This window comes from Zingiber officinale, chromosome 8A (assembly GCF_018446385.1).
Source record: "Zingiber officinale cultivar Zhangliang chromosome 8A, Zo_v1.1, whole genome shotgun sequence".
NCBI lineage: Eukaryota > Viridiplantae > Streptophyta > Magnoliopsida > Zingiberales > Zingiberaceae > Zingiber > Zingiber officinale.
The window spans coordinates 5,300,730-5,368,224 of NC_056000.1; the positions used below are offsets into that span (position 1 = coordinate 5,300,730).

The following is a 67,495-nucleotide window of genomic DNA, read 5'->3' on the forward strand; positions in this document are numbered from 1 at the left end:
GAAAATTTTAATTTATGTTCAAAAAATCATTACTCTCAATATACAAGGTCAAATTGATGTTTGAGGGCATGTATATAATCAGGAGAACTAGCCAAACACATAGGCTCTAGTTTCATGTTAATTCGAAGTCGTTTGGTTCATCAGTAGAATTTTTTGAATAAAAGATATTCAAAAAAGCTGAAGTTATATCATTTGATGTCTTTTGATACAAGTGCAATATGAAATCAATATGAAAAGATATTCTACGTCGATAGTAGAATATTAGGCTGAAATTTGGTAATGTTAGCAACTAATCTGCAACTTAAGGATGAAATTCCAACGCCAGAAGAAGATTAGGCTTCATCGATTTTTGCTGACTCGATTTCTTTTGGCTCTTCACCTTGCCGACTGGCTGGAAATGCATGCTTGAGCTGAGAGTTTTGCATGTTAGAAAGCAACTGGGTGACAGGCATCAGCTGCGTAGCACTGTGGATCAAAAGTTGTAAGAATTAAACTGTGCAAATTCAAGTCTGTATAGTTTGGAGAAATGAAATGTATATAGTTTCTTGATATTAGACATAACATTGCAAGAATGGAGCATGTATAGTTTGGAAATCAAATCAATCATCAGGCATGGCCTGTCAAAGACTTGAAACCAAAATAAGTCATTCTTAAATACTTGGAGGTGGCATGAACACTTTAGACAGTTTAACAAGGGCAATATACTACCTCCTAATAGATTATAAACTCAAAGCAGCAAAACAAACCCTTAAATGCACTGTGCACAGATATTTTCCTGAGGTACCAAAAAAAGGATTACTACACAACTGCAATGGAAGCCTGACCTATGCAAGCTGCTTTCTATGTAAGCATCCAAGGAAGAAATGACACGAGGCAGTTGCTCCAGGACCTAAGAGCGATCAGCCAAATCTTGAAATTAAACAACTTCGAAGGTTAATTAATCACAGTTACCATCTCAACTGACCAGCTACTTACGTGCCCGGTGTTCTTAATAGTAGATACTTTGGCCAAGAGATTCTTTGGCAGCTTTGCCAATTGAACCTAGAAGAAGAAAAGGAAAAGAGATACACAGGTTAATCAATAGCGCAATGCAAACACATTGAATAAGCATCACCAATTTCATTAGACAGGAGATAGCAAATCTGCAGATAAATGTTTGTTGAGCAATCGTTACAGAAGTGCTTCCTATTAGTATAGGTCCAAAATAGATTAAGCAACGGTCCAGTGCATAAGTACACAGATGTTAGCTATATAGACATGGCTTTTTTCTGGTAAAATGTTCATACTGTGTTTACAAAAACTACCATTCAAATGCGATTTTGTTAAAACTGTATTAAAAGTGCAAGAAACTAAAAAAGATATAATGGACATGACTTAACATATAATATTGATTAATTAAATATCTATCACAATAATTCTAATATAATTTTATTAATTTTAATTTTGCACATTCTTTGGACCTCATTCTAAAGTTTTGAAGTAATATTAGCTGTGATATCAACACTGGAGAAGAGTAGTTAAAAATATAAATATAAATATAAATATACAAATCGAAAACATATTCTAAAACATATTGTAACATTCAAAGTCAAGAAAAATAGGTAGGAGAGTTTTCAAATAGTGAGGATTGAGAAAGGTATAAAAATGAAATACCAAGGGAAAACATATCAATGATATGATATATGACTTTTACAAATTTAAGGAAAAATAATTACTTAAAAGCACTTTCCAAAGCATAGATTGCAATAAATAACTTTTATCTTTTTAACATTCTCTCTCTTTATTGACAAAAGTGCGTTTTCATTACAATTCAAAAACTCAAGGCAACTAGGGCATTTGGATAAAAAAGTGACTCCTTATCACTCTTCTAACCGCACAGATATTTTATCAACTCTTGCTATGAACTCATTTGTGCAGATAGTTGTGATCGACATGCCTTTGAGGTGATGCTAAGTTGCTTATTCTCTGTTCTATATATATAAATATACATATACATAAGGTTGAATCCATTAGAGTGGAAGATATAAGCATATAGGGTCATCAAAGAAACTACTCAATCTAATACAAATGCATAGAGCATAACTGAGGGATGAGATTCACGTTGCCAATCCCAAACAGTTGTCGCAAACACATATTGAGAATAATGGTCACACACACACACAGAGAAAGAGCAAATAACTAAGAATTTGGAATTAGCAATGGAATGGGTGATCCCAAGGAAAAAGTTCTTTCTAATGTAAGGCATCTCCAATCGTTAAAGCTCTAAATGAGCTTTTTTTTTTATGATTCCAATATGCCACATCAACATTATAAAAACTCATTGAAACATCCCAATAGTTAAAGCTCTAAGTGAGCCTTTTTGTGATTTAATTCATAACATGTAGTTGTATGGCTCCATGCATATTACATCAATTTGATACAAATGAGGAGGTTTGAGTTTTCACTACTGCTCCTAAATTATAAACTTCAAACCTCACCTCTACAATGGTTCAAGCTTTTTATTCAACTTTTTTGATTTTAGAAACCTCTTACAAACCTTGCATTGGAGATGCCCTAAGACCCACAATGGGTTAATGTCTGGAGTCTCTTCCGAGTTTTTTACATTTTTATGTTAAAAATCATTTGCACATGAAGAAACACATAAAATGCATGATGCAAACATATTCAGACAAACATGACCTTAGAGTGCCTAAGGTTCAGAAATTTCCAGTATAGTTTCAACAGTCTTGTAATTATACACCCTTTAAACACTGAACCTTCATGTCCATAGTCTCGAGATACTACTCTCTTCATAGTTGATTTACTCATAATGAACCTTCAAGAGGTTAGAGAAATCTCAACAAATTGTGATCTATCTCAACAAAATATAAATGAAATTTTAGTCTTATTTGGTCCAATTTCTTTATATCAATTGAATTTTTCTTCTCTTCATATGTATATCTTGTTAGAGTCAAAATCAGGCAAACTGAAACTATCAACAAGAATTGTCAAATATTTCAGTTATGTATTTTATGTCTAGAATTTGGCAGACTAGACTGCAACTTTCCTAATTATCAAGGATCAGTAACAGAACTTAATGTAGATAAATGATCAATTGACACAACATAGTAACCAAGATGGTTGAAATTGACGATTTCCTAATTGCCGCCCTCTATTTTATCTAAGTTGCAATTCACATTGCGAAATCAACCTACCAGTTCGAGTTTCCACCCGGAGTTGCTTTCCACAATTGAAGTTTCTCAATGGCATATCATGCTCAGGAAAATGTTAGTGCAATGCCAATTATTAGGTAAAAATCTCAGCTACAAGAATTTGGCCGATGCAATATTTTAGAGCATTTAAACATGAGAGAACAAAGAACCTCCCCAAACCTGGGAAGGAGACGACTCCTGCATGAGGCGAAGGAGATTAGAGGTCGACTGCACCGCCTGGCTGATCTGCTCCACCACTCTCGCCTTGGCGCTCCCGTCCACTCTCCGGCCTCCGCTGCCGCTGTTCGCTTCCATCTCTCTCTCTTTCTCTCTCCCTCCCGTTTGATCTTAGATTAACTCCTTACGATCGATTTCGCCTTTTGCAGTAGATTAACTCCTTACGATGGACCTCTTCTGGAATACCCTCAAGGAAAGAACCGTCTTCGGAGAGTTTCGACGCCGACACGAATAGGGAAGCGAATCGGGAAACGGCATCGTGTGGCGCTCTCCACTTTCGCTTTGATTGGGATTCCTGAACCGTCAGATTAAACGTGGATGGCCATTAGCAATGGGCGAGATATTTCTTCAGATGGGGTGAGATCCTTCGTCAGTCTCTGTGGGAGTGGGAGTGGGAGAAAGATGGAAACTTTCTTCCCATCCTTGATCGTCGTCGTCGTCTTCTGGTAATCTTTATCCGGTATTACTTTTCATCTTCTTTTGCTCCTCGATTAAAGTTCGTAACCTCTCTCTCTCTGTCTCTCTTTCTCTTGCTGCTGCTTGGGCTGAGTATGATCTAGCGTGTATTCTTTCTTCACGACCGGAGGGATCTCGCCAACAACAGATGAACCTTGCTTCCAGCGGTATGTAAATATTTTCCTCTTGCCTCCGAAATTAGTGCTTGCTCTTCCATGGATATATATTTGGAAGGCCCAACAACTGCTTGCTTATTTGTTTCAAACACATTGTGCTTGTTTGATAACAAGATATTGCCAAATATGTCCTAAGATTTCAGTTTGATTGTGGTGAATCATCCAAATCTAGTTACCTACTCTGCCCCCTTTTCAAACACATGCGCAGTTGCAACTTCACCCTGAAGATTGTAAAAAGCAATTCAAAGCAAAATATGACAACCCATGCAATCTCGACTTGCTGTGGCTCCATAGGCAGTTGTGAGTTCTTCAGTCTTACATCATAGTTATGGTCCTTTATCCATTAAAACAATTAATCTTGTTCTTGATATCCTTGAGCAAAATTTTTGCTTTTAACCTTTTGTTTTGGTTCAGCCTCTCCAACCATAGTTTGCATAAACGATACCGTTCATATAAATTGGGGTTTTCTTTCGGAACAGGCTTTCTTACACGATCAGGATTGCCACCAAGCTAAAGCTGTCGCATTTGCATGCTTGAATCTTTCACATGAGTGAGAAGTTCTTGTGCAATACTTCATAGCAATTCCCAAAGCTTGAAGCCACACAATTTCACCCAGTTTTAGTGTATTTGCATTCACTAAAAAGGAGGTTTATAGTTTCATATTATCCACAACAGAAAACACAATCAGTATCTGATAAAGTCATACCTTTGCTGCTATGGGTCCTTCTTGAGTTGAATCTATCATTCAGGTCCATAGATTTGAGGTTTGTGATGCTTCATCATCCAATTCAAACATGAATCTATAGGTTGTGTTGACACAACTGCCATCCACATTTCATTTCCAGTATTACTCATCTTGCATACCTCACAAGTCAAGTTATTGATTACTCACTTGCGTATATAATTAATGAACAACTGAACATGCTATGTCACATGACAAGGACTACTGTGGAACAATGACATTGTAAGCCTGCATCATTTTTTTTTTGAGGAAAAGAAAAACTTGTCGGGCGAAATAAGCTCATCACGATGCTTTCAAAATATATTAGTACAATATAAAAAATATTACTGAATCAGAAACTAATCTGCAAACCCAAAATCAATGGCATCCCTCTCTATCTAGGCCTAGGTAATCTAGAGTTATGCCCTCTTGATGCTTCTAGTGGCATCCATCCATGAACTGAAGAAAAACCAAATTCTCGACATCAGTGAGGCTTACTGGTGAAAACATAACTTGTTCTATCTCCAACAAATCAGCCATATCTATAGTTGACACAATCTATTGAACAGAAAGCCTGTTCCTCTTCTTCACCACCAAATGGTCAAGTCCTTCAAAGAATAAATCCAAGCTAGATGGCCAAGGAATTCCAAAGAAGAAACTAATGTGCTTCCATCACACCATGGCCACCAAACATGAGTTGAATCAATGATCTCTTGTTTCTGCAACACTTGTTATACAACTCTAGATCATCTTCCAGAACAACTCTGAACTGATGAACGACAAAGTCAACTTGTTAAAAACTTGGTGAAGATGAAAACTTATCTACAAATTTCTTCCAGGAAGAGAACTTAGACTTTTGCTAACATGAATTAATTAGGTCTTTGAAAGCAACGAACAAATACAGGGTTCTTACCCATCTGATCCTTGAAGGCTAACTGAACAAAACCCACTTATTTCCTGACATTGGCATCTCAATGCACTGGAGTTGCATCTTTTGTGACTGTTGATGAGACAATTGGACACTTGCTGCTTCGTTGCCAATTTGCTCCATTGATTGGTCGTTCCTTGGTTAATTTAATACCAAATGGCATCATTCAGAGTCTTTTATTTTAACACCTCAACAACTGACAATTCCACATACCAAGCGGAAGGTGTGGTCACAAGCTTTTGAATCAATCTAGTTACTAGGTGTGAGAGGGTCTTTCATTTAGCAGATCCTGAACCTGTAAATAGTTTATACACGTAATCATTATTTTATATTAATGTTAAGGGTAAGCATCTTGCCATACTTTTCCTTGAAAGAATTTGTTTCACCTCATTCTTTGATCCAATTAGTGTCAATAAATCAAATAACTAATGTTGATTCAAATCCTATGATCTATAAACTATATAAGAAGTTGGAGAACCAACCTCTCAAATGGGGAAATGTAAGGTGTGTTTCTTTGTTGCATTGGCTGTGAAATTCTATGAAGTAGCATCAAATTACATTAATAGGATCCGTCAAATAAATTCAATGATTTCGATAGGGGAAAAACAAATGATCAACAAGTGAGCAAACTTCATATTATTATGTTACCCATCATCAAAGGAGCAACAATAATTGGTTGACACAATTGACCTATATGACGAACAAATAAAATGATATTATGGCAGACAAACTGAAAGAAGAAAAGATAAATTTATTGTTGTCTGAATCATGCCAATGAGATCTTGTGTGAGGCAAATTATTTTTTAGTTTGCTTCTAGCTACTCCTCGTTTGCTTCAATTTTGGAAGATGCTGAGTTTGGATGGAATAATAATTGTTGATATTGCGTAGGGATATCGCTCCCCAACTTCATCTCCAGAAACATGATATTAAGTTTAAAGTGGGATCTACTTTTGGATTATGTGTACCAAGAATGGATATTTGAATTATTGCTCACCTAGCATTTGGTGAATATATGCTTTTTGTTAGACTAATTGTTACTAGCTTTTTTTTTCTTTTATGAATATAAATGATACAAGGCTACTAACCCTCATTTTGGGTGAACTATTTCGAACCCACAACTTCACTAGTCTTTTGCTAAATTGTTAGGAAGCATCTTCAATCTCTAGTAGCTCTTCTTGAATACTTCTTGCATTTCATTTGGTTGATATTTGAAATTGCTCTCTGTAGGCAATAATCTCAAAGAAACGAACAATTTACCTGCTTATGGGTGATGCTTCAAGAATTTTTTCTTCTTGCTCTGAAAACCTTGGCAACTGGTTTATAAAAGACAGCGAAGATTTGTATCAGCCTATAGATGCTTCGGTGATCATCAACAACTTCTTCCAAACAAACTGAAGTAGCTACTTCTGGATCTATACAATCTCGATCAATGTTTTGCACCATTGCTCATCTTTGGCAGTGTCTGTTCGCGTAACGTTAAGTTCTTGATGCACAAGAACAATATGTTTTTTTTTATGTAATATGACAGCCGGTTCAGAGCTTTCTTTTATATAATTTCAGACAACTTTTATATTGAGAAAAATATTACCAGATAGTTGGGAACCTTTCTGTAGCCCAGATTTATCTAGCAGCTAGTTCGTGAGGTTGGATCGCAAACCAAACTAGCTGGATCGCCAAAACAAGATACATGAATTATCAAAAATATTAAATAAAAATACGCTCCTGGACGTCCATAAAATACGCAATCCTCCCCACCAGTCACCGTTGCAGTTGCGGCGTCGCTATAAACGGTGGGTCCCACCGTAAGTTAACATTCAGCAGAGTCAACCCGGGACGGAGAAACGAAGGTGGACTGGTGGAGCACAGCTCCCTAGCTCTCTCCCCCATCGCGTGGGGATGAGCGAGTTTTTGCACCGCGCGGCGCCGAGTTGACTCGGAACGCGATTCCCAATTTTCATTAAATGCCTCGAAGTTACCCAAAAAGCTACCTTGAATGTTATGGCCGAAGAAGCGGTCCCAATGAAGACCGGGTGATAGGAACACAAAGTACAATGCGTCTTCGGCCAATGGTAGACCAGGCTACGCCCTAATGGCTTAATCGTAATTATGTTCTAGACCGGAGGGTATTATTGCGACGCTGGTGGTCGAGGTGGTGGCGGAGATGAGGTGCGATGGTGTCTATAAAATACCACCACATCGAGGAGGATGACAAGAAAAGAGAGGAAAGGGGGCGGAGAAGAGGAGATAGACAGGGACGGATCGCCGCAAGAAATAGCACGGAACGGAAGAGTTTCTGGATCGCGTGGAGGATAAGGAGCTGTCTTCTTTTATTTCTTGGGGAGGATCCGAGAAAGGAATTCATCCGTGATCAATTAATCCAGCGTTGAGATTGCAGCGGAGACGGAAAATTAAAGGAGGGAAAGAACGGGGAAAAGGAACGAGGCTGAAGGAGAGGATGGAGACTAGTCCACCTCCCCAGATCCAGGTACAGCAACCCTAGTTCCTCATATCTGTATGCTTTCTTTTGGTTCTCTTGCAACTCCAGTTTGCGCGATGAAAAAGGGGGTTTGGGTTCTGGAAGCTGCTATGATGTGCTGCGTTTGGCTTCGATGATCAGTTTCCTTGCGTGTCGGAACAGGTTTTTGGCTTCTTGGTCACAGGGAAGGGGGAAAACGTGGTCTTCGACTGTGGGTCATAGATCTGCACAGATCGGATTCTGCAATCTATCTCTTGTATATAGTGCTGACCATGGGTTTGGATTCTTCTCCTTCGGGATGTGCTTGTCGTGAGACTCGGTCAAGGGCTGCCCGTTTCGATGATCAGCTGTGGTTGGCGTTGTTATTTCCCCAAGGTTTAGATGATTTAGGTTTCCAGGTCACGAGGGTCAGAGATTTTTTGCCGAGCTTCATGTTGTTGTAGATCCTACCATTTACCACAGCATAGTCAAGATCTACCTATGATCGATCAATTTTAGGTGTTCACTTGGCCCTGGATCTGCTGTCTGTGTGGTCATCCGCTATTTTGGCCTATCACAGGGCTGATTGGTTTTGTTGTTTTTCAGCGGCAGGCATTGACATTGTTTCTGGTTCAAGGCATTGTTTCTTTTCCTCAAACAGCCTAAGTACCAGTACCCGTCATGTTAGGGTTCACAGGATTGAAGATAATTACCAGGATGCTTTGATTCTTATTCCACTTTTGAAACAAACTACATAATATTTTGCTTCTGCTCCATGATCCAGAACCTCTCTGTTGCTCATGGACTTTTGTCCATATCAGCCTGGAATTTGTTATCATTTTGTCAATAGTTGGAATGAGCATTACAACACTTTGCATCCTTCTCTTGGAGACTGGCTTTTCTAATTAGGGAAATTTTATTTAATTGCTCGTGGAGGTGTTTGTCTTATTGAGAAGGCAGACTCTTGGTATGCATCTTATTCTGTGGAGCTGGATAATAATCATGTAGGATAGTAAATATTGCAGAACTTGGTACCCATCATCTCTACTTTTTCTTCATGTCATCTATCTTTGGCTCTTGTGGCAGGAACAATGTTGATTTCATATATTGTTGATTCTATTGCTGGAAAACATTTGATTGTTGCACAACTGTCTGTCTAGAGAAAGTAGTTAGTACTATCTATGAACTGGAAGATTAAGTTCAGAGCAGAACTTATGCACCATTAGCTTAGTCTCACAATATCAGGCCTTTGTCATTTGCGCCATTGATTGGTCATTTTTTGAGTGTGTATATTTGTTTCATAATGCCAAAAAATAAAAGAATTGCTGTGTATTTTCATTGAGTTCCTGTGCAGTTGGTTTGGACTAGGATCTGGAATTTGAACATTCAATCTATACATGATTTGGCTAGATTAGCTTGAGCAACCTGAGTTTATTATTGTTTATCATCTGTGTCTTCAAGTTGGTGTCTTGTTCGTATAAATCATTTAATGCTTTTGAACATAGTTGGGATGAGAGTTTCCTTTGGTATTATTTCTCACCAGTAAAAGAATCATATGGAAATGCTTATCAGTACTGTTTGTACTAAACCAGTGGTATTTACCTTGCAGATTCATTTGTATGCTTGTGCTGTATAGCATATTTCCGAAGTTGAAACCAAGGATCAGATATCTGCAAGAGTGTTTTGGAACATTTACTTGAGGATTTGGATCATTGGGAGAGATGCTGAGTAATGTTGAAACTGGAATTCCAGGATCTATAGATCCTAACTTGAACAGGGAGACAACAGATAATGGCAAGAAATGGGCTGTAAAACGAGCTAGAACTTCATTTTCTGGGGGAAGAAAGAAAAAGTCGGTCAGAAGAATTTCCAAAGAGACTCAATTGATCCTGGATAAGGGATCCAGTGGAACAGGAGAGATGCCTCTCTCTGATTCTGAGAAGGTTCTACCTATGTTACTTTTAAAGCTGCTCCAGATAGTCTTTCTTTCAACCCAATAATTGAGTTTACAGTAATTTCCTTCTTTTACAGGTTGGTGTAAGTATTCTTGGGCAACACTTCAGTGATTCCCTTAAGATTGTTCCCATAAAGAAAAGGAGACTTCTGTTTGTCCGATCTCCATCATCTCCATTGCAATCATCATATTCAGATTATTCTGATCATTTATTAGAGAGTCAGACTGCCTCTGAATCATTAGCATCTGGCAATGATCATGATAAGAGATTTATTGACAACAAAAAACCTATTTCAAAACATGTGATCGAGGGGACTAGTGATGCTGCTGATTTCTCAGGTATCTCTATATTGGCTGCTGCTGCCTGCAATAGTGAAATAGTGGGTGAAGGCGTAAATTTGGGCTATTTGGTTCCAACAGAAAATTCTTTCAGGGAAGTCAATTTAGAATTAACCGGAGACAAAAAAGAGCGTTCCTTATGTCAAAAGGACCTGCAATTACAGTCACTTGAAGACTTACTGGGTGACAGGGTAGATATGGAAACTTATTCAACTTCAGTTCCTGTAGAAGATGAAAACAAATTTCATGATTCACAAAACAAAAACGGCTCCTCATTGCAAAATGTTTATGATAATATAAAATCTGCCTCTGTTTCTAGGCTTCACTGGGATCTTAACACTGATATGGATGCATGGAATAGCAATTGTGATGATCTTGTAATCTCTGGGCCAGTTGTTACCAATCCTTTATGTGGAAACAGGGAACGTGATAATAAGTTATTAGGTTGTGAAACTTGTGAAAAAGAGATGGATGATGGAGAAAAACGACGCTTTACAAAACTTGGCAAGAGCTTAGACATTCCTGGGTTCAACTCTCTTAAAGAGGCATCAGCAAAACCTGATATAGGTAATTGTTCAAGTCTTGATCATGAGAATGTCTGCTCTTTTGCTAATGGTAATAATTTGGTTGAAAAAATACATTCCTTGGATGATGTAACTGTCACCTTGGTTGGCTCTAGCGAGGAAGCAAAACTCATGCATGGTACTCCAGGGATCAACATTTGCTGTGCTAAAGTTATTTCTTCAGAAGTTGGTATTGCTCTTGGCTCTTCAAGGGACGGTTCATTGGCAAATGAGGCTACCAAAAAAATAGCAGATAAGATGGATTCTGACTTGGGGTTGAAAACTGAACCAGTGCTTTATCATGCTCCTTTTAATGAGAATGTCACTTGTGAAATTAATGCTGAATTAGATAAGCCCCTTTCAAACATGGTCCAGTTAATCCATAAGCCAATCTGTAATGAAAATGTAAATATCATTGCATCAAGTTCCGAGAAACTCCCTGATGATAACCGTGTGATTAATACTTCGGTGGAGAGTAGTGATCAATTTCTTCTAGTTGCAGCATGTGACACCGCTGATGGAACTATACATTCTGACAAATCAGATGGCTCCAATAACATCCATGTTGACAAGCCTTCTGTAGTAATAAGTACAAGTCCATCATTAGTTGGTCATCAACAGAATAGCCCAGAGGCATGTAACTCTGGGGAGTTGATAATGGCTGCTAAGTGTGAAAATATAAGAGCAGCTTTGATGGTAAACGATGATTATTTTGCTGGCTGCAAATCTCCTGTCTGTGCTCCAACTGTTACAGCTGTTCCAAAATCTGTTGAAGAGCTGGTAGTTGATATTAAGGAAACTGAGGCCCCATGCAAAAGCATCAAGGTTGTTTGTCAAATTTCCCATGGTGATAGTCACTTGGATGCATTTCAAGTGGGTGATGTTGTCACTGAACATGAAAAAAGCAACCTTGTTGGAGATGATGATTCTCAATTTGAGGATGGTGAATTTAGGGAATCTGTTTTACATAGTTGGGGGGAAGATGATGAAGTGGAATCTGAACATGTGGATTATGGGTCTGACAATGGGGAGAATGATATCTCTGAAGCTATTTCTGTCTTACCCTCTTCTGCCACTCTCTCTATGGAGAACATGACATTCAAAGCCAGGAATTTAACCAGTGCTGATGAAGTGCATGCTGGAAAGGATAGGCAGGTCATTTTTCCTCAGCAGCCCTCCTCTAGATGCTCATCCAAATCAGATTGTCCAGATGCAGGACAAGTGAAGAGAACTACTGCTGATCTTGATCACAAAAAACATTTAGCACATAATAAGAACAGCGTGGAAAGAGATCTTACTGGATGTAATAATGAAAATGACACAAGTAGGGAACCTTTGAATGCGAGGATGAAGTCATCAGGATGGGATCGGCGGCCGGAGGGAAGTAGGCATGCTGGAGAGAGCCTGTTGGATCATGGGATTGCTTCTACTAGGCAAGATGATCCTTCTTGTTCTTTACGCTTGTTTGTTGACGATGAATCATTAAGAAGATCTGGCTCATCATTTAAGGGAGCTTCATCATCTAGAGTTGAGGCGCCAAATTCCTCAGATGAGACATGCAGGAAAGATAAATTTCTCAGAAGCAGGTAACACTATAACCTGCTTATCTTCTTCCTTGCCCTTTGGAGATTTCTTGCAATGTTTGTATGCACGCTAACTATTCTGCTCTAATGTATGTTCTAGGTACAGTGGTCATGATAGTCTTGAAGCAAAAGCTAAAAGGAATGCTACTCATAACTCATCAGGGTGGGGCGGATCATCTGGACATACTCAAAGCGGGGTCAGGGATGAACATTGGTTTGATTCTCCAAATTCACGTGGACCCAGACATCATGGTTCACCTGGCTACTATGATCCATCAAGTTTTGCACGGCCTTCTTCAAGGAATGCAGCTGCAGCTGCTGTTAAAAAGGTAGAGAGTAATGGGTTTGTTGTTGCACCTGATGGAACCTTAGTGAAGGCAGGTGGTGCTACATCTGCTGGCCGTGTGACCAAAAAACCTGTTAATGGGTCTTTGCAAAGCACACATCCGTCTAGGTGGGGGCTACAAGCTGAGAGAGATCATCCATGCGGGGAACAAAGAAGACTCCAAAACTCAAGGGATGTAAGCCCTGATAGGCACTTCACTATTGGGAGGGGGCAGACTGGTAGATATGTTCGTGAACTAGACAGTGATCAGTATGGAAGATCTATTCCTCATGTCAGAACAGAATCATCCCTATCAGGGCACCGTTTGTCCACAAGAGATCGAAGTTACTCTCCTAACAGAAGGTCTCTTCGTCTTTCTCATCCTCACATCAGATCTCGTTCTAGATCTAGAACTCGTTCACCGTTACGTTGCACATCTCCTAGGGGAAGACATGATATAGGGGTGAACAATGTCCCTGGTTTCCGCAGGCATAGGAGATCTCCAGTAACGAGAATGGACAGAATGAGGTCACCCAATACCAGGGATAGTTCAGAGGAGCGGATGATTTTTTATGACTCGGTGTCTACAGCCCTTACGTCCCCTTCATATTCTACAAGATGGATCGATGGAAGGAAGGAATCACCCAATCATCTAAAGGAGCATAGCTATAAGAGAAGCTCTGGTAGGAGCCCACCTATGAGTGTGTATAATGATCATAGGCTTGGTTCCTTGGAATCACATGGAAGATCAAAGCCCAGTGATTATTTTCACTCTCTTCAGTCGAGCAGAAATGCTGACTTCAGCAGGGGATACAAGTATGATAATAGTGATGATAGAAGGGGACAGGATGGTAGAGACAACTATCTTCGTTCTGCGAGACAATATGATAACAACAAGAAGCGAATAAGGTAGTTTGTTTAGGAGGGTTTCAAGATAATGATTTTTATGGAAATTTTAGAGGTTTCATCAACTAGGGAATCGAGTTCTGGAGAAGCATAAATCATTTATGTACGACAGTAGTGCATATCGTACCATGTGCATTTGGCTTCTGCTCGTGTGGACACCACCACATTAATACTTTTTTTTTCCTTTTTTGGTAAAGGCGCCAAAAAGTTGCTTCTTCATTTGTCCACCTTGTAAAACCATTACCTCAGATGAAATTTCCAATTTTGGGATCAAAGCGCTGACCTTGTTTTTCTTTCCTTTTTTTTTCATAAATTATGTTAGACCATTTTGGTGGGTTGTACTCCCTTTATGATCTCACTGAAATATGATTAATTATTGAAATTGCAGTTTGCCTTTGGCATTTCATGTGCATTGGCAGTTTAAGCACATTTGAACACTTAATTCAGCTGCATTGCTGTTGGGTTTTATTTGTACTTTGCAACTTTGTGATCAGTTCTGCAAAAACTACTACCAGGTATGTCTTCCATTGTATTAGGAACATACATTTTTGTCTATGCCGACTTGATAATTTGTGTAGGGCCTTTGAATTTCGGCGTACTCTTAAATGCGATTTCGTTTTGGCTAGAAATTAAAATCCTTGTCTTAGATTTGTCTTTTATTTATGTGCTAATAAGTTGACTGACTCAAAAATCTGGCTGGGCCTACTAGTGTCCAATCTTACTCAAAAACTAGGCACGACCCAGTGCAGCACGGCCCACAGTGTTCAAGTGTTACGATCGACGCCACTAAGCTGAAGGCATTTTCATCATCGGGCAAGGGCCAAGATGAAGAACTTGATTTGAATTATCAAATGCTCAATTTGGCAGCGTCAGATATAAATGGGCCAAGATGAAGAACTTGATTTGAATTATCAAAAGCCCAATTTTGGAGGGTCAGAATAAATGGGCCTAGATGTAGAACTTGATTTCAATTATCAAAAGCCCAATTTGGCAGGGTCAGATATAAATGGGCCAAGATGAAGAACTTAATGAGCCACGTTGTAACCTCCCTCTCTATCCTATCGCAACTTCGCTCTGTGCGCTCGCTCCTCCATGGCAGCAGCCATGGCCGCCTCTCTTCCCCTCTCGGCCTACGCTTCTCCTTCACCCACCAATTCGCGAAGGAGCCTCTCCTCCTCCTTCCTCCCTCCCCTTTTCGCCATTTCCCCCTCTTCTTCCTCGTTTTCGCCGTCCTTACGCTCTCGGCGGCCGCCCCTCCCCGTGAGGGCGATGGCTCCGCCCAAGCCTTCGGGGAAAGCCAAGAAAGGTTAAAGAACTATTCTTGATCAAATTTTTTGTATTGTCCTGGACCATCTATCGGTTACTTGGTTTTCTGGCAGTGGTGGGCATCATAAAGCTAGCCCTGGAGGCGGCCAAGGCGACTCCCGCGCCGCCAGTGGGGCCTGCGCTCGGTTCCAAGGGCGTCAACATCATGGCTTTCTGTAAGGAGTATAATGCCAAGACCGCCGACAAGGCTGGCTACGTCATCCCCGTCGAAATCACCGTCTTCGATGTGAGCAATTCCAATTTGGTGCTCTTGGTTTGATTTGAATTGAACTTCGGAAATTGTGTGTTTTCGTGTGAATTTTTAGTTTAAGTGTTCTAAAATAACAATCACGCATCTTTGAATTAGATAGCTATATTGAACAAATCTCTCTTTAACAGGACAAAAGCTTTACCTTTATTTTGAAGACTCCACCGGCTTCAGTTCTGCTCCTCAAAGCTGCAGGTGAGCACAATTTAGCAGCTGCTGTTTTTTTAATTATTTTTATTTTATTGTCTTCTCTAAATCATTCCAATTAGTTGAAATCCTCAACCCTAACTGTTAGTTGCTACGAATCCTATCACAAATTTCTTTCCCTATCAGTATCTGGTTTGATTATTCTGATGTTGTGTTCCTCAGCTAGAAATTTCATCTTACAGATACTTAGTTATACTCCATCCATGTGTGAGATGCAAATTAAATTGGACAAATATGCTAAATCAAGTCTACTGTGACTATGTTTGGTAGGAAAAATGGAAGGATGAAGGGAATGAGATTGCAATTGAATTATAACTGAAGTCATTCCCTTGTCTGCTCTTCTTAATCTAATGGTATGATAAGAAGAATGATTTGTTTTATGTTATTTATGTTTTGTCCATTAGAACCATTTGTTCAATTTGACCTGCAATGGTCCTTCCATCTCACCATCAGGTCTATCCAATTCGTCTAGTCCACTTTGCCTATCTTACCATTTTTCCCTCTCGACATGCTTGTTCTGTTCAGCCTATCTGGTTTTTCTAGTCTACTCAGCCTGTCTAGCCCCTCCTGTAGGCTAGTCTACTCAACCTAAAAATGACAAGTAATATATTTAGTAACCGTGAATTGAATACTCCACCTTTAAACCATGGAGTGGAACGTCTCATTCCTTTGAATGATTATTCCTTCCTAATTTTCCATTTAAACATTGAAATTGAATCATAAAGAGAATGAATTATTCTTATTCTATTCCACCATACCAAACGTTGCCTAAATATTATTATTTCCCTATTGATGATTTGTACATTATGATTTACTGCTATTTGTAGTTTAATTATTGTGTCTGATTTCCTATCTAGTTGTTATGTTTCCTTGTCATTTTGATATTTGATGCTTTTGCCTTCTCTAAATAAATCAATCACTACATTATTCATAGGGCAAGTTATCACTATATTAACATTTATGCAGTTCTATAACTCTGCATTTTTTTTTTTAAAAAAAAATATGATCTTTTTTCAGTTGGATCAGTTTCAATATACTATGAAATCTCCGTTCATCTCAAGTTCCAAAATTTTAACAGTAATTCTTATGTTTCTATAGAAACTAATAGGGCAGGTTTTACAAACACTAAACACTGGAGATTTAATTAGATATAATTTATTTAATTAAAAATACTGCTACTCTTTGAATGTAGTTTAGATTTTCTGCCTGAAGTTCTTAGGTAGTCTAATTGAAAAGAAGAAAATAGCTCTACTTAAACAATTAGTGAAAATAAATATGGATGGAAAACCTGTTAGTTGTATGGTTATGTATGTCTATATTGGCATTCAACTACCATCAATTTTCTTCTCTATGGTAATGAAAAATACAGCGGGGGGAAAAATCGGTCTACTTGTTCATGCTTTTTTTCTTAATTTCTAGGAATCGAAAAGGGTTCCAAAGATCCACAGCAGGAGAAGGTGGGAAAGGTAACCATTGAGCAGCTGCGTGCAATTGCAACAGAGAAGTTACCAGACTTGAATTGCACCAGCATTGAGTCGGCTATGAGAATCATCGCAGGGACTGCTGCTAATATGGGCATCGAAGTTGATCCACCAGTTCTGGAACCTAAAAAGAAGGCAGCAATCTAACTCATGTATTTTGTGTTATTCCTTTTTCTTCTTCTTTGATGGTAGATCCACCTGAGCAGGTCACTACAGTTTTGTACTAGACTTCCTATTGATTCTGAGGACTTGACTTTATTTTGCTCATGAAATTACTGGTTCAAGCATAGCATGTATGCCTCCGTTTGTATTTGTATGTACGATATAAAGGTTTGCTTGTGATGTGGGGGAAAAGATAAAGCCTCCACGTGTTCTATCCAAGTAAAGATATTTTACCTATATGGATAGAAAAGTTAAAGCTGGACCAATCGGAATAAAGAATATCTGGTGTCGACCGAGATGAATATCGCTCTGACAGGGCTGGCTGTCCAAGTATTCGGTCGACCGAACTGGTTGTCCAAGCTGACTATTCGAGTACCCAATTCACCGGGCTGACTATTCGAGTACCCAATTCACCGGGCTGACTATTCGAGTACCCAATTGACCGGGATGAGGGTCATTTGGACGGCGGTGGGTAAATTTCCAAGTTGGCTGTCGAAGTACTCTACTGATCAAGGCTTAGAGGACTCTATCGTATAGCATTCGTAGGTGAAAGATGAAGCGACAGAGGTATTAATAATCGACAGATGTTGAAGATAATTATTATAGGTATTTATGATAAAACAATAATGAACACATAAAATAAGAAAATAGTAAAAGACATGTATAATAAAGGGAAGAAGAAATAAAGAGGAAACATGTCCATCTATATTTGTTATGATACCATTGAATATAAAGAAGTCAAGATAAGGATACCTCCTATTAACAATTAATATTATTAAATAGAAGAAGATGGAAAGTCATCAAGAAAAATATAAAAAAATATATTAAGTATGAAAAAAACAAGATTCATCTCCATCTCTAAACTCTATTATTTTAATTCCTCTTCCTGCTTCTGACTTAAGTGTTGACTTAAGTGTTAGAGTGTAAACATCATATCACTCCTGGCGTCTTTGTTTACAGATATTTCCAAAAGCTATGATCCCTCATTTTCTGGGCAATGATGATCAAAACTTGAGCCATCTCATCGATGAGTCATCCTAAACATCTTGTAGCAGGAACAGCTTGGATGCCAATTGTTTGCAAATAAAATATTTAGAAGGTTGGATGGTTGAGAGCCTTAGCTTCTCTTCCTAAATAGGAATAATTCCATAGACTACCATAAAAAAAAAATAGATTTGATAAATAGGATGGGAAAAAAAGGGTGAAGCTGTCACTTTAACAATCCCTTTAGGATAGTCCTTTACATGAAAAAGATCAAGCACCTAGTTAAGAGTATAAATGAGTCAAGACGTTCATGAGCTATTCAGGCCTCGACTTGTAAAAAAATTCGTTCGATTAAGTTAACAAGCCAAGTTTGAGCCTGATTTCAAACTCAAAAATATTATCGAACGAGCTCGAGCTTAATAATATTTCGTTTGTGAGTTCACAAACATATTATTTAGAGGCTCACCAACATGTTCATTTAGAGGCTCACGAAAGACTTGCGAATATGTTTATTAAAAGACTCTTAATTAAAGGTCACATAAATAATAAATATAATAATATATTATTAATTATTATAACTAATTATCTTAAATGAACCCGAATTAAACTCATTTAATTTTTAAATGAACTTTTTTTTTTTTTGAAACTCAAACTTTTTTTATTATGAGCCGAGCTCAAGCTTACGGACTAAAATTCGAATCGAAGTCAAACCAAGCTTTGGGATAATAAACCCAATCTAAACTCAAGTCTCTTATTATATGACTCAACTTGATTCGTTTACAGCCCCCACCTAGCGAGGCAGTACTAGTTGAAAATTAATTTTCCAAGTCTATTAAAGCGACCATCACCCATACGGCCAACGCATGGGGGCAATTTGGTACATATGATACTTAAGACACTTGGTTGTTTGGTAAAGTCACTAGTAATTTATTTTTCAAAAGAGGTATGATTTTTCCAAAGAGGTATATGTTTATATATACATGGGAGTAGTTTATTTATAAGAAATACTCTTCAGATTTTTTTTTTCTATTTGGATTTCTTATTAAAATTTAGTGATTTTTTAATGTTCGATAGACAAAAAAATATATAAAAAATCACCTCATTTACATCACCAGCCAACAGACGAATAATTCTTCCAGTGTTGCTTATTTACAGAAATATATATATATATACATTTCAGTTTTCCTTTGGAAGCCATGACTTGGGATTAATAGTATACACAATGATATCCCACCTATGAATTCCGAAACAAAAATCAAAGAGTTTCAAGTATTGCTATGCGAGTTTTCTCCATTTGGATGTCAGATCAGAATATGCTTTGTCAAACCAAAGCAACTTCGGATATCATTTTGTTAGTAAATACTACTTACAAGGAGCCAAATAATCCCCAGACACGCCTATCACTTGCTGCAAAGAACTAATGGTTTTGCCTGGAAACACTATCTGCCATTTGAGATTTATTCAGGCGAGTTCTCAAATTTGACACATACCTGCATAGACGTTGCCGATCGGAAGATGACAGAGAGAATGGTGGGTTCAATGGTAACTGTGTGGCTTCGACCATGACGAATGTCAGATAAGTAATAGCTTTAGAATAAGATGCTGCTGCTTTACTCAATTGCCCCATAAGCTCTTCCACCTGAAAACAAGAGTGTTTTCATCTATCATACGAAAAAGCCAAAAAAGAGAAAAAAACAGAGAGACCATCAAACTGTACAACTCTACATACCTTTATCTAACAGCTAGATAAAGCAGATGCTTCAAATTCAATAGTTTGTTATTCTTAGGTACCTAGGGGGCGCTTACAAATTTCTTTATAGGTCAATCTATTTGTTGATACGCTTTAACAACAGATACGAAGGTCGTATGATTCACTCAAACTTATATTAGGTTCCTGTACTCTACATACCTTTTGTAATGCCCATTGAGAAACAGATACCTTATAATTTCAACATAGGCCACATGACTTTTGTAATTCTGGTTGGACTCCTGTTAATACTTTTTGTGCTTAACTAATCAATTCAATGATTGGTTACTGTAAGGTACCAATGGAGCATCTTCAGACTTCTTTATAGAGCAACAATCTAGTTGTTGATACTCGACAATATACAATTTACTGAAATTTATATTAAGTTCCTACAGTACATATTAGTTATCAGACAAACAAAAAACAAAAAAAAAATCCATACAATTTAGATACACTAAAATATTTACTAGCAAAATACATTAAAATATTTGCTTAGGTAGACAAAATTCCAGTCTGAGATTGATATTTCCATACAGTTTTTATTGCATCAATTACCACCTTGCACTTTTGAATATTTCAACTTGTTTTCTGGTTCTTAACAACAGCATATAATATTTTTTTAAACAATTGATGAAATATTATTTTATATGCCAACTCATTAAGATATTGAATCTCAAAGACTATGGATTTGGGACAAAAATGTAAGTATAATTCCTAAATTAATCAATAGGCCCAGTAGCACTATATATAATTATTATTTTTTTAATTAGCATCAGGACCTAATATCGTATTTCTTAAATATTGGGTGCCATGTAATACTCGCAATCTGCAATATTATTATAGGTGAGGGTGAGATGCATCATCAAAAGATAGAACAACAAAGAGAAGCAAGTAGTCACTTACAGCTCCATTTTTCCCAACTGTTAAAGCCATCTGGAATATAATTTCCATTGCATCTGGCATCTCTGCTTCACCTGAAAGGCACAAAGACTATTTAACAAAGGCTGTGGAACATAAAATCAGCTGCAATATAAGGCAGGAACAAACCATCAGAATGTTGGATAATATTAGATAACTTTTCTGCTCGATCGTATGCAATAAGAAATCCGTTCTCAGCCCAAGAGAAAACTTGTAATGGATTTGTGAAACCCAATTCTTCTAAAATATTTTGAGAGATGCCATCCCTTTGATGATGTTGCTGGTTGAGTAAGTCTGCTTCAGTTGTTGACGCCATCATTGTGTCGCACAGCTGAATAATTACTTTCCAAATAGCTAATATCACCAGTTCCAATGAAAACGATTCCAGACTCAGTCTGGCATCAAGCTGTAACCATCACAAAATTGTCAGCAGTGAAATTTCCTTTTTTTTTATTAGGAAAATAAGGACATTCATGTTTCTAACAATGGTGTATTTGCCACATTAGTTGAAAGGTTTCTTTCTAAAGCCTTAGATGGAATATTGATGTGTGATGGAAATAACTAGCCAAAAGTCAATGACTAATTTGAAATTAATAATAAAAACAGGAATGAAATCCCTTATCAAGCAAAGGAGACAAAATGTTATATACAGGCTTTACTTATATATCATCTTATAAATATCCATTACTTTGGTTGCTTGAAAATTATACACAAATATCAGAAGGGTCATTAAATAAGAAAATCAATATGCTACATACAGATCTTTTAAACATGAATTAAAATAAAGATCGGTGCTACTAAAATAAGAGTACAGAATACACCATCTGATCCACTTCATCTAGTTTTCCTAATTTCTTTCTTTGTAAAGAATCATGGAACGCTTGTTCTTTGATATGAAAAGGTAAATTAGATTGTGAAGAATATATAAGGAAATCGCCGAATTATAATTCTTGAAGAACTATTAAAATCTGTAACACTATGAAAAAAAAATGAAGTTAAATCAGAACTTACATACCTTTTCTTGAGTTAATTCTGTTAAAGCATTGATATATTGACTTAAAAACTGAATCCTAGAGAAAGGATGCACTGATGTTGTCCCATGCAATTCTTCTGATGCAGTAAAAGAAGCTTGTGACTGTGATGAAAGAGAAGGAACATGGCTGTCCATGGTATCTGCACGATGTATTGAAAGCTCAGGTCGCTCCACAGATTTAACTGGACCTACATATCCTCTTCTGGTCATATTCAATCTGCAGTTAGGTACCATACTTGTGGAATTTTCATTCAAGGATGGCTCCAAAGAAGATGTACAAGTCTCCATTAATGCAAAATTAGCATTAACAAGAACATAGTCTTGTTCGATGAATTCCAATGAGTCAGCAACTGAAAAACAAATTAATATTGTAAAGATCAGTTTAGGGTAGGCAACATTTCTGGCAGTCACCACTACCTCTTGTACTATTTAAGCATGTAAAACTCTTATCCGTGCTTGCAATCTTCGAGTTAGAAATATCTGATAAATGTGATGGCCCAGCGTCATCAACACCAACATCTAGAACGTTTGTAGATTCACTGGGTGTCTCAATTGTCCTAAAAAGCAACATAAAAAAAGCATTTAGCTTTTACAAAAATTAAGGCTCTGAAAGGTAAATAAGTAATTCAGATAGCTGCATTTTATTGTACTAAAGCTGATTTTTTTGTGTGTCAAAAAAAGAAAAGCTTTATTTAAAAGTCATTAATCACGAGGAATTAACTTGCAAAAAACACAAATTGTAGTTTCAAGTTAACCTTGGTGTGTTGAGGAAATTGTGATTGAAGAATTCTTCAAATGACAGCCTCTCAACTGCAAAATAATTTGAACTCAATGTTATGGCTGCATGAATCAGAAACAAGTCTTCACATCGTCCATAATTATGTGAAAACTAATTTTTATATTGAATTGCATAAAAAGGAGAATTTTGGTTTAAAATTTATAAATGTAACAAAGAAGTGATAACTAAAAACATATCACGAACACATATAGCCTACATGATCAGGAAATAAACTTTTGTGAGAATAGAATGTTTTATCCAATAACAATAATTTTGCTATTTTTCAAATGCCAATTTATTTGGCATGCTATATATGCTAGAAACCTACTAATTGCATCGAGTGCCACATGTTTTAATGCAGCAACAGCAACATGTCTGCCCTAACTTCTTAGGGTCAGTCCATGGATTTTATTCAACCGTAGAATTATATGTAAGGCCATATTATCGCTAAAACTCAGGGTATTTGTTTAAATTTTCTTTGGTCTTCCTTTTTTCCATTATCATTTATCAGATCACAGTGCTTTTGTTTTAATTTTCTTTAAACAAATTCCTAAATTCTAACCTAGTTTCTCCCAATTATCATCTATCGAAGTTCCACAAAATAGACCTCACAAACTCTATGACCTTGCACTAAACCTATAATCCATAAAAATATTCACATCTTATATTCTAATTTTACTACATTGACTTGTTGTTTCTTGTTCTTTACTAGCCAACACTCTCATATAACATAGTTGATCATCTAATATTCTTTAAAAAAAAATCCTTTTAGTAATGACACATGACAATAGAACAAGATTTTGAAGTCGCGTCCATTTAACCATCTAATTTTGAATCCTGCAAATAATATCACTTTAAGTAACCAGGATCCAGCTTAGCAATTCCATACTAGGAAGGATATCCTTGTTGTCTTGGAGTCTGATCCTAACTCATTCTTGTTCTAAATAATTTGAATGTGGTAGTTCATTGCTGTGGAAAAAACATGCACTTCAGTATTAACAAAGAGAACTAGCTGAGTTTCATAGGATTACAAGCCTCATCCCTCATGAATGCATTATAGACCAAAGATCATTAAGAAAGGACCATGTTAATAGATAGCAGTGCTCATAATGGAAGATGTTCTTATTTTACTTAAGGAACCAAGTTTGGTATAACATTTTAAGTTTGGATCTTATCATTCTGAAATTGCATCAAGGCATGCAACACATGAAAAGAATGCCATAAGCAGCATTTACTTCCATTGTATATCAAAAGAGTATGAATGACAACAAGACTAGAGAACCCATGCCTTGTGAAGACACCAAATCAGTAACGAACCTAGCACATCAAAGAAATGCACTGGTGCAATCACATAACGCCTGCTTGTAGTTGGCATCAAAGGGATAGGTAGCGTTTTAATAGTTTTTATAGGTGCAACAAAGAGTAGGGACTATTCAGATAAGTAGATATGAATCAAAAATGCTTTTAGGAATGGATACAAGTAATATAACCACATTTGGTAGCACCATTATATTCTGAGTATAGACTTCCAGAACATAGAGGTATGTGGAATCAAATGTTTCCTAAACTATAAAGGAGGTATGTTAACTGGCATGTGAGAGACTTTGACTGGCACATCCCACTTTAAGTAATTAACAGGGATTCTTTTGGTAGACTAGACAAGGTGATTTTGGTTAGGCACAGAATATCAAACCTCGTGTTGATATGATATTATTATCTGAAAATTGTTGTTACCCTAGAAACTTCCATTATGTGGTTTAAATATTTTTAAATTGGCATGGGATTTGAAGTCAACGAACAGATGAGGTTAACTTGGAAACACTATGGAGCTTTGTAACAACCATGTAGTCCACCATGGATGGGTGTGTGGAATCAACATTTAGGAGAAAACTAGGCGACTCAACAAAAAATAAAAGCTTTTTAACGTTAAATAGGCCTAAATAGATATCAGATAGGTACCAAATATACTGGATAAATTACTAATGTTACAAAAGATTTATTAGTAAACATAATAATATATATTAAGCATTAAATAGAAGTTCAATATTGAATTGATCACTTATGTTTTAGGTGGACTATACACTTTCTATTTCAAAATTATGATGTATGTGAGAATACTTTTCCAATGTGGCTGATATTATGAACTTCTGACCAGTTGACACCTATATCTATTCAGCAAACCTTGCTTTTAACAACAGAATCAGATGAAGAATATATACATTCCCATGAATGCCCTTTGGTAGTGCTACTGGGCATAGAAGTAAACAAATATTTAATAACCATAAGATATAAATACAGGGTGATTAATTTCTCATTAATAATTTAATACTATGACAAAGAGAAACAAGTACTTAACCAGGATTCCGACGGAGAAGTCTCTTGCAAATGTGTGTACAATCAGGATGTAAACTCACATCTTCTGGAAAATGCAGTTCATGAGACGCCATTATATTCATAAATAGCTGCAAATCAACCGAGGAAAATAAAACAATTTTATGAGGTTAACAATGCAATCGTACCATTGGTACTTCTGAGACTACATGGGTGCTCTGCTCCTGCACCATAGCCTAGGGACAATTCTAGACAAGATTCTTGAACAATAAGTAAAATACATCTAAACAATTACACAAAACAGAATGAAAAGATCTAATGCCTGAATAAACTGCCTGGTATTATTCATGTAATACTAAGATACAACGCCTACACTTGCAAACCTGAGCAATAAATAACTGGGTCGTGGAATTGCCAATAAATACAGAATGTGCTGTTTTATGAACTGATATTACCATACATGATACCAATCAGAGAACTAACTGAAGTCACTGCACTGACTGACATAATGAGAACAATAATCCAAGTCATCAAATTAATATAGAATGATAAACTAAATCAGTTTCTCACCTTGCAAAACCAAAATCGCCAATCTTCAAAACTGCAGTTTCATCACTAGTTGATAACAGAAGGTTCTGCATATTTAATGCAAGACCGTAAGTGCACAACGATAACAAGAATGTCTCTCTAGCATAGCAATACAATCTCCATATACCATAAAACCAACATGAAGGATAAATAGCAAAGAGGAATCCACTCAAAGGATGAACCTTTTCTAATTTCAAGACCAAATATTTATGTGTCTTCTTGTGAATTTCACAATCAGTGTCAAAGAGTTTAAGTCAAAATCCTCAATATAAGTGTTATATTTTGTTTCTAAAGCCTTCCATTTGTTGATTATACTCGGTTTTATCTACCACTAAAAGGATTTAAAATTTTAAAAATTCTCAATAAATTCTACATAATAATGCAAGTTCTGAAATAGAATTTCTCTGATAATAGATCAAAAATATTTTCTTGCTAACTAGAAGGATTTAAAACATGGAAAAAAATTACTAGAGAATGGAGATTTTCATAGGAACTTTGAATCATCACAAGAACTCAAGAAGTTAAACCTTGGGATGTTAGTAAGTAGTAACCAAAAGTGTCTAATGCAAATAACACTATAATGAATACAATGTTCATGAACAAGCTTGATACTCAACTCAATAAGATTTCGATAGTGTCTGTTTAATATGAAACAAATATAAATAACAAAAAGAAACAAATGCCGTAATAAAATATCATACACAAAGAGTTCATTAACAAAGCTCATACACAACACCACACCCTTAAGGTTTTAAAATATCTATGCTGTAATAGAAAAAGCAACATAAAGGTTAATTAGTGGATCAAATTTTAATTAATTATCAAGGCAATTTTTTCTCTAGTGGAGCTCTAAGCTTAAACAAACTTGAACACAAATATTTTCTAATAAACAATTTGGCACATAGTTAAGTGCCCTAAATTCAAACCCTATTGAAATTCCCCAAAATTGGTGTGGCAACATAACTTTTATGAGAATTTCATGGTGAGTTTGGGTGTTAGTAAATCACATCAGAGAGTTTCTAGATAAAATGTTAGAACTCAAAGAATGGAAAGCTATAATCCAAGGATTCCATAACAGATCTCCACACTCCTTCAAGCACATCATATGCAAACTTGTCCAGATGGAGATATTCTTATTGTATGGATTGAAAGAGATAGCCAATACTTAATATCAGAATTACAGATAAAGAACACATACGAGAGATGTGTTTACATAAGCTATTGCAATAGCAGTTCATTTGCAATGGTCAGACTTCAGTAACACCATTTTTGCATTTTGACATTTGTTAATGGGTTTTATATCAACCTCTTCTAGGCATGCAATCCTTGATTACCATCTTCTATGGATCTCTAACAATTTTGAATTGGTATTCTTCCCTATGTTAATCTACTGCTCCATGAACCCAAGAAAAACTGATGAAGCCAGCTGCTAGTGGCTATAACCAAATTATATACTTACAAGTATTTAATTAAAGTGAGTGAGACTATAATGAATTGGAAAGGAGAAATCATTCTTATGTATTATATAAGCTTACATAGACAGTTGCTTTATGATGTCTTCTTATCACTTCTTTTTCACACTGCAAAATGGTACCTTTTATCCAATGTACTTTATAATGCTTTAGTTCAATGGTCCTAAAATGATGAACAGAAAACTCATAATTATCCTCAAAGCATGTTAACCAATTTGAAAAGGTGTAAAAATGAAAAGTCATCAGAGGAAAAATCTACAGAAAAACATGATGTAATACTGTTCTTTCTTTTTTTTTTCCTTTTCTTTTCAGGGTAATGCAAATAGCTTCTCTGATAAAATTGAAACTAGCAGAATGTGTGAAGTTATATTTGCATCTCAGCACAAACAATAACACAAAAAACTAAGGATAACAATTAAAGGGGGCTATCTACCTGTGGTTTGAGGTCCCTGTGAATGAGATTATTCTCGCGCAGTACTTTCAATCCTTCAGCTGTTGAACGATTCAACATAAATGCAGAAATGAACCCAACAATTCAACATCAACAAAGCAATCCAACAGCAGAAATCATTCGCAGATAATTTCCCAAAGAATGAAAGCTCTAAAGAGAGACACTTGATGAAGGTAGAGGATAAACACATACCGAGTTGCCTTAAGAAGTGTCTGGCAACATCCTCCGACACCCTCCCACGAATTCCCTGCCGATTTAAATAATCTGCAACGTCTCCACCAGCGCAGTACTCCAACACGAGAAATATCTTGTCCTCCGTCTGTTCAAGCGAGGCGTTCCAATATAAAATTCTTGTCCAGACAAAAGCCATAGAGATAAGGCGATAGAGCGTAGAATCAACAGAGTCGAATATAAGAAAAAGACCTGGATGGCCTGGAAGAAGCGGACGATGTTGGGGTGGGAGATGTTGCGGAGGATGCTGACCTCCTTGAGGAGGCAGTCGCGGACCTTGCTGTCGACCCTCTGCTTGTCGATCTCCTTGACCGCCACCTCGTGCCCGTACTTCCGGTGCCGCGCACGCCACACCGACGCAAAGGACCCGGCCCCGATCTTCGGCCCGAGGATGTAATCGCCCACCAGCCGCCCCCGCGCCTCCATCGTCTCTTCCATACGCACTGCTTCAGAGAACGCTTAGGGGGAACAGTGCGGTGGGAAAGCTGCTCGCTTCGGTCACTGGCTTCATCGGTGGAGAAGACGACAACGGAGGAGCCGAAGGGGTTTTGGGTTAAAGGCAGCGATAGCCGTAAAGGGGGAACAAGGGACGCGGAGAAGGGCTGAGACTCGTTCGTGCTTAAGAGATCGCTGTCTACACTAAATCAGGGATCACCATAAAGCCGAGGCCCCCATCAACGTCGTTGATCTGATGCTAGTTGTTGCTAGAAATATACCTGTTTCCTGCCACATGATTAACAGTTCATCCGTCGGCTCGTGGCTAACGCGTCTATTGTTCCCTATCTCGATCGAACGGCTTAGATCGCTCCATCGCTGGTGGTTTAACAAAAGAAGGAAGAACTTTCAAACAAGTGCTTGATGCGCACGCAACGGAATTATATTGCAAACTTGATTAGCAACTCAAAAATTGTTTTGAATAAAGAGGCTTCAAACCCCCTACAGACAATGGATCGGATTTAAATTGAATTTTATATTCTTCATATCTATCTTTATATATAATATTTATCCCTGTATTCATTAAAAATTTATTTTTCATCCTCATTCTTATATTTTTCATATCTATCTTACTCATCATTTTATTACTATCTAAATTCTCTTTTTTTTTAAAAAAATAAATAAATAAATAAATTATTTCAAATGTACTCACCTGCTTGGATCGGATGAAAATTTCTCATGAAAAAAAAATAATATACATATTAGTGACCGGATAAAAAAATTAATTTTTTTTATAAGATAGAAAACGGGTTAAAATTTTTTATATATATCAAGTAAAGTATAAATAAAATTTTACCACATTTATCTTCATTCCTAAATATGAAAATACTCATACCCAATTATCTGATCTAAAAACTCCTTCCAAGTCTGGATATTATATTCGAAGGAAATTATCATCCCTGCTAGCAATGCTTCTAAATGCAATCAAATCTAAATGCAGCCAATTAATTGGAATAAATTTGAAATCCGAGAAACCTCAAGGGCAGGTCTTGACATTTCTTAGAGTCAAACATCTGGAAACAAAGAAATATTTCCATGTAATAGGGAACAACTAATGAAGCTCGTTGACATCCCTTCTGGAGCTGGAGCATTAGCATTTAATAGTCTCTTTTTGGTGGCACTCTCTCAATTTAATAGTCTCTTTCTTGAATTGGTTGAGCGTATCCACTTCCCCTTGCCCGACTAATATAGTCTTTGTCATTGCTATCTTGCCTGATACCTCGCCCAAAAGTTCGACCACCAACACGTCCTCCTGAGGCCTCAGATGGGTATCCTCTGCCTCTGCCCCTTCCTGAAGAGGAAAAATGACCGTCGTCTTTAAGAACAATAACTAATGAGTGGGAAAAAAATTCTTGATACAGATGCCAGCATTGTTAACTAGTGTGACTTAGATTTTTCATTTTAAACTATATATATATATATATATATATATATATATATATATATATATATATAGTTTCAACTACATTACTAGAAATGGCGAGAAACAAGCAGTGAATGTTCGAGTATCTCACAAGAAAAAGCAATGGCCTTCAACCGTAAAAGAGTACTCTATTGCTTCAATACATAAGGGTATGCACATTTACAAAGTTTGATGGCATAAAAAAAAAGATTAACAACAATTAAGACAGTCTCTATTGCTTCAATAGTTCTATGGTAGATTCAGCAAGTAATAATTACACAAGAAATTATTTCAGGGCCGAAACTTAAGGTGCGTTTGATACGCGCTTTTTTCATTTTCATTTTCTGAAAAACAAGCGTTTTCTAAAAAATGATGTTTGGTTTGCGTTTTTCATGCCTATTTTCTAAAAAAAAATAGATAGCGTTTTTTAGAAAAACAGAAAATGACAAAAAGTCATTTTTTATTTTCTAGAAAATGTGCGTTTTTCAGAAAATAAAAATGAAAAATGCACGTACCAAACACACCCTTAGACTTTATACAATGAAAACATTCTTTACATACTGCTTTCTATTATTGTTTTTGCCATTTTTTTCTTTCTTGCAATTTTAAATTTTAATCGCTGCATCATGCAAAAGAACATCAGACACCAAGACTCAATAGTATTGCATAATTCTGAATCATAAAAAAAAACCCTTCCATTTACTTCTGCAATGACATCTGTATTTGACTACAATTCTTTATGGTTCAAAATTTCTTCCATGACTTGACTCATCCAACCTCCCTCCTACTCGTATTGACACAACACAGCTATGAAATACTAGTCCAACAAGCTGGACTTGCTTTCCTAAGGTGGAGATTAAGTGGGGAGAATGAATAAAAGGAAAGAGAAATGATGAAGAGTTTGACGAGGAAAATGAATTGATGTTGGAAGTCATTCAAAATATTGTCAGAGTAAGCTAGTTGGCATATAATGCCCAATAGTGAGAGGAGGGGGTGTCATAAGGTTACGACATATGAGGATTGTGAAGCTTGTGAGGAGAAACTATGAGAGTTTTTCTAAACATATTAAGCGTGGAGGAGAAGAATAAAAGAAAGGAGAAAAATAGGGGCGAAAACATAGAAGAACTGGAGGAGAGGGAGAGAGCTATTCGATGATGGAGCAACATCATGAGTCATTAATAATCATTGAAGCATGCTAGCCAATGATGCTATTCCCAAATGCAAGAGATAATGAAGAGCGGTGGAGCCGTGGAGGTCTGTTGTGTGGAGATCCGCAGAATTTGCAGAGCAAACCGATGGGAAAAAACTAAAAGGAAACTCTAAAACACATTATTCTTGCCATATGAATCAAACCGATTCAATTTGGTTCATCATTGGTTTAGTTATAAAACACTCAATCTAGATCTGATTCAGACCAAGTTCGAGCCTAAGGAAAACTCAACTTGAATAACATATGATCCAACGATTGAGTTCAAATTCACAATATCATCCCCTAACCACACTGATTCAGTCATATTAATTGCAATTTCTATTAAACACTCCTAAATTAACATCTATAATCCCTAAATTATTAGATTAATATATTAATTTTAGCTATATAAGATTAATATCGATTAATATTAATATGTATATTTGTCATGCCTTTGTACCTGGGCTCCTAAACTTAAATGCTTTTTGGGCAAGTCCCCATGCTCCAAAGTTGGAAAAAAAAAAAATCTGAAATTTGAATCTATACACAGATACCCATGTTGGATGAATTGGAATAACATAGCAAATTTCACATTTTGCAAAATGGCCACATAAAATCATACGATCCGAACAAAAATCCGGTCATAGTTATAATAAGAAAAACAATGATGTATATATTTAATTCTTTCTCAAATTTGAGCATTTAAGTAGTTTCAAAAGAGAGGTATCTGAAACTGGGACTTACTTCCTCGTGATACACCGCTATTAGGTCTTCTCCCCTCGACATGAATCAATCTCCCATTTAACTGTATTGGAGATGCCTGAAAATGAAAAGCCAGTATGTAAAGTATGTAATTTGAGAGAATCCTCAACAGACAACGAGAACTTAAATTTATCTTAAACAAAATCAAGTTGTCCTCAACATAAGAATTCTGAAGAAAAAAAACAAAGTATGCTAATAAGATACAAGGATATGAATCTAGAAATAGTTTACAGAAGTAAAAAACACTTGGTAAATAATAAAGAGGATCAAATATATTAATGTACAGATTTACAGAGCTGGAACACAAACAGATCTGAAATTTTATAGTGGAGATTTACGTGCCAATATCATCAGTAAAATACGTCAGATCTCAAAACTGGTTTTATAAACAAGAAGAAATAAAGATATAGAAGCTGCATAAAAGCATGTACACTGCAATAGGCAGATACTGATTTCAACACGTGATCATACTGGTGCAGAATAGACTTGAAATAGGCAAGGATACTGCAAAATACTACTATATAGAGTTGATATACTCTGATACTTGTGAGAATAAACTTAAGGAAGATCACATACCTTAAGTGCATTTTGTACACCAATGGCATCTTGATATTCAATGAAAGCATAAAAAACATCAGACTCCTGCAAATTTGCATGTATAGCTGAGTTAAAAATTAATCAAGATGCATAAAACTAAATCAAAATAGTACAACAAGCTAAATGAAATCAACCTTCCGGCTTCTAATAAAAACACCATCTGGTCTCAATTTACCAAAATTCTTAAAGACTTGCTCAAGGTCTGAAGTCGAGATAGATGAAGGAAGATTTCCAACATAAACAGATCTGGAATCAACTGAGACCAAAACAAATACTATTCTCAAACAAGCTTAAATTAAGATCAGTAGATCTTTCACTAGAGCAGATAAATTCCAGGTGAAAACATAAAGAATATAGAAGCAATTGAATTGATACACAAGCTGAATTTTCAACAAAATCGAAAACTACTTAAGTATTAAGGAAGAAACACAGAATGGTGCCCAAGATCACATAATCATTGCATACCAGTTACTGAAAGTTGAACATTTGAGGATTGTCCAAACAATTTTCAGAAAGAAAATACAAAGCATATAATAAGCAATCAGATTCAGACAATGAGACTATGTGGCCTGAATATAAATGGGAGGGTTGACCTTTTCAAGTACAAAGTAGAAATTCAGGATTGTTCAAACAATTTTCAGAAAGAAGATACAAAACACATAATAAGCAATCAGTTTCAGACAATGAGACTATGAGGCATGGATGGGAGGGTTCACCTTTCAAGTGCAAAGTAAAAAAATTAGGATTGTTCAAATAATTTCAGAAAGAAAATACAAAGAAATGAAGGGAGAAACCTTCATCCTCAACTACTAGAGCCTCCTCAATTGCCTCGGAGCCAGTATTCTCAGGAAAAATAGCAGGATGGGATTGTTGGGAAAAGGAATGGGCCTGTTCTGAACCCACCAGAGATGTCTTTACTACAGGTGATGGATGCATAGATGGACCAGATTGGCCTTTAGCCCGAAGCTGGGACACAAATAACATCAGTCTCCTAAGGAATAACCTGTAAGAAATATGACAGAGAAATAACTTTTGCATACAATGGAGGCATATGTGTGCTTAGTTGGCTCTCCAACAGGTTCTTCAGCGGTTGCAGGAGGTGGATCTCTTGTGGTCTCCAAGGCAATTGGATATGGCACAGTCTCTTCAGCAAAAGATTCACCTAATCGTTCATCCAAAACTGGAAGTTGTTGTGGTGCTTCAGGGATGCTATAATTCTCTACTGTGTCATTTTCTTCCGCCTGCACTAGAGACAACAAGTCCTGAGCCTGAACTTCATCTTGTAGTATATAGTCAGGAACTGCCAAAGTCAGACAAGCTCATGCTCAGTGAAAGAAATAAATTGCTAAATATCCAGACAAGGAGCTAATTTTTTTGTGACCTATGAAAGGCTATGGACCTTCATTGTACATAAAAATAGACACAGTAGGTATAGGAGAAGATTGTTCATTTGTCTGACCAAATTCATTACAGAGCAGCCGTCCATTCCCACAACTTCCCAACTCTTAATATGAGACAGCCATATACAGTGGCAAATAACATATTTGAGAAACTTCTTAGGAATTACATGAAAGTTGGAATTCTTACAATGACTAAAATAGGGCAATAACACCAATAATGAAACAAATCAATTGCTGGCCTAAAATGCTATCACTGTCAATCTCACGTTTTGAACACCTACGTTACTTTATTTTCTTTATACTATAAATTGTACATATTAGGTACACCAGTCAAATTAAGGAGTGGTTCAAAACTCACATAATTAGGAAACTGCCTCTATGACTGAATACATCAATATGCCAATAAATCGAATATTCTGACTCTGTTAACAACATTTGTTAGTGAAATTAGCTCAGGAAACAATAACATCTCACCTTTAGCATATCAAACTAGGACAAAAATCATCCTACTATAATTACAAGGGCAAGCTATTCACGTAGCATTCAAAGCAAACAAAACCTGCCAGTGGTTTTCTTTCAACTATACCATCAGTTCATAAAGTAAACAACTAATAAAATTAACAAATTTAGAAGGAATTTAAAATATATAAGAATCTAGGCAAAAACACTTGTTAAAAATGCAAGATTTTGACAAGTGTACATTATTAACATAAATAAACAAGTGTAAACATGCACAAATAATGGTTCTAAGATTTTGACATTGATATACCAATATGTTTTCTGACTTATATGTCTTTATCAATATGTTGGGATGGTGCTAGTTTTCATATTGTAGTAGCACATTGATGTTGGTTTTTCAAACATATGGAATAACACGTTGGTGTAACTTCTGTGTTTTTTAAAATTGGGTGGTGCTGGTTTTGAGAAACCACCACCACATTAATGGTGATTTTCTAAAACCAGCACCAATGTGCCCATTGTTTAAAACCATCGCCAATGTAGTAATCAATGGGTTTTCGAAAATCAACACCAATGTTGGTGCTGGTGTTTGCAAACTAACACCAACGTTGGTACTAGTTCGCAAAAATCAACACCAACGTGTAGTCAATGGGTTTTTGAAAACAAACACCAACCACCAACGTGAAAACCGACACCAACATTGGTGTTGGTTTGCAAAAATCAACATCAATGTGTAATCAATGGGTTTTTGAAAACCAGCACCAAATTGGTACGGGTTTTTGAAGACCAGCACTAATGTTGCAATTTTTTAAAACCAGCACCATCATGTTCTTCGAAATCAAGCACCAAAGTGTTCTCGCAATGGTTTTTATATAGCTGGTTCTTAGAAACTATAATGGGTAAAAGACAAACATTCAACATACCTTCGCAACACCTTTTTGTGTCATTCTGAAACACGAGTAGAAAAAGGAGAGGAGGGAAATGACCAGTATAGTTGTGAGCGAAAATCCTAACTCACTTGATGCAAGCCGAGAGTTGAACAAGTTGACCTGCATCAGATGGCCACGTAGGCTATCGCCCATAGTCACCCATATAAGGGTGTGCAGATTATCAAAATTGTGATACCAAAAACGTAGGATTTAAACAAGAGGAATACCTGAGTCTAGACCGAGCGGTACTTGAACTCAGGAAATTTTTATTGGAATAAAACACCTCACACTTCACAAGCTTACACGACTCAAGCTTACAGGACTCAGGACTAAGTAGGACTTCGAGGTTTGCTCGCTTGCCCTTCTAAGTTAACAAACTAGGGCTTATATAGAGGTTTTAGAAGGAATAAGATAAAGACCGGGTGCGCTTGAGGGTCCCATTGTCATCTTTATTTCTTTTCCTACTTTGCCTCAGTGCCATTTATCATCTTATCAACAAGCTGCATTATTACATAACTTTTACACGTAGTGGACTCTATTATTAGTGATGGAATCATTTCTTTTGGAAAAAGTAGCTCCCCCGGGGCTCAACTTTTCTCAAAAGTAACTTTAGCCATGAGTGCTGTGATGGTTTTTCCTAGGACATCTTTCACGGTGTCATCTGCTCCTTGCGTCTCGTCCATGGACTCATCAACTTGCTTTAGAATTGCCTCCGATCATCCGATAAAGATGCTTTATTGGTGATGTGATGCACCAATCTTGATAGGGCATCTGCCAACTCATTGTTTGTCCCGAGATGTGTTCAAACTTGATGTCAATACCGTACCAGCAATATAGTCGGTAAAATTTATCCATCTTACCCAGGACGGTTTGTTATTCACGGATTTGTTGAAAAACTTGATTATAGCATGACATTCCGTGCGTAATGTTATCTCTTTTCTGTCCAGGTAGTGGATCTTCATTGCGGTTAATGCCTCCATACATGCATGTATTTCAGCATCAATTGTTGATTTTACTGTTGAGAACTTTCCACTGGCATAGGCACAGATTTTTTCTGTATTTCTTGGGTCATACTATTTTTCTTTCCACTTACAGACACCTCCCCATCCTTCCATGCTGCCATCTGTTTCAATAATAACATATGCATGGTTAGGGGGTAACTCTAGGTCAGGCAAATATTGTACCAGTGACTTGATTTGTCGAATTATAGCCCAATCTGATTCCTTAAAACGCCGATCGCCGTGTGGAGATGTTTTTGAATACAGCGGTCCCAATATTTTACGGAGATTAGGTATATGCGACCTTGCATAATTTAATATGCCCAGAAATGATCTTAAACCCTTCAAAGTAAGCAGGGTTTTTTCATCAAAATCAATAACTTTCTTAATAATGTGCTGCTGTAGTCGTATTTTCCGATTACCAACGACTACGCCCAAGAATTCCATTTCGGTGGGCTATCTTCATCTTTGTTGGAGATAAGACCAAACCTTCCTTTTGACAAATTTCCAGTACTATATTGAGATGAGCACAGTGTTGTTCTTCATCTTCAGAGAATACCAAAATGTCATCAATATAAACTACCAGGAACTTTTCACATCCTTTAAAAGAATTGTCCATTTTCCTTTGGAAAACGGTGGGTGCATTTTTTAATCCGAATGGCATTACTAGCCATTCAAACAGGCCTTGTGGTACTAAGAATGCTGTCCAGGGTATTGACTCCTTTGCCATCATGACTTGGTGAAAGTCGGATTTTAGATCAAACTTTGAGAAGACCTTACTGTTACCAATTTTCTTTAAAATGAGGTTTATCCCTGGTAATGAGTAATGATCTTTATAGGTGTTGTCATTCAGCGTCTTGTAGTTGAAGACAAGCCGTTCTTTACCCTTCTTTTCTTGCTTGGTGACTGGATCCACTGTGGTTCCTGATTGGACTATGAAGGCCATTGTCCTATGCCGGCTCATGCTGGGCTGAATTACCTTCAATTTTAATAGGGCCTCAATATGTACTTTAAAAGTTGCCTCCATTGCTGGTGTGACATGCTTCAAGGGATTATCCTGTATTGTAATATCAGGATTTATAATATCCAAAGTACATATTACCTTGTTTTTTGACCAGTGTAGTAATGGATCTTCTCCAATGTATCCAGCATCCTTTAACTTCTGCATGGTTGTGGCATATCTCATCTTGAAATCAACGGCTGTTAAGGAATGTTGAGGGATAAATAGATCTTCATGCATACTTAAATATTCTTCTTCATCCATATCCAGCTCTGAAATGGCTTTTGCTGTAATGAATACTTCTGGAGAGGTTTTTTTGGTAGTAATTTCTTTATAGAAGGTAATTTCAGATCCTTCTATTCGTAGCCCTCCAGCCATGGATTTGATAAAATTGCATCCTACCAACATTTGAATCCCATCTTTCAAATTCATTTCTAATTGGTAGGTAAAAGGAATTCTGAATTTGTGAACCCCAATCATCATGTATCCATTTCTGAGTTTTTTAGTGGCCTGTTGTTATGAATTAATACCAGAAAAAAGGACCTTATAACTTATCTCTTCAAAGGCTTCTTTTGGTAAAGCATTTTGACAGATACAACAGGTTGTAGCACCTGCATCTAGAATAGCTTGAACCTTTGTGTCATTAATTCCTGGAATCTGGAGAATAATTTCAATATTGTAGAGGCGATTAATTAATGACTTCATGGCTGCCGAGAATATCAATTCACACCTTGGCTCTTCAATTTCTGTTGAGCCAAAAGAACCAGTCCCTCGAATTGTTTGTCTTAAATCATTTACTTCTATTACTGGTGGTGTCATAATTCTTTCAAAAACCAGTTGAGCAATTGATCAGCCATGCTCAAGAGATAGTGTTAAATCAGAAAAATTGTAGATCAAAAGACATACCTCCCCCCGGAAGTCAGAGTCAAAACCAGTTGTAGCACCTGTAAATCTACCATGCTCAGGGAGGTATGTCTTTTGATCTACAATTTTTCTGATTTAACACTATCTCTTGAGCATGGCAGATCAATTTCTCAACCGGTTTTTGAAAGAATTACGACACCACTAGTAATAGAAGTAAATGATTTAAGACAAACAATTCGAGGGACTAGTTCTTTTGGCTCAACAGAAATTGAAGAGTCAAGGTCTTCTGGTGAATTGATATTCTCGGCCGCCAGGAAGTCATTAATTAATCGCCTCTACAATATTGAAATTATTCTCCAGATTCCAGGAATTAATAACACAAAGGTTCAAGCTATTCTAGAAACAGGTGCTACAACCTGTTGTATCTGTCAAAATGCTTTACCAAAAGAAGCCTTTGAAGAGATAAGTTATAAGGTCCTTTTTTCTGGTATTAATTCACAACAAGAGGCCACTAAAAAACTCAGAAATGGATACATGATGATTGGGGTTCACAAATTCAGAATTCCTTTTACCTACCAATTAGAAATGAATTTGAAAGATGGGATTCAAATGTTGGTAGGATGCAATTTTATCAAATCCATGGCTGGAGGGCTACGAATAGAAGGATCTGAAATTACCTTCTATAAAGAAATTACTACCATAAAAACCTCTCCAGAAGTATTCATTACAGCAAAAGCCATTTCAGAGCTGGATATGGATGAAGAAGAATATTTAAGTATGCATGAAGATCTATTTATCCCTCAACATTCCTTAACAGCCGTTGATTTCAAGATGAGATACGCCACAACCATGCAGAAGTTAAAGGATGCTGGATACATTGGAGAAGATCCATTACTACACTGGTCAAAAAACAAGGTAATATGTACTTTGGATATTATAAATCCTGATATTACAATACAGGATAAACCCTTGAAGCATGTCACACCAGCAATGGAAGCAACTTTTAAAGTACATATTGAGGCCTTATTAAAATTAAAGGTAATTCAGCCCAGCATGAGCCGGCATAGGACGATGGCCTTCATAGTCCAATCAAGAACCACAGTGGATCCAGTCACCAAGCAAGAAAAGAAGGGTAAAGAACGGCTTGTCTTCAACTACAAGACGCTGAATGACAACACCCATAAAGATCAATACTCATTACCAGGGATAAACCTCATTTTAAAGAAAATTGGTAACAGCAAGGTCTTCTCAAAGTTTGATCTAAAATCTGGCTTTCACCAAGTCATGATGGCAAAGGAGTCAATACCCTGGATAGCATTCTTAGTACCACAAGGCCTGTTTGAATGGCTAGTAATGTCATTCGGATTAAAAAATGCACCCGCCGTTTTCCAAAGGAAAATGGACAATTCTTTTAAAGGATGTGAAAAGTTCCTGGTAGTTTATATTGATGACATTTTGGTATTCTCTGAAGATGAAGAACAACACTGTGCTCATCTCAATATAGTACTGGAAATTTGTCAAAAGGAAGGTTTGGTCTTATCTCAAACAAAGATGAAGATAGCCCAACCAGAAATGGAATTCTTGGGCGTAGTCGTTGGTAATCGGAAAATACGACTACAGCAGCACATTATTAAGAAAGTTATTGATTTTGATGAAAAAACCCTGCTTACTTTGAAGAGTTTAAGATCATTTCTGGGCATATTAAATTATGCAAGGTCGCATATACCTAATCTCCGTAAAATATTGGGACCACTGTATTCAAAAACATCTCCACACGGCGATCGGCGTTTTAAGGAATCAGATTGGGCTATAATTCGACAAATCAAGTCACTGGTACAATCTTTGTCTGACCTAGAGTTACCCCCTAACCATGCATATGTTATTATTGAAACAGAAGGCAGCATGGAAGGATGGGGAGGCGTCTGTAAGTGGAAAGAAAAACAGTATGACCCAAGAAATACAGAAAAAATCTGTGCCTATGCCAGTGGAAAGTTCTCAACAGTAAAATCAACAATTGATGCTGAAATATATGCATGTATGGAGGCATTAACCGCAATGAAGATCCACTACCTGGACAGAAAAGAGATAACATTACGCACGGAATGTCATGCTATAATCAAGTTTTTCAACAAATCCGTGAATAACAAACCATCCCGGGTAAGATGGATAAATTTTACTGACTATATTACTGGTACAGGTGTTGACATCAAGTTTGAACACATCTCGGGGGCGAACAATGAGTTGGCAGATGCCCTGTCAAGATTGGTGCATCACATCACCAATAAAGCATCTTTATCAGATGATCAGAGGCACTTCCTAAAGCAAGTTGATGAGTCCATGGACGAGACGCAAGGAGCAGATGACACGGTGAAAGGTGTCCTGGGAAAAACCATCATAGCACTCATGGCTAAAGTTACTTTTGAGAAAAGTTGAGCCCCGGGGAGCCACTTTTTCCAAAAGAATGATTCCATCACTAATAATAGAGTCCACTACGTGTAAAAGTTATGTAATAATGCAGCTTGTTGATAAGATGATAAATGGCACTGAGGCAAAGTAGGAAAAGAAATAAAGATGACGATGGGGCCCCTCAAGCGCACTCGGTCTTTATCTTATTCCTTCTAAAACCTCTATATAAGCCCTAGTTTGTTAACTTAGAAGGGCAAGCGAGCAAACCTCGAAGTCCTACTAAGTCCTGAGTCCTGTAAGCTTGAGTCGTGTAAGCTTGTGAAGTGTGAGGTGTTTTATTCTAATAAAAATTTCCTGAGTTCAAGTACCGCTCGGTCTAGACTCAGGTTTTCCTCTTGTTTAAATCCTACGTGTGTGTGTGTTCTAAAAAGCACCTACACAAATTGGATAGATAATACAAATATACAATTGCAATCAAAAGTGATCTTCATTACTTTGTATAAGCCTTCTTAATCATATAGCATTTGTTATTGATCATGTACATATGTGTTTTTTATTTTTTCAACATGCTCCATAGAAAGGTACAAATTTGAAATGGAAGCAAAAAATTAGTTCTAAGCAAAGAACAGAACCAGTCTATGCTAATAATAATGTTTCACTGAAAAACAGAAATGACTTCTGGATGTGTCATATATCAAAATATAGCATATTATTTCATATATTTGTTCATATACAGAATTTTACATCCATAAATACTTTTAGTTTTTAATGTGCAAGAAACAAGGAAAAGAAATATCATCCAAGCAAATTTGAGCCCTAAGCAGATGATAGATTTAGTATTTTCTATTAAACAATGTGTTCATGAAGGAAAAAATAATGACATATTTTCTCAAACAGAATACTACCTGCTTCTGGTACAGGACTCGACATGTTTAACTTGGTCCCAAAATCAGTCTGAGATACAAGGGTCGCAGGGTGCTCAAAAATATGTTCCTCCTCAAGGAAGTGAAACATGTCATTGAGAATATAATATCCTTTCTCTTGAGGAGCAAGAAAAAAGGTCTGCACAAATTTCCTCCTAATACTATAATCCTCCAACTGCACATAACCAGAAACCATCACCAAAACTCCACCATTCAAAGACTCCAAAGAATGGGCAGACTTAATCTCTATCCCCTTGAAATTAAGGCACATAACAAGATGATGAATTTGCTGCAAAATGTTAGCACATTGCTGTCAGTAGTGCAGATTTACAACCTTGTATATTCAAGGAAGTCTCAAGAAAAAAAATCAGCAACATACAGTTACTTAAAACTAAATTACTTAAAACTGAAAACATGATAACTACTTCTGTAAAGGCAATGACAAATTAAATTTCCAAATGAAGATTACACATCAAACTTGTGGTCATAACCACATAAAGCCACCTAAAAACAAGACAATTTTACATGCAAACAGATACCACGTGACACTGGTATAATTAAATTACAAATTTTCAATTATCAATCAACTCCATGATATATTTTTTAAATATGGATAGCGGCATGGTTACCATAGTAGTAAGAAAAAAAGTAAATCTCAAATTTTAATTTAATTACTAAAATCAAATAATTTAAAATTTTCTCAAGCAACCTCTTAAAGCTCTTAATCTCAATTTGTCATTTATCTAAAAAAAAAGGCAGCTCAGTGCTCAATTTGTAATTTATCAATTTATTTAAATGTAAAATTATAATTAATCAAACCTCTCAAAAACAATCAATTGTAATTAATCAATGTTATTTTTTCAAGTGGCGAAAATTGGTGAAGCAGGCAGTCATTGTTGGTGCTAAGGTACAACAAACACTGGAGTTGCAATTGCACGGACGATGTTTGGTGCATGGCTGGTGACGCATGATGTTCTTCACAAATCTGTGGTGATGGCATGTGATGGAATTCAACGATAAGCTAGTGAACATTTAGGTAATTTGTAAAAACTATAGTGTTAATTTAGTAATTAACCAATTATTCCTATCCACCTTTTGATTTGGGTGGGCCTTGTCCCAATTGATGGATCATAATTCAAGCAAAACAACCCATGAATGGAATATAAGTTCACCCATCCTTTGACTTATATGTCCAAATACGCTATAAATCATAAGGTTATTTATATATTATCTTACTATTTTATTAAAAATCTCTCCCCTTTACTAACTAACTTTGGTGAAGCCTAAAATGAATTTACGTTAATATCCTTTTTTCTATTCACACTAAAAATAATTCCAAGGTTTATTAGTAATTCCAAGTTCGAGACTCAGCTACGGCATATTATTATGAATTTTTCTCATAATTAATTTTCTCTAGTTGTTTTATATAAAAAAAATATAGTTCTCTTTAGTCCCACATCTTAGAATTGACAACACTATGATCAAAGAAGCTTCTATAAATATTTTAAGCTGACAATGTTAAAAAATATACTTTTCTTAGTTTTTTTTACTAAGATATAAGTATAATATTAAATTAAATTAATTTTTTTCATAGGGAAGCTGTAAGGGTGACACTCGAAAATCCAAACAATTCGGATTTTCAAAGACCCAAATAATTCAGATTTTCAAAAGTCAGGTACTTTACCCTAATGACTCTACTAATGACTCTACTTTAGTATTTTAATGCTAAAATACTTTAATTAATATAATTTCATTATAAATGATTAATGTGATTTCAATGTATTATATTACACACGCGACGCGATCACTAGTATTTAATTAATGATCAAATTGTTAGTGTATATATTCTACTGACATTTTCCTATAATACACAATAATTATGAAAAGAAAATTCTTACCAACTATAGCCCGTGCATCACACATTTTCGGGAACTACACTTCTTCCTAATATGATTACTATATTATATTTACCATACCTATTTTTAATGATAGAAGATAATGATCCTTAGTCCTTACCCTATTTACTTACTATTTTATTGGGCTGTAAAAATTGAATCATTCACCACAAACCTAATATACATATATCTAAATTTCTGCTTTCACCCTCTAACTACTTGATGGTCAGCTATAAGTTGACCCCGTGATTTACCTCCCTTCACATAGCTTAGGGACGAACTGTGAGAGACAATTGGGATGAGCGTAATCACCTTTTACTATAATATATCTAAATTTCTAGTTAATTAAATAAAATTGTCACCTATACACATTCAATACCACCCCGCATAATGTTGACAAAAGTGAGTGCTATCAAAAGACGGCTTCCTACCACTTGAGTGCCCCTCAATAGCTTTGTTGATATTGCTCCTACCCCTCTCCATGTTGCACCAGAGTTGCTCTACTACTCTACTGTCTCTCCACCGGTCCCAACCAAGATAGGTTCCTTTGCCATCGTGTGAGACTTATTATTCTTCATATAAACTTTTTATTTTTTTATCAATTATTCTTCTTTCCACCTTTAGTCCCCTGTAGTCTTAGAAAGTCTCACCGTTTGAAATTGATTCATATTCAAGCTCAACTCATTCAATTTACTTTGAAATCTAACCAATTGGATGCTTTACTAGCCTTTTCTCACATAAATTCTTAGAGTTTTGATTATCTGCTCAGAAAATGGGGAATAATCCGACCTAACAAGGTCACCCTTAATCCAACTCGACCAATCTAGAATAGTTTCACTGATTTTTCTTGCCATGGTTTACTCAATCAAAAGAGGAAATATTGCACTATATACATACATATAGTATATATAAATCTGTGAATTCCACCAAACAACTAAATGGAATAAATGATCTCGTATTGTTATTGTGATTATGAAAAATAAGTTATAGATGATATTGTTCCATGCCCAAATAGCAGTTCATGCAAACACTTGATAGATCGCCATTTAAAAAAAATGATGCATTAATTTACATTATGAAATCATCATGAAACAGACATCCGATTCCTACCTCCAAGCCCCAGCCCAAAAAGAAAACACAGGAAACGGGAAATCATAATGGTCTCTGAGCACTTGAAATTAAATATTCAACTACCTGAATATCGCATGGATTGAAGTCTATGGATATAGAACTTATTGATGAAAATTATCATAACAAAGTTTACACAAAAGTGATTACTAAATAATAATATCAGAAAGAAATATGACAAAAGTAGGGTTGGATCGGTACGGTATACCGATACCGAATTCTCATACCGTATACCGTACCAAAATATTCGGTATAAAAAAATTTATACTGATGCCCTACTGAAAATTCAATATAATGAAGTTTCAGTGTAATGAATTTTCCATATGGTATGAGTTTCATACGGAAAATTTCAGTATACCAAAATTTGGTACAGTATACCATCTTTTGGTAGGCATTACCTCTTACACAGTTGTAGTAGTTACGGGCTACAACTACAATTGTTTTTCACGTTGTAACAGCTATGGTTTCGTAACTGCTACAACTACAATTATTTTTTTTATAACAGTTACAGTTGGAGTAGCTATGAAACCATCCTGCTACAACTATATAGCTGCTACAAAATGTGTAGCTGCTACAATTGTGTAGCAAACTTCCGAATACCATAACTTTTGACTCGGATAACAAAATTAGCCAATTTTTTTTTTAAAATCAAAGTTCGTTCAGAGATCTATAATTTAAAAAAAAAACGTCTCATTCTAATATCTGATTCAAAAGTTATGGTTTCAGAAGTTTGCTACACAATTGTAGCAGCTACACAATTGTAACAGTTACGAACACATAGCTGCTACAACTGTGTAGCAAACTTTCGAAGGTCGTAGTTGTAGCAACTACGCAACCATAGCTGCTACAACATGAAAAAAAATTATAGACGGTATGTTACGTACGTATTGACTATTAACGAGGTGGAGACAATGAAAGGTAGTTTCCACAAAATCCAGCAAGGCCATCATGAAACTCAGCATTGCTATCACAAATTAAAGCATAATAGCCACCCCCAAGGTAGCTTTCACAAAATCTAGCCAGACAATCAAAAAAGCCAGCATTGTTATCACAAAATTCAACATAAGTCATCCCCACCCACGAGAAGAAAAAGAAGTCCCACTCACGAGAAGAAAAGAAGGGTAAAAGGGAGGGCGGCAGTAGAATTAGGAAAGGACTGCCGTTCGTTGGTGATGCGATTCCATGTTCGACTTTATGCGAGCAACGCAACGTAGGTGCAGGAGAGGGCGCAAGAGAGGATGAGGGAGGAGAGATAGACAAAGAGAGGAAGAAGAAGAGAAGAGGAGAGAAAGTCACTCACCGGTGGTCTACGCCGAAGCTGCAAAAGGGTTTGGGGATGGTTGTTACCCATACAACTTTTAAAGAATAATAAATAATTTATATTTAATCATAATTCCTTTTCGTTTTTTATGACTGAGTCCTACCTATATGGTCAAATCCCAATACAACTTTTAAACTTAATAAAATAATAAATAATATATAAAATAATATATTAGAATTTCGGTATATACCAAAATACCGAAAAATCGTAAATTGTATACTGACACCGATACCAAAAATTTCAGTACGATATAATATTGTACCGAACTTTTCAGTATACCAAAAATTTTGATATAAACGGTAAATAACAGTATAGTATATGTGGTATACCGAAATTTTTGGTATTTTCCCCAGCCCTAACCAGAAGCATAGGCATTCAGGCATTCATTTTGCTTTTGCATCTTGACCAAAGAAATAGATAAGACTTAAATCTACCAAAAACATAGACTTGAGAGAAAAATGCATTAAGGATGATTAGGTTATTGGACTTATGAAAGAGGGACAAGAGTAAATACTAAATAATACTATGCTAGTAGAACTATTGTGTAATAAAATCATGAGGAATATTAATGACTTCATGTTAATTAACATAACCATTCGATAACAATTTTAAGCTTCTGTTTATTTTTTAATTCTTCTTCTGTCAGATGAAAAGCCATAAATTTGCTTAATGTTTGATCCATTATTTGCATTGATGCATATAGAATTTATTAGTGTTTTAAAACTAGCATTTCATTATGTCAGAATCACATATCATGTATTCATAAATGAACATATTTTCGTCCCCAGGGCGTAGCACAGATGGGGAGTGCATGGTTCTGTGGCCGAAAGGTCCAGAGGTCGATCCCCGGGGTGTCACTGCCTGGGATTAACGTCTCCGCCATGCACTTTCCACCTGTGTACCTGCATTTACCTCCCTCCATATCCGTGGGACCGGCTCTAGGGGGGCGCTGATGTGGCAGTTCCACATAAATGAACATATTTTCGCTCATTCATTTAGTACAGAAGTCATGTTTCAAAACATGTTCGGGTGCATTATCATGTTATACCCAACATCGCTAGCCCCCGAGTGCATCAGAACTGCTCTTCGTTTATGGGAGAATAAATGCATCTATTTTTGAAGAATTGTATCTCTAAGAATATGCAACACAAAAAATATATATAAAAAAAAATGGGAAGCGACAGAAAACTATGCATACCATCATTACTTAGAAAACTTGTAGGCTGCAAGAAGGCAATTCCATCCCAAAAAATAGAGTGAAAGATCTAGATTGCAAAAGAAACCTACTGAAAAATGAACAAAGTGAAAATAAATACGATCTATAAAATTAGAAACTCGTCCAAAATCGCATATACGAGACTTTTTTGGTTTCATGCCATAGTGATAACTGATAACACAAGTGTTTCCAGTGCGCAATGATACAGAATAGAATCAAATGAACCAACGGGGGGAAACTCGGATTTGCTGAATAGTACCACCATCCCAGTCGCAGATTCTGTTGCAGTCCCATCAACACGCACCATTGAACTCCCTTCCGTGTAGAACTGGTGTACTAGTTCCGGCTGCTGCTGGAGAATCCCATAGTAATGCTCCAAGAAATACGCACCAACCTGCATCAATAAAGGAATTCAAGCCGAGACTCAAAAAAGTAAAGCGGAAACACTTCATCCTCCCTTTCCTCCAGTAACGCACTCCGTGCCATCGATTGGAATACCTGGACAGCACTGAAGTGACACGGGTAAAGAGAAGCCATCGCTGCGCATGCAGAGTATCGATCTTACAACCCTAGATGACCGAGCACAAGGATCGAACCGCAAAACCACTTTCTGGATTCGATGGGGTATATTTCCAGCTTGCAGTGACGGGCGAGAAAAAGGGCGAGGAGAGGAGATTTCTTCTGGATTCGATCCGCTCTAGATTTCCACCGATTCAGCTGAGTATAGCTCGCCCTTCGATTCTCTCTCACTTGCCTTCTTCTTCGCCACAAAGGGGAAAGAGGGAGAGAGACCTCGAGGCAGCCCGGAGCGGATCGGTGACGAGATTGGCCGGAGCTGGCTCATGATAGGGCGACGATAGCCGTTGGATTGGTGGGGCCCGCTCCGACGCCAGTTGAATGCACTGACTTGCGTGCACGTGCTACGCATGTGATTTAAATCCCATTTTAAAATCACGCGGCCAGAAAACTAGTTTTTCCTAAGTTTTTGTACAATTTCTCAATCAAATAGCATTTTCGGCCCATTTGATGTTCTTGATGGGCCGGTGACTGATATCGAGCCTGCGCATAGTCGACAGTTCCCTATAAATTCCTTCGCATCGTTAACCCTAATTTCATCTGCACTTCCGCTATTCGTCGTAGAGTCCAAGGCCGCAGGCTGCGGTAGATTGCAAAGGAAAAGACGGGCCGGAGAGGATGCCGGCTGGTCATGGTGTTCGTTCCCGCACAAGAGATCTCTTCTCCCGTCCCTTCCGGAAGAAGGGGTACATCCCCCTGACTACCTACCTTCGCACCTATAAGATCGGAGATTATGTCGACATCAAGGTGAACGGCGCCGTTCACAAGGGCATGCCGCACAAGTTCTACCATGGCCGTACCGGTAGCGTCTGGAATGTCACTAAGCGCGCCATCGGCGTCGAAATCAACAAGCAGGTTTTTTTTATTATCTCATTCATCCGCTATCCATGACTAAATTTCTGATATTTAATGCTTCAGAGGAGACTTCTTCTGTGAATAATATATATGTCTCAACTCTCCTTTCTACAATATAAATAAATACGGGATTCTTCATATCATAAGACGTAAAAGTTTTTTTTTTGCTGGCACACAAATGGGAAATACGTGGATTCTGAGACGAAGTTGCTCAAACTGGATGTGATCGTTTGTTTTAGAATTCATTTAAAAGTGATACCAATAGTCTAAAATTCCTTCAAGCCCAAAGGTGGAATTTGATCACCTCTCTTCCATATCCTCAAAGTCCGACTAGTATCATCCCAGCCCTTGTTTGGAGATATTACAATATGTAATTGGAATTCCTGGCCAGTATTTTTAATGAATTCATTTATTAGACATCAACAAATTTGGGAACTATAATATCTAATTGTCAAAGCTTTTGAAGTCATTTTCTTTTCAAGATTTCTTAGATGCCCATATTTAACTAACTTGCGCACTCTTGACAAGCAGAACCTTTTTAGTGAAAATCTTCTTGACTTGTTAGAGCGACCAAGTATTTATGAGTTCCATGAAATTTATCACACGTTATTCTTGTGTTCTTACGTAATGCCAAATTGTGCGCTCAAGGAGTTTATTCTTAGCTCTTTTATATTCCATCTTCCAGAGGAGCTGCTTGGCTGTCATACTCCTGATAGTCAACTTTCTTAAAAAGTGAAGTGACATTTCCAATCCATCCAAACATAGGATTTGATTCTGAACACAAGATATGCGATTGTAATTATTGAGAATCACTTTGGACTATAGCATTGAATTCTTGCTCCAAAACAAGTTGTTATTCTTCTTTTTTCTCTTGTTTCCACATTATCTAAGATGGGTAGTTTGGCCGCTTGTATTTTATTTTATTTTTGGCTGAAGTCTTTGTCAATTGAGGACAATCAATACAAAGCCTAAGCCTTTGTCATGAAATTGTGTTTTTACTATGCTAAGAAGAATAGAGACTAAATTGTTTCCACTTGTGCTATTAACTATGAGAAGTGAGGAGTATCTTATTGTTAGATCAGTTTCTTTCAGTCAATCTTTTATGGTGCTCATTCCAACATTCAGAACATATCTTTAAGAAAATTACATAAAAGAAAGCTACAAGTTCTGTTTTTTTTTCACCTTCTTGCCGGTTAAGAAGGTTGGCTTGCTTTTGATCATGGTTGGTTTGACTTTTGAGGTCTTATCCTGTTCCTATTTGATTGGTTGATTTAATCCGGTATTCAAGTTGTTTGTTTCCATGGTCCAAGTCCTCCCTTTGACTTAATTTTTTTGTTAATTTAGTTATGCCTAAATCCAAGTTTAGCTCTGTGCATGTCTCGTTTCTGTTAGTAGGTTGTCTCAACAACTTGTCTATCCAGGTTGGCAATCGGATTATCAGGAAGAGAATTCATGTCCGTGTGGAGCATGTGCTGCCTTCCAGGTGCCAAGAAGACTTCCGTGCGAGGGTGAAGAAGAACGACCAACTAAAGGCTGAGGCGAAAGCTAGAGGTGAAATCATCAGCACTAAGCGCCAACCAGAGGGCCCTAAGCCTGGCTTCATGGTAGAAGGTGCTACACTTGAGACTGTCACGCCTATCCCATATGATGTGGTCAACGACCTCAAGGGTGGGTATTAGTATTTTCTTGGCCATCTTAGTACAACTTCAATGCTTGGTTTCCTAAGACTTAGTTTTGAGTTCTGTTAATTCTGGAGATTAATATAACCTCTTGTAGTTGAATGCTTAATTTCATCCTCATTTTTGTCCATCATGGAAAGACGCACCATATTTTCTTGGGCATCTCCAATGGGAGTTTTTTTAAAGGGGTTTGAGAAATAAAAAAAATTGAAGAAAAAGGCTATAGTAGTTTAAGAGCCATAATGAAATTTCAAATTTATTCTTTCATTTTAAAATTAATAATATGGATGGGTAATTAATGATGTATAAAAAATTGATAATGTAGCATCCATGAAAAAACTTATATGAAAGGTTTTTTTTTAATATGGACAGATATTGTTATATTTTTAGTAAGGCATTGAGGAGTCTTATTGAAAGAAAAAAAAAGCTCCCTTTGAGAAAAAAACACAAACCCAAATAAAGGATTAAATGGCAATTGATGATGATCATATTCAAGGGTGTGCTTGCATTTTTTTTTTTTCACTCCGGATCCAGTTTATTAAACTTGCAGTTGATTAATTCGGTTTCATAAAAAATTTTCGCCTGAGAAAATTTACAATCAACAGACAGTGCTAATCAGGTTTCCCGACCAGTGGTTCATCACTAGAATCGTATTCAGCTTCACTCAGCTCTTCATCACTTGATTTATCTCCTTGAGTAGCATCTACGTCTTCAGGCTTTGCGTATTTCTGACAGTATTCTGGATGACATTAGAAAAAGGAGTGAGAAACTGATAGTGCAAAAGGATAAGTTCAGCATCATCACAGATTTAAAATTACTACTGAAGGTTAAACGCATCAGCTCTGATTTTGGCAGTTATTCCATCACAACAAAATGGAGGAGAATTGGATTAGCAATAGTAGCTCTCTAAATCCCTTTATATCTTAAATAAATGAGATGAATTTCTCAAGTTTTATTAATGGAAAATGATTTTTTTTATTAATTCTAAAACATTGAAACAAAGAAAGAAACTTTTTGTGTTTGAAATTTAACAATTGTAACGAGACACCAGAGTGATGTCATTTGAATAACTCCCTGAGCCAAGTCTAGGGGATTTGGATGTCTTAGTGTTCCTATGACAGACTGATATTAAAATCACTACTAATATTCAAATCAATCAAAGATATCTTCTTTATACCTTTCACTCTGATATTTGATCTCCTTCTACACTTTATACTTTCACTCGAATATTTGATCTATCTCTACTCAATACCTTTAATAGTCGATTTTCCTTTACCCTTTATATCTATTCAACTTTTAATTGTATACATTCATCTTAATATTCTCATCTCCATCCCATTAACTTTTTCTATGTGATGCTTCCTAATAAAACACTTGAATTCAAGAATGACATCTTGTACCGCACACACATATTTTATCAAAGTCATTAAAATACAATATCTTGCATAACAATAAGCCCATCAAGAAGTCATTATCTAGAGAGACAAAACATGAAAAGCTACCATTCCTAATTCTGAAGGGAAAAAAATAGACAAAGCAATTAGTTTCATCTTCCTTTGCCACACAATTTCAATATTGAAGTAAAAGACAAAAAAAAATGCTATCATTGTATCTGGTTACCTGAGGAACCAAGTAGAACCTCAGAAGAAAGAAATAAAAAGCTGCCACAAAGATCTCAAAATCTGAATGTTCACAAAGGGGATACTCAAACTAGCACAGTTGCACAGACATCATCAAAACCATTATTTGTCTCTTGATGTTGTGTCTAGCCACTGTGTTATCTTTATAGCTTCAACGGATAATAAGATGACAGCAAATAGGTTAAGACACATGAATTTGATAACAAGAGAGAAATGATAAATAAATTCCAAGGATCAAAGATACCCGTCAGAGTGATATCCCTATTGAAGTTTAGAGGAGTTAAGGAGATCAAAAAATATTTTAAGTAAGAATCTTGAACTAAGATTTTTACTAAACAAAATTACTCAACAAAATCTTTGATCAGGATGCCAAAGGAATAAAAGAAAAGTTTTCTTTACCATTAGTTATAGGAATAAAGATAACATACATTGTTTTTTTTTCAATTATAAGTAGATCCAGTTGATTAGTATTTAGTCGTACTATGAAACTAGAAAAAGAATGATTGCGAGAAGGATAAAAAATGAACTAAATATATCTGAAAATCAATTTGGTTAAATGTTTAGAATATCAACAATAGATGTCATAATTTAATAAAACAGATAATGGAGAAATATACAGATGTTTTTATTAACAATTAATAGATTTAATATAGAAGAGATTAGATCAAAGTCTATATTACCTTTCACTTTCTGCTCATAAGCAGGTCGATCCCGCATCATTAATGCTGCAGCCTCCCCATTCAATGGGTCTGAAGGATTTGGATATAAAAGAAGTTGCGGAAGGAAAACCTCAAATGCATTAACAAGATCTGGCAGACATTTCAGATTAGTACACAAAAATACTGAGAGTAAGCTAATTTTCTATTTTGCACACTTCATTGAGCCAATCATAATGTAGGATGACAACAGTAAGGGGAATGTTATATTACCAAACATGGGACTCCAAGTTTGGTTGATTACATCCAAACAAACTGAACCAGACCTGAAAATTGTCAGGACAAACAAGTCAATTGCCTAATGTCCAATGCTAAAAGTTTGTTCCATAAAGAACACTCGCACACTCACATTTCATCCACATTAGGATGATATATCTTATTGACAAATCCAATGGATGGAGATTTGTAAGGATATGCATCTGGCAGTTCCACCCTTACCCTCCAGATCCCTCCTTGATAAAGGCCTGTCATGAGCAACAATCCACTTACCTGATCCATAGTGAACTACCCAAAAAATTATTGAATTGTTCAAGATTAGTGTTCATACAAAAACTACATAAAGCACCCATTAGAAGATTAGTTGAAGCGTTGCATGGCCGAACTAAAGAGTTTAAGTAGTTTATCAATGGCCTTATGTAATTCAGTGAGACTTCAAACTTCCCTTAGGAAACAGAGAAATTGAAACTCAGAAAAGGATGTGAAATTTTACTCCTCTGTGTGTGACAAGAATAAATAAGACATAATCAAGAAAGAGGCAGCTTTTTCAGTCCCTCTTTCACACCATTTTTGACGTGTTTTATCTTTATCCTCTCAGTTAACTCATCCGCAGGCGAAAAAAAGACTCTCCAAAAAAAAAAAAAAATCAGAAGACCATGAAGAGACAGAGATGATAGAAGAATCGCAGAGAAAAAAGATAATATACTCTCGTTGGGGCCGTGGAAATTCACGAAGAATTCCTGCATCCCATCGTTCACCATCTCCACCTTGTAGTCATTCATCATCCTACAAAACCCAAGAAGCGAACCAAAATCAAAAAGGGGGAACCCAAAGAAATTCGATATTATCAGATTAAAACCGTTCGTTGTTCAAAAGATCTACAGCTTCATCAGGTCCATCTCGCGGCGCTTGCTGGGGGACGACATCTTGATCCAGCTGCCTCGAGCAATCGCGAAGCGAGAAGGGATGAGATCGGCGCAGCGGTCTAAAAATCCTTCCTTTATGTTTTTTTTTTTTGTTGAAGGGATGAAAAGAGTTACTTAAAAAAGAGTGATGCGTTTAAAAAGCCAAGTCAAGAAATTCCGCTCCAATCTATTAAATGTACTCCTAAAATTTTATCTGCTCGGCTTTGCTCCTGTCCTTCATAATTTTCACGTGTTTCTCACTTTATCGGAAAGGAAACACAATCTGGACATTAGATTTTACTACACCATCGATAAATTAAACTTTTGGAATTTAATTACTAATGTTGGGGCACTTGCAGCTTTTTATGTTTTAAACATTGTGGTAATTTTTAGAGAAAATCTGGCAATGGCATGTATGACAATGTGTTTACCACAATGTCAGAGCTCATAGGAATGTATTCGAAGTGTGTCGACCATTAGAGCAACAAGCTTTCAAAGATGGTAAATGAACAAGAAGCAACAATTGATGCATGATATGAACTATTGAACTGACACAATGTAGAGCCACAGAAATAGATAAGACAAGGCTGTTTAAGTTCCAACTACACAATTCTTCTAGCAGAATCATAATAACAGCGTACAAGAGGGCAAAGACTGCTAGGATTAAACTCACTGTGAGTTTTCATTTGATCTGACAAAAATAAAAGGATCAGACCGATAGATATTTTACTCCCAAGATAATGCGTAGTTTCTACCTTTTAGGAAAGTAGGATTTGTTTCCTTTGCTTTTCATCCTATATGGAACTCAAATAGTAAAGATTTTCCTTACTTTCTTTATCTTCCTCCGGCAGATTGGACATGTGCCAGCCTCATCCAAGATCCTGCACACTCAAACATGCTTGATCAGTCCCTCAGAGTTCATTTCTGAAAGAATTTAAGCATCTGGCACGATCATTTTGATAGGATTTTGTCAACTATACCTTGTTCCACAGGCAAAGCACACTACACAATGCCCACAAGGAAGAAAAAAACAGTCCCTGTGAACATCACAGCAAATGGTGCAGAGGTGTTGGAAGTTGTCAATTTCACTGTCCTTGGGCAGGTCTGCTCCTGCCTCAGGAGGTTCATTGATATCTTCCTCGTCGTGGGAAACAGATTCATATGATGATCCTAAGCTCTGATCATCATCATCCTTGTTAGAGAGCAGGGGGCTCCTCTCCGTTGTGGTATTTATTGTTTGATGAGCAGTACCATCCTGAGAGTAATTCTGTGAAGTGCTAAATACTTGGAACCCCACAAAAATTAGTATAGTCATCACACCTACACCAACAAATAGAACAATAAAAGATAGCATTGCTAGAAGAAAAAAAACAATTGATAGATAACCAGTTTGCACAGTTACCTGATCCAACAAAATAAGTCAGCCATCGAGGCCCATATGTCAGCTTAAAGTACCATTCATCAATCTGCATACTCTGAATAAAGAGAACATCTAATAATCACTTCCAACAGACAAGTTACACACTGCATTTGATCTTTCACTAGTAAATTGACAGATTGAACTTTGCTGCTGGAGTTAAAATATCCAATTCACCATGGTGAATAGTAAAGTCTCAGCAATAAAAGAATGGGTTCTAATAAAATGATTAGAGCCATATTCTATATTCTGCGTTACAATAACTCTAGTATTGGTCACAAAGTTCCCTTGCCGCTGGAACAAAATCAAGAATCAATCAGGCAATAATTAGGTGCATGGTTGTGTGAGCTAGATACTTGTATATTTATATTCATTTAAATCTCATAGTAATGAAACAGGCAATTTTTTGGAAAAAAAAAGCATCTCATGCAATATGTTAAAAAGTCACAGTGAAGATTTTACTGGATCAGGAGTTGGAGTTGTAAGAATTGCAACATTGGTCCTTTCTAAGAACAAATTCAAAGAGCAGATCCTATGATTCAGTGAACATTTATAATACGCCCCAGATGTGTTGTACGTGATAGACTGAATGTTGAAGATCAGCTCAACCTGTTTCAAGAAACTTATCTTTAAGAAGAACAGCTCGACATAAAATTTTTATAAAAAAAAACATAAAAGGGAATAACTAAAAGTTAAGAACATTACCAAGCAGATATAAATCAAAACAAGCAAAACAAACAATTAGGATTCAAGAAACGCACAAGAATTCAAATTAGTTACAGATGCAAGGATGGACTTTAGATGAATAGTCTCTTTGCGGCTATAGTGCTACTGCTGCTTTTCCTTATAAAGTTACTCCCTACATAACATTGTTTTCCTTGTTCTTCCCTTATACTCCTAGCTAGATTAGCACATTCAGTTCCCTCAGTAGGACCATATCTAGTGTTATTGAAGCAATTAACAGTTCATGCTCTTCAGTAAGGCAGTATATTATGCATGCACATTTTCTTTGAAAGCCAAATATTTGTGATGAAAAGCATCCACTAACCTACTCCATTTAAGGTATCAAGGAGAAAAATAGTTTAAGATGCAACTAAGAATTTAAGATTTTCAATGGCGGATCTAGCAAATGCCTAATATCTTCCAACTTTCCATTTCATCAGTGTACTACAGATTGTGCATTTCATTGATAGATAAAACCAAAGAAATATGGAATTGTAAATAAAGAAAAGGGCACTAGTAGCATCTACTACAACAATTAAATACACAAAAGGCATGGTATTCTCCAGACTCAAACGTGATTACTTGCTCAAGAGCTTAAAAAAAATTAAAGAATGTCAGTATGTACCTCCGTTTCTATATTGTTTAAGTTACCCACAGCAATGTAATAATCAGAAGGTTTTTCAATAGTTTGCTGAATTTTTCCATTTCCTGTATTTGGGTACTTGTTAGGTGATTGACAAGACAAATTTCTTGAACAGGATTAATTGGAGAGATACCATGAATAAGAGACCATGACAATGTGGTATTAGGATGTGATGGTTGTTCCATCCATTGAACAAGGCTTTCCTTTCCTATAAACAAATAGTATAAAAACCAAAAATAAGTTCCAGATCAAAATTTTCTAAGCATGATGAATAGTCAGCAGTGGATATATATATATCTATCTTCCACAAAGATCATTAATACAAGGGGGAAAATGTAATGTATTCTACTTCATAATAAGTTATTGAATGTGGAGTTACAAGTGTAAGATAAAGTGCATATAACAAAAGAACTATATTCATAAAACATGTCAAGACTCCCAGAACGAGAACAATCCATTTAACATCAAATAGACACTTGCTTTCTGACAAATATCTCATTATCCAGTTTTGCCTTGTATGGATTATTTGCAAATCTTTCAAAAGGGCCAATATCAGATGACATATGATTATTTACTAGATTCCAACTTCATACCCCTTGATTATCTACACAGTTAACCCTACTTGTCTCATATTTTACTACAAAAAATTGCAAATGATATCCTTATTTTCTACCCATTAAATCTTTCGTTTTGTTTGTTATGACTCAAAAAAAAGGCGTATGCAGATTATGCAATTAATATCACAACAACTAGCCATTTGGGTTGAGGCAGTCCATCCACATAGGGGCCTCAATACTTATTCTGGCATTTTTTTGTAATAAGGGAGCCACCCTTCAGCTCTCCAACTCAGTATCTTAAAGGAAAGAGGCAAGGCTATGGAACAAGGTTGCATCAACCAAATTGTCATGAGAAGAGTCGTGACAATATCTAGTAAATTCAAAATGATTTTATGCTCCGAGAACAACTTTAGAGAATAAGAGACAAAAATGTTGTTTGAAAGTTCAGGAGGGAAAGAATATGATTGTTCACTCTTACTAAAGTTGTTAATAAAATCAACAGATCTGACACGATACAAAAAAAACAAAAACAAAAAAAACTTGATAATTAGCAGTCAACTTTCGTCATTTTTATGAGGGAAGAAATTCCTGCAATGGATTAGACAGTCGCATTTGTTGGGCAAGGATATTAAATCTAAAACTATCAGGATCTGCAGTTGAAAATGTTAGTTTACTACTATGGATTCAGCATTAATAAGTTGTGTTAGTCCCAACTAGTTGTGATCAACTAAATGGATCATATCTGGCAATCCCTAATTGAACTATATGAAAGGTCATATCACTAGTAATATGTATGTTGCTTAAATCACTCAAAATTGTTTGCTAGAATTCTCTCTAATCTAATCTACACCTTGCACTTTCAATTATAATTGATCAGAGCGTCTAACAAAATTTATTTGTCATCTTGTGCATGTCTTAGTATATTTTTTTTTCTTATTTTTTATATGAAAAAGAGGATTAAAATAAACTAATTTTATCATATTCCTGCAAGTAGAATCATGCTTCAAACAGAAAAATAAAAGCTTGAGTTACCAATGGTTTAGAACCAAGCAATAAAAATGTTGTTGGTACTTAGTCACATCACCATTTATCACGACCCAAACTTGATGATAGAATTCTATTGGTTGAAATGTTATGAGGCCCTAAATCATCATCAAAAAATGCTTTAGTTATTAAACTAGTATATGCCTTATAAACCTCTCTATTGTTTTGCTTGGGTTATAGACCTCTCTATTAATCCATAACTTTTAACGCATGACTAAATTCTGGTGTCGCTTGTTACTAACTTAATGACGAGGCATGGAAAGTATTTTAGTGTGTCGAGGCTAACACAATTGCATAGTTGAAATGAAAAAAAAAAATGTGTAGATTAAAAGTCACCTTGGGCGATGACTAGGATCAACGGGTATGAGCCATGCAATTTCACATCATAAGAAATCTCGATATGTGAGCCTTTGTTGAGATAGTATATCCATTCCTGCACAGTTGGTAATCGAGTAAACCAGTTTCCTGTTCGATACTTCGATGGAGCAACAGTGGAGCAACCAGTTTCTGTATCTTAACTATAAAAACAGCAGCATAGACCTGCCTGGTGAAAGTTTGAGGGGACGGACACATTTCGAGTCACTGACCATTTAGTCAATACGTCAAGCAGCGGAGGCTCGTAAAACCCGTAAAGCATCGGCCCGTGCTTCGACGACTCCTCGTCCGCTTTCAGCTGCAGCAAGAATACAATTTCAGCAGACCGATAAGGCCACCAGCAAAGATCAGCGAAGGAGATAGAAAAAGGCGGACCTTTATATCCTGCACAAACAAGGGATTTGCCTGCAGATTCCGGGAGCAATTGGGGCCGAGGGTGAGGTCGACGGAGCCGTAAAAGCCAAGGATCAATGTCATCGAAGCTGCTAATCAAAGAATCGTGGTTTACTCAATAACCTCTGGGTGTCCCCAAAAGAATCGAGAGGAGAGTTCCAAAGGGGATACCGAAGAACCAAAACGTGAGGAGGATGACCAAGCAGGACCAAGCGTCGTCGTTGATCTGCCACGACGGAACGTTGGTAACCAGTATATTCATACGATGGGAGACGGTCGGAGTCGTCGAAGGGGGAGGTGGCGGCGGTGGAGGTGGCGGTGATGACGGCGGCGAGGAGGCTGAGGAGGAAGGAAGTGAAGGGTGAGAAAGAGGGAGGAAGAGAAAGGTAGTGGTCTCCATGGAGGCGGAAGAAGTGGCTCACTGGAGTGCGGTGGGATCGCTCGGTGGCCATTTGGAGAGGAGGCTGGAGGTGGAGCAACGGCCGGTCAAATTGCCAACGCCCAGTCTCCTCCCTTCCCAGGAAGAGTAGTTCGAATTTATTTAATATAATAATTAAATTAAGTTAAGTTTAGCTTAAAATAAATTAATTTTTTGAAATCATGGTTCAGCCAATTTAACTTGATGTTTTTTCGAATTTAAATTTAAACTTAGTTTAACCTTGATTTAAATTTATTTGATTAGTTTTAAATTTTATATTTTTAAACTTGATTGATAATTAAGTTTAATATTATAAATTTAGTTATTTTTATAATTATTTATTTATGTATAAGTTTGATAAAAACAATTATTAATGTTCATTGAATTAATTGTGTGTATAATATAAATAAATTATATTTAATTTGAATATCAAATGTACTTATAAAAAATTAAATAGTTTATAAGTTTATAGGGACTCATGTGGGCCTTTCATGTAATTACTCTATGTTGCCTAGCTCAGCAACTACATTGAATCCGGTAGTGTTAACGTCGCTAGGCCAGTTTGAAATATTCTGGATTATGAATCGTCGCTCAATTCTTCAAATAGATTAGTAAGGTGATGATTCGATCCGACAAGTATAAATTGATTCTATCATGAGTGATTTGAATGCTTCATTGTAGTAGAGTTCATCATATTAGTTATCATTGCATCATACTCCGAGGGAGGATGATATCTTTGATCCTGTACGAATGCTGAATCGATAGACGCTAGGCACGGGGCGCTCTTCGACTGCTGTCGTGGATCTTCGACTGGTGGTACGAAGCTCCGGCGAACCTGCACAGAAGTCGGGCCGGGAAGGGGTTCCCGGCGGCGACCCTCCGACGCTCAAGTCAGGCGAAGCTCAAGAAAGAAACAGTGGCTTCCAAACTCGTCGAATGCGTACCTCCGGCGAAGAATGAGGGACTTTATATAGGGCAGCGAAGAAGTGAGTGCACACCTACCGAGGTGTACACGTGTCCATGGCCCATACTCCAGTAAGGACTTGTCAGTGAGCTTCCCTAACCCATACTGCTACAGTCTTAGCATGTCCTCGATGGGACAGCGGAATCCCCTGTCACAAGATTTGGAGCATGGCCCACACGTGAAGCATACCTGCTGTCAGAAAAAAGACGTTCTTTGTCCTTTTCCCCTTTGCTCCAGATCTGGCTTCCGGGCGGACAGCTCCCTCAACATCCGGCCGGATATATGCGGTGGTTTACTTGGGGAGATCTCCCATCAAGTGCTTTGTGGAGACTATTAGCAGTGTTACCTTATGGCTTTGGCCGAGCGTGAAGTCCGCTCGACCTCGCGACCTTTTCCACTGAGCGCCGGAACCCTGATTTCGACAGGGCGCCTTTAACCATCAACCGAATATCGTCCGGTCGGCCAGCCGATCGGACCCTTCCCTCTCCGGACGTCCGATTCCACCGAGCGGCCGGCCGAACGTCCAGTCGGACCTGGCCCTCTCCGGATGGACAACTGCCACTGTGACTTCCACGTGGCGCTGACTCCACAGGGCGGGGTCCCCTGTTCTTACTACCGGATCACTTGCCTCCCCTTCAAATCTAGTCGAAGGAGGCGAACAGTCCGACTGACTGGACTAAGAATCTGGCCAAGCGGCTCCTCCGTGCTGGTATCCTCCGCTCGTCCAACCATGGAGGTAGCCTTAAGCGAATCAACAATGGCATTCACCGGATCCCCTCGTGTTCTGCGCCAATCTTCGACATTAAGGTTGAGCATGCTTTCATTAAATGCTCCGAATGATTGAACGCCACGTGGAGCACTGCCATCGGCGTACGGCGGCGGTGGCATGGTGTTTTGATGTGATCGAAGCGATTCGAAATGGACGGCTCGATGCATGCTTTGATTCCCGTGACCTGGATCCAACGGTGGGCCTTCACCCTATAAATTCTTCGTTTCCTTCTCTCCCTCACTTGCCTCCGCGATTTCGACCATTGCCCCCTGCGCTTTGGAGCTCCGGCGATCCTGTTTCTGCTCTCCGACGCTCTCCGGCGCCTTTTCCTTGATGCCTTTCCCCGCAGCAAGGTTTTATATCTTCCCTTCCTCCTTTCCTCCGCATTTCTTTCTCAGTTTCGATCCTTGAAACCTCCTTTCGTTTGCTGTTGTTTTTCTCCTGCCTTTTCGCCTTTTGATTCCTTCCGATCGGCTCATGGCTAGCTCTTCCAATCCCGAAGATCAGTCGCTCGGCCCATGGTACACCACCATGCAGTCCCGATTCGAACAGCGAGACTTCGATATTTTGACAGACAATTTCGAAATCTCCGAGGATTTCGAAATTCGCTTAGCTGGTCCCTCCGCTCGGCCTCACAGGCCGCCGCGCGGAGCTTTCTGTGTCTTCCGAGACCAGTTTACCGTCGGTCTTCGTTTTCCTGTACACCCTTTCATCATAGATGTCTGTAATTTTTTCGGTGTGCCGCTCGGCAGTTTAGTACCCAATACCTTCCGTCTCCTCTACAGTGTTGTCGTTTTGTTTAAGATTCACAACATCCCCCTCCGACCGGAGGTCTTCTTTTATTTCTATTACCCCAAGCAAGCCGAGCCGGGCACCTTCATGTTCCAAGCTCGGCCCGGCTTGGTCTTTTTCAACAAACTTCCTACTTCCAATAAGCATTGGAAGGATTATTTTTTCTACATCCGTATGCCCGATCGGGCCAACTTCCCGACCCAGTGGCAGGTCAGCCTACCCCCCACTCCCGAGCTGAAGAAGTTCAAGATCCGACCGGACTATCTCCATGCTGCAAATATACTGGCCGGTCTGCGACTTGACATCAACAAACTTCTCCACGAGGGAGTGATGTACATCTTCGGGCTGAGTCCTATATGGACTCCTCTTCCGACCGGCTTCGGTAAGAATTTTGCTTGGGCATTTGCTTTAATTGCTAACTGATTTCTTTTCCTTTCTTTGCAGCGGACATCGTCATGGATTCGGTGATGGCCGGCGTTTTGAAGAGAAAGGCGGCGGCGCTAGAGGTCGCGGCGGCCAAGGAGATGGAAGCGTTAGGTATCCAGCCGGTCGGATCCCATGAAGGAGAGAGTGGAACTCAAGCTGAGTCGGCCGCTCAAGCTTCCCAACAAAATGTGGCTAGCGGCGCCACCCCCTCAAGAGAACGAACTGCCCCCAAGGAAGGTTCCGCTCGGGAGGAGGAGCAGCCTCTACAAAAGAGGCGCCGAGTGGAGACTCCCCTGCGGTCGGCAACCTCCGCGGTCCAACCCTCCGAGCGGGTCACTGCAACTGCTCGGGGCAAGGCGCCAGAGACCGAAACCATCTCGTCCGACCGGACGCCTTCGGACTGGGACGAGCCAGCTGCTCCGGTGGAGGCTATTCCAATCAACACCCTTCCGCCCGCTCGCCATTCAGCCCAGCGCTCGACCATTCATTCCCAGTTTTCTACGCCGGCTTCCGATCCCCTCCCGACAGCCGGTCGGACGACCCCCGGTCACGGTCGCACGATTCGGGTCACTCTTCACCTACCGACTGAAGAGCTGCTTCCAGAAGCCGACCGCCCATCCGCGCCCGAGCACACCATCACCTTGAAAGGGCCCCTAGCTGAAATGTGGGTCGTTGCTCGGGCACGCACAGCGCTGATCCCCCTCGGAAACTTGTCCAATAGCCACATGCGGGAGGCCACGGGGGTAAGTTTGCTCTACTAAGTTTTGTATGCCTTCTTTCCGATCGGCCGCTAATAACTATAATTTGCTTTTGCCAGAGGTGGGTGGAGGAAATTGCGGTTTCCAACCGCTTGGCCTTGGTGGATGAAGAGCTGCGACAACTGAAGGCAGCAGTTGGTCCGTCCGGCCTTCAGGGCCCTTCATATTCCGATCTGCAGAAGGAGCTGAAGAAAGCTCAAACTCTGCTGGCGGCCGAGCAGAAGAAGACCGCTGACCAGGCCCACGCCTTGGCCGAGTCCGAGCGGCAAGTCAAGTCGCTTGACACAAAAATAACCCTGGCCACCACTCGGAAGAATACAGCTATCTCCGATCTGGAAAAGAAGAACGTTGAGGCTCGGGGCCTAGAGCTGAAGATAAAGGAGTTGACAGAGCAGCTCGACAGGGAGAAGGCGGGCCGCTCGGCCGACGCGACTAAGATTCAGAATCTGAATGAGGCCCTTACTGGCTCCCAGGCGGCGTTCAAAGAATATCAAGATGCCGAGCCGAGTCGACTCGCTGCCTTAAGACAGAGCTACATCCGCTCGCCCGAATTCTCGGAGAAAATATGCGAGCGGATGTACACAGCCTTTGACTTGGCTATGACCGCCACCACCACTTATCTGAAGTTTAAGGGTCTTCTCCCGGAGTCTACTGCTATTCCGGCCGGCGATCAGGTGGCGCTTCTGAATAACATTCCCAGGGACCTTTATGATTATATTGAGTAGCTTTCTGTAATTCGGCCACTCGCCAGGATATCATCCTTTTTTGTAATTGGGCCGCTCGGCCTAAAACTTTAACTTTAATGCAATGTTTCCTCATATTTGCTGTCTTTTTACATAACCAAAATATGTGTTCGTCCGCTCTCCCATTATCACCCCTCTGGTATTCGAAAGGGATTTTTACCAAGTGCATGACATTGCCCTGCCATTCGGCTAAACATGTAATACTTCGCCTACTTAATTTTCCGCTCTGATATCAGAGATCCTTCGCTATGTATCGAGCAAGTACTTTTTGGCTCTGGGCCGAGCGGAACGTAGAGACGATTTAATGATATTGAGGGTGAGTTTCTGGGGCAATTGTATTCTCTTTATAGGCATTCCCCGCTCGGAGGGTTTATAGATGTCGGCTCGTCTCTCGATATTTAACGTCGGAGCTCGACGGTCTTCCGCTAGGACGTTTATAGACGCCGACCCGTCTCTCGATATTTAACGTCGGAGCTCGACGGTCTTCCGCTCGGACGTTTATAGACGCCGGCCCGTCTCTCGATATTTAACGTCGGAGCTCGACGGTCTTCCGCTCGGACGTTTATAGACGCCGGCCCGTCTCTCGATATTTAACGTCGGAGCTCGACGGTCTTCCGCTCGGACGTTTATAGACGCCGGCTCGTCTCTCGATATTTAACGTCGGAGCTCGACGGTCTTCCGCTCGGACGTTTATAGACGCCGGCCCGTCTCTCGATATTTAACGTCGGAGCTCGACGATCTTCCGCTCAGACGTTTATAGACGCCGGCTCATCTCTCGATATTTAACATCGGAGCTCGACGGTCTTCTGCTCGGACGTTTATAGACGCCGGCCCATCTCTCGATATTTAACGTCGGAGCTCGACGGTCTTCCGCTAGGACGTTTACAGACGCCGGCTCGTCTCTCGATATTTAACGCCGGAGCTCGACGGTCTTCCGCTCGGACGTTTATAGACGCCGGCTCGTCTCTCGATATTTAACGTCGGAGCTCGTCTCTCGATATTTAACGCCGGAGCTCGACGGTCTTCCGCTCGGACGTTTATAGACGCCGGCTCGTCTCTCGATATTTAACGCCGGAGCTCGACGGTCTTCCGCTCGGACGTTTATAGACGCCGGCCCGTCTCTCGATATTTAACGTCGGAGCTCGACGGTCTTCCGCTCGGACGTTTATAGACGCCGGCTCGTCTCTCGATATTTAACATCGGAGCTCGACGGTCTTCCGCTCGGACGTTTATAGACGCCGGCCCGTCTCTCGATATTTAACGTCGGAGCTCGACGGTCTTCCGCTCGGACGTTTATAGACGCCGGCTCGTCTCTCGATATTTAACGTCGGAGTTCGATGGTCTTCCGCTCGGACGTTTATAGACGCCGGCTCGTCTCTCGATATTTAACGTCGGAGCTCGACGGTCTTCCGCTCGGACGTTTATAGACGTCGGCTCGTCTCTAACACAGCCGCTCGGCAGGAATGATAGCCATCCTTTTAATTCATTTCTGCTTCCTGCATTACAAGGACCTGGGCAACTAGAATATACATAAATATGTGTTACACCAGTGCACCTTTCATCCGGCACGATAAGGCTGGAGATGATTCGCACTCCATGGCCAATCCAGCTGCCGTCCGTCCTCATCTTCCAGATAGTAAGCGCCCGAGTGGAGCTTTTCGATAACCTTGAAGGGGCCCCCCACGGAGCTTCAAACTTGCCGACGTCGCCGACCGGCTTGACTTTCTTCCAGACGAGATCGCCAACCTGGAATGATCTGGGGATTACGCGGCGGTTGTAGTTTTGCTTCATCCGCTGCCGGTATGCCATCAGCCGAACGGACGCCTTGGCTCTTTCTTCTTCGCCTACTTAATTTTCCGCTCTGATATCAGAGATCCTTCGCTATGTATCGAGCAAGTACTTTTTGGCTCTGGGCCGAGCGGAACGTAGAGACGATTTAATGATATTGAGGGTGAGTTTCTGGGGCAATTGTATTCTCTTTATAGGCATTCCCCGCTCGGAGGGTTTATAGACGCCGGCTCGTCTCTCGATATTTAACGTCGGAGCTCGACGGTCTTCCGCTCGGACGTTTATAGACGCCGGCTCGTCTCTCGATATTTAACGTCGGAGCTCGACGGTCTTCCGCTCGGACGTTTATAGACGCCGGCTCGTCTCTCGATATTTAACGTCGGAGCTCGACGATCTTCCGCTCGGACGTTTATAGACGCCGGCTCGTCTCTCGATATTTAACGTCGAAGCTCGACGGTCTTCTGCTCGGACGTTTATAGACGCCGGCTCGTCTCTCGATATTTAACGTCGGAGCTCGACGGTCTTCCGCTCGGACGTTTACGTTTACAGACGCCGGCCCGTCTCTCGATATTTAACGCCGAGCTCGGCGGTCTTCCGCCGGGCGTTTATAGACGCCGGCTCGTCTCTATTTAACGTCCGAACTCGGCGGTCTTCCGCCGGACGTTTATAGACGTCGGCTCGCTCTCGATATTTAACGCCGGAGCTCGACGGTCTTCCGCCGGACGTTTATAGACGCCGCTCGTCTCGATATTTAACGTCGGAGCTCGGCGATCTTCCGCCCGGACGTTTATAGACGCGGCTCGCTCTCGATATTTAACGCCGGAGCTCGGCGGTCTTCCGCCGGACGTTTATAGACGCCGGCTCTCGATATTTAACGTCGGAGCTCGACGGTCTTCCGCTCGGACGTTTATAGACGCCGGCTCGTCTCTCGATATTTAACGCCGGAGCTCGACGGTCTTCCGCTCGGACGTTTATAGACGTCGGCCCATCTCTCGATATTTAACGTCGGAGCTCGACGGTCTTCCGCTCGGACGTTTATAGACGCCGGCCCATCTCTCGATATTTAACGTCGGAGCTCGACGGTCTTCCGCTCGGACGTTTATAGACGCCGGCTCGTCTCTCGATATTTAACGTCGGAGCTCGACGGTCTTCCGCTCGGACGTTTATAGACGCCGGCTCGTCTCTCGATATTTAACGTCGGAGCTCGACGGTCTTCCGCTCGGACGTTTATAGACGCCGGCTCGTCTCTAACACAGCCGCTCGGCAGGAATGATAGCCATCCTTTTAATTCATTTCTGCTTGCTGCATTACAAGGACCTGGGCAACTAGAATATACATAAATATGTGTTACACCAATGCACCTTTCATCCGGCACGATAAGGCTGGAGATGATTCGCACTCCATGGCCGATCCAGCTGCCGTCCATCCTCATCTTCCAGATAGTAAGTGCCCAAGTGGAGCTTTTCGATAACCTTGAAAGGGCCCGCCCACGGAGCTTCAAGCTTGCCGACGTCGCCGACCGGCTTGAATTTCTTCCAAACGAGATCGCCAACCTGGAATGATCTGGGGATTACGCGGCGGTTGTAGTTTTGCTTCATCCGCTGCCGGTATGCCATCAGCCGAACGGACGCATTGGCTCTTTCTTCTTAGACCAAATCCAGCTCCATGTTCCTGCGTTCGGATGTAGGAGCGTTCCCACAGACGACGCCAAATTGATCCTGTCCGAATGCTGAATCGATGGACGCTAGGCACGGGGCGCTCTTCGACTGCTGTCGTGGATCTTCGACTGGTGGCACGAAGCTCCGGCGAACCTGCACAGAAGTCGGGCCGGGAAGGGGTTCCCGGCGGTGACCCTCCGACGCTCAAGTCAGGCGAAGCTCAAGAAAGAAATAGTGGCTTCCAAACTCGTCGAATGCGTACCTCCGGCGAAGAATGAGGACCTTTATATAGGGCAGCGAAGAAGTGAGTGCACACCTACCGAGGTGTACACGTGTCCATGGCCCATACTCCAGTAAGGACTTGTCAGTGAGCTTCCCTAACCCATACTGCTACAGTCTTAGCATGTCCTCGATGGGACAGCGGAATCCCCTGTCACAAGATTTGGAGCATGGTCCACACGTGAAGCATACCTGCTGTCAGAAAAAGACGTTCCTTGTCCTTTTCCCCTTTGCTCCAGATCTGGCTTCCGGGCGGACAGCTCCCTCAACATCCGGCCGGATATATGCGGTGGTTTACTTGGGGAGATCTCCCATCAAGTGCTTTGTGGAGACTATTAGCAGTGTTACCTTATGGCTTTGGCCGAGCGTGAAGTCCGCTCGGCCTC

General features: G+C 38.6%; 8 protein-coding genes across 15 annotated transcripts; 3 read left to right on the top strand and 5 right to left on the bottom strand.

Moving 5' to 3' along the window:
* Positions 1–165: 165 nt before the first annotated feature.
* LOC122012068 (tobamovirus multiplication protein 2B-like) lies at positions 166–3,679 on the bottom strand. Its single transcript, XM_042568522.1, has 4 exons — positions 3,372–3,679; positions 976–1,041; positions 825–889; positions 166–465 (listed from the first exon to the last, which is right to left on the bottom strand). The coding sequence occupies exons 1-4, from the start codon at positions 3,504–3,506 to the stop codon at positions 333–335; spliced, it is 399 nt and encodes a 132-aa protein (XP_042424456.1). The 5' UTR covers positions 3,507–3,679; the 3' UTR covers positions 166–332.
* A 4,206-nt stretch (positions 3,680–7,885) lies between these two features.
* Positions 7,886–14,681, top strand: LOC122012069. Of its 4 annotated transcripts, none has more exons than XR_006120111.1 (6): positions 7,886–9,196; positions 9,775–10,108; positions 10,197–12,607; positions 12,705–13,838; positions 14,224–14,350; positions 14,545–14,681. XR_006120111.1 is itself a non-coding variant. In XM_042568523.1 (5 exons), the coding sequence occupies exons 2-5, from the start codon at positions 9,887–9,889 to the stop codon at positions 14,267–14,269; spliced, it is 3,813 nt and encodes a 1,270-aa protein (XP_042424457.1). In that variant the 5' UTR covers positions 7,886–8,195; positions 9,775–9,886; the 3' UTR covers positions 14,270–14,423. The 4 variants fall into 4 exon arrangements, 1 of the variants encoding a protein (XP_042424457.1); XR_006120110.1 differs by having other exon boundaries at positions 7,886–9,132; XR_006120109.1 differs by having other exon boundaries at positions 7,886–8,195.
* A 107-nt stretch (positions 14,682–14,788) lies between these two features.
* LOC122012070 (50S ribosomal protein L11-like) lies at positions 14,789–17,385 on the top strand. Its single transcript, XM_042568524.1, has 4 exons — positions 14,789–15,141; positions 15,215–15,387; positions 15,540–15,603; positions 17,035–17,385. Exons 1-4 carry the CDS (start codon positions 14,928–14,930, stop codon positions 17,241–17,243), a joined length of 660 nt encoding a protein of 219 aa, XP_042424458.1. The 5' UTR covers positions 14,789–14,927; the 3' UTR covers positions 17,244–17,385.
* A 1,942-nt stretch (positions 17,386–19,327) lies between these two features.
* LOC122009825 (serine/threonine-protein kinase ATG1a-like) lies at positions 19,328–28,393 on the bottom strand. Its single transcript, XM_042566129.1, has 11 exons — positions 27,984–28,393; positions 27,753–27,879; positions 27,543–27,601; positions 25,620–25,684; positions 25,075–25,187; positions 22,696–22,750; positions 22,358–22,497; positions 21,923–22,290; positions 21,037–21,313; positions 20,893–20,963; positions 19,328–19,881 (listed from the first exon to the last, which is right to left on the bottom strand). The coding sequence occupies exons 1-11, from the start codon at positions 28,227–28,229 to the stop codon at positions 19,660–19,662; spliced, it is 1,743 nt and encodes a 580-aa protein (XP_042422063.1). The 5' UTR covers positions 28,230–28,393; the 3' UTR covers positions 19,328–19,659.
* An 812-nt stretch (positions 28,394–29,205) lies between these two features.
* LOC122012072 (nuclear transport factor 2-like) lies at positions 29,206–47,607 on the bottom strand. 3 transcript variants are annotated; one of them, XM_042568526.1, is made up of 9 exons: positions 47,274–47,607; positions 47,038–47,169; positions 41,198–41,504; positions 33,277–33,536; positions 33,031–33,202; positions 32,371–32,492; positions 32,216–32,281; positions 31,622–31,697; positions 29,206–29,577 (listed from the first exon to the last, which is right to left on the bottom strand). In XM_042568526.1, exons 1-9 carry the CDS (start codon positions 47,310–47,312, stop codon positions 29,417–29,419), a joined length of 1,335 nt encoding a protein of 444 aa, XP_042424460.1. In that variant the 5' UTR covers positions 47,313–47,607; the 3' UTR covers positions 29,206–29,416. The 3 variants fall into 3 exon arrangements, with proteins under 3 accessions (XP_042424460.1, XP_042424461.1, XP_042424459.1); XM_042568527.1 differs by having other exon boundaries at positions 33,277–33,482; positions 47,035–47,169; positions 47,274–47,606; XM_042568525.1 differs by having other exon boundaries at positions 47,035–47,169; positions 47,274–47,605.
* Positions 47,608–47,869: 262 nt separating this feature from the next.
* Positions 47,870–50,047, top strand: LOC122012073 (60S ribosomal protein L21-1-like). Its single transcript, XM_042568528.1, has 2 exons — positions 47,870–48,206; positions 49,628–50,047. Exons 1-2 carry the CDS (start codon positions 47,970–47,972, stop codon positions 49,883–49,885), a joined length of 495 nt encoding a protein of 164 aa, XP_042424462.1. The 5' UTR covers positions 47,870–47,969; the 3' UTR covers positions 49,886–50,047.
* Positions 50,048–50,342: 295 nt separating this feature from the next.
* On the bottom strand, positions 50,343–54,243 carry LOC122012075 (ubiquitin-conjugating enzyme E2-23 kDa-like). Of its 3 annotated transcripts, none has more exons than XM_042568533.1 (6): positions 54,192–54,243; positions 53,164–53,243; positions 52,591–52,705; positions 52,455–52,507; positions 52,206–52,334; positions 50,343–50,624 (listed from the first exon to the last, which is right to left on the bottom strand). In XM_042568533.1, the coding sequence occupies exons 2-6, from the start codon at positions 53,240–53,242 to the stop codon at positions 50,497–50,499; spliced, it is 504 nt and encodes a 167-aa protein (XP_042424467.1). In that variant the 5' UTR covers position 53,243; positions 54,192–54,243; the 3' UTR covers positions 50,343–50,496. The 3 variants fall into 3 exon arrangements, with proteins under 3 accessions (XP_042424467.1, XP_042424465.1, XP_042424466.1); XM_042568531.1 differs by lacking the exon at positions 54,192–54,243 and adding an exon at positions 53,340–53,721; XM_042568532.1 differs by lacking the exon at positions 54,192–54,243 and adding an exon at positions 53,317–53,721.
* On the bottom strand, positions 53,869–59,027 carry LOC122012074 (E3 ubiquitin-protein ligase APD2-like). The gene is made up of 10 exons (XM_042568530.1): positions 58,686–59,027; positions 58,497–58,606; positions 58,291–58,419; positions 58,083–58,179; positions 56,279–56,353; positions 56,128–56,210; positions 55,242–55,388; positions 54,765–54,837; positions 54,343–54,682; positions 53,869–54,243 (listed from the first exon to the last, which is right to left on the bottom strand). Exons 1-10 carry the CDS (start codon positions 58,912–58,914, stop codon positions 54,168–54,170), a joined length of 1,359 nt encoding a protein of 452 aa, XP_042424464.1. The 5' UTR covers positions 58,915–59,027; the 3' UTR covers positions 53,869–54,167.
* Positions 59,028–67,495: the final 8,468 nt, after the last annotated feature.

Excerpts from the sequence above, each read along its gene's own strand:
- LOC122012075 (XM_042568531.1), bottom strand. The coding sequence starts at position 53,383 with ATGTCGTCCCCCAGCAAGCGCCGCGAGATGGACCTGATGAAGCT. Across the intron at positions 53,244-53,339 it reads GAGATGGACCTGATGAAGCT|GATGATGAATGACTACAAGG; the intron begins GTAGATCTTTTG and ends TGGGTTTTGTAG. Across the intron at positions 50,625-52,205 it reads TTATGAGCAGAAAGTGAAAG|AATACTGTCAGAAATACGCA; the intron begins GTAATATAGACT and ends AATGTCATCCAG.
- LOC122009825 (XM_042566129.1), bottom strand. The coding sequence starts at position 28,229 with ATGGAAGAGACGATGGAGGCGCGGGGGCGGCTGGTGGGCGATTACATC. Across the intron at positions 27,880-27,983 it reads GCTTCTTCCAGGCCATCCAG|ACGGAGGACAAGATATTTCT; the intron begins GTCTTTTTCTTA and ends TCGCTTGAACAG. Across the intron at positions 20,964-21,036 it reads TATTATCCAACATTCTGATG|GTGAAGCAGAGATGCCAGAT; the intron begins GTTTGTTCCTGC and ends TGTGCCTTTCAG.
- LOC122012068 (XM_042568522.1), bottom strand. The coding sequence starts at position 3,506 with ATGGAAGCGAACAGCGGCAGCGGAGGCCGGAGAGTGGACGGGAGCGCC. Across the intron at positions 890-975 it reads CTATTAAGAACACCGGGCAC|GTCCTGGAGCAACTGCCTCG; the intron begins GTAAGTAGCTGG and ends GATCGCTCTTAG. Across the intron at positions 466-824 it reads ATAGAAAGCAGCTTGCATAG|TGCTACGCAGCTGATGCCTG; the intron begins GTCAGGCTTCCA and ends TTTGATCCACAG.
- LOC122012070 (XM_042568524.1), top strand. The coding sequence starts at position 14,928 with ATGGCAGCAGCCATGGCCGCCTCTCTTCCCCTCTCGGCCTACGCTTCT. Across the intron at positions 15,388-15,539 it reads TCGAAATCACCGTCTTCGAT|GACAAAAGCTTTACCTTTAT; the intron begins GTGAGCAATTCC and ends TCTCTTTAACAG. Across the intron at positions 15,604-17,034 it reads TCTGCTCCTCAAAGCTGCAG|GAATCGAAAAGGGTTCCAAA; the intron begins GTGAGCACAATT and ends CTTAATTTCTAG.
- LOC122012073 (XM_042568528.1), top strand. The coding sequence starts at position 47,970 with ATGCCGGCTGGTCATGGTGTTCGTTCCCGCACAAGAGATCTCTTCTCC. Across the intron at positions 48,207-49,627 it reads GCGTCGAAATCAACAAGCAG|GTTGGCAATCGGATTATCAG; the intron begins GTTTTTTTTATT and ends TTGTCTATCCAG.
- LOC122012074 (XM_042568530.1), bottom strand. The coding sequence starts at position 58,914 with ATGGAGACCACTACCTTTCTCTTCCTCCCTCTTTCTCACCCTTCACTT. Across the intron at positions 58,180-58,290 it reads TCCCCTCAAACTTTCACCAG|GAATGGATATACTATCTCAA; the intron begins GCAGGTCTATGC and ends CCAACTGTGCAG. Across the intron at positions 56,211-56,278 it reads GTCATGGTCTCTTATTCATG|GAAATGGAAAAATTCAGCAA; the intron begins GTATCTCTCCAA and ends ACCCAAATACAG.
- LOC122012069 (XM_042568523.1), top strand. The coding sequence starts at position 9,887 with ATGCTGAGTAATGTTGAAACTGGAATTCCAGGATCTATAGATCCTAAC. Across the intron at positions 12,608-12,704 it reads GATAAATTTCTCAGAAGCAG|GTACAGTGGTCATGATAGTC; the intron begins GTAACACTATAA and ends TGTATGTTCTAG. Across the intron at positions 13,839-14,223 it reads AACAACAAGAAGCGAATAAG|TTTGCCTTTGGCATTTCATG; the intron begins GTAGTTTGTTTA and ends TTGAAATTGCAG.
- LOC122012072 (XM_042568525.1), bottom strand. The coding sequence starts at position 47,312 with ATGGCTTCTCTTTACCCGTGTCACTTCAGTGCTGTCCAG. Across the intron at positions 41,505-47,034 it reads AATCTGCGACTGGGATGGTG|CAAATTCATCATCTTGTTAT; the intron begins GTACTATTCAGC and ends AACATTTTGCAG. Across the intron at positions 33,537-41,197 it reads GAGTCCTGTACCAGAAGCAG|TTCCTGACTATATACTACAA; the intron begins GTAGTATTCTGT and ends TGACTTTGGCAG.